Source organism: Quercus lobata, chromosome 10, assembly GCF_001633185.2.
Source record: "Quercus lobata isolate SW786 chromosome 10, ValleyOak3.0 Primary Assembly, whole genome shotgun sequence".
Lineage (NCBI taxonomy): Eukaryota > Viridiplantae > Streptophyta > Magnoliopsida > Fagales > Fagaceae > Quercus > Quercus lobata.
The window spans coordinates 23,547,973-23,620,061 of NC_044913.1; the positions used below are offsets into that span (position 1 = coordinate 23,547,973).

General features: G+C 33.6%; 4 protein-coding genes across 8 annotated transcripts; 2 read left to right on the forward strand and 2 right to left on the reverse strand.

Annotated features, from left to right (window-relative positions):
* Nucleotides 1–16,871: 16,871 nt before the first annotated feature.
* Nucleotides 16,872–22,513, forward strand: LOC115965490 (carbon catabolite repressor protein 4 homolog 3). Its single transcript, XM_031084725.1, has 13 exons — nt 16,872–17,305; nt 18,028–18,191; nt 18,303–18,368; nt 18,816–18,868; nt 18,955–19,036; nt 19,135–19,221; nt 19,721–19,813; nt 19,892–19,924; nt 20,078–20,190; nt 20,881–20,992; nt 21,141–21,226; nt 21,313–21,397; nt 22,072–22,513. Exons 1-13 carry the CDS (start codon nt 16,996–16,998, stop codon nt 22,159–22,161), a joined length of 1,374 nt encoding a protein of 457 aa, XP_030940585.1. The 5' UTR covers nt 16,872–16,995; the 3' UTR covers nt 22,162–22,513.
* Nucleotides 22,514–24,559: 2,046 nt separating this feature from the next.
* LOC115963855 (lipase member N-like) lies at nt 24,560–31,787 on the forward strand. Of its 5 annotated transcripts, none has more exons than XM_031083066.1 (9): nt 24,560–24,828; nt 26,114–26,292; nt 27,645–27,979; nt 28,111–28,394; nt 28,491–28,559; nt 28,637–28,693; nt 29,815–29,867; nt 29,952–30,027; nt 30,582–31,787. In XM_031083066.1, exons 2-9 carry the CDS (start codon nt 26,235–26,237, stop codon nt 31,504–31,506), a joined length of 1,857 nt encoding a protein of 618 aa, XP_030938926.1. In that variant the 5' UTR covers nt 24,560–24,828; nt 26,114–26,234; the 3' UTR covers nt 31,507–31,787. The 5 variants fall into 5 exon arrangements, with proteins under 5 accessions (XP_030938926.1, XP_030938924.1, XP_030938925.1 ...); XM_031083064.1 differs by having other exon boundaries at nt 26,119–26,292; nt 27,580–27,979; XM_031083065.1 differs by having other exon boundaries at nt 24,561–24,828; nt 27,580–27,979.
* A 6,007-nt stretch (nt 31,788–37,794) lies between these two features.
* LOC115963156 (mediator of RNA polymerase II transcription subunit 25-like) lies at nt 37,795–45,739 on the reverse strand. The gene is made up of 7 exons (XM_031082055.1): nt 45,674–45,739; nt 45,144–45,197; nt 44,934–44,962; nt 39,618–39,686; nt 39,423–39,510; nt 38,098–38,184; nt 37,795–38,013 (listed from the first exon to the last, which is right to left on the reverse strand). Exons 1-7 carry the CDS (start codon nt 45,683–45,685, stop codon nt 37,930–37,932), a joined length of 423 nt encoding a protein of 140 aa, XP_030937915.1. The 5' UTR covers nt 45,686–45,739; the 3' UTR covers nt 37,795–37,929.
* On the reverse strand, nt 45,685–56,402 carry LOC115964531 (mediator of RNA polymerase II transcription subunit 25-like). The gene is made up of 10 exons (XM_031083827.1): nt 56,305–56,402; nt 53,046–53,073; nt 51,099–51,159; nt 50,062–50,192; nt 49,772–49,969; nt 49,587–49,652; nt 47,967–48,171; nt 46,744–46,862; nt 45,767–46,603; nt 45,685–45,723 (listed from the first exon to the last, which is right to left on the reverse strand). The coding sequence occupies exons 1-10, from the start codon at nt 56,400–56,402 to the stop codon at nt 45,685–45,687; spliced, it is 1,782 nt and encodes a 593-aa protein (XP_030939687.1).
* Between the last annotated feature and the right edge of the window lie 15,687 nt (nt 56,403–72,089).

Genomic DNA, 72,089 nt, shown 5'->3' on the forward strand with positions numbered 1-72,089 from the left:
GCATTGCATAGTCCACGGATTCAAGCCTCTGGGGAAACCAACTACCTGGATGTGGAAAACTAGGTTTTGGACAGAACCAAGGCATTGCATAGTCCTCGGACTCAAGCCTCTGGGGAAACCAACTACCTGGATGGGGAAAACTAGGTTTTGGACAGAACCAAGGCATTGCATAGTCCACGGACTCAAGCCTCTGGGGAAACCAACTACCTGGATGTGGAAAACTAGGTTTTGGACAGAACCAAGGCATTGCATAGTCCTCGGACTCAAGCCTCTGGGGAAACCAACTACCTGGATGTGGAAAACTAGGTTTTGGACAGAACCAAGGCATTGCATAGTCCACGGACTCAAGCCTCTGGGGAAACCAACTACCTAGATGTGGAAAACTAGGTTTTAGACAGAACCAAGGCATTGCATAGTCCACGGACTCAAGCCTCTGGGGAAACCAACTACCTAGATGTGGAAAACTAGGTTTTAGACAGAACCAAGGCATTGCATAGTCCACGGACTCAAGCCTCTGGGGAAACCAACTACCTGGATGAGGAACCAACTATTTTAAAAAAAAACTATGGCACATAAACCTCAAAATCCATCCGAAGAGAGCTCCGCGTTAACAGATGGGTTAATACCTTGATTGCGCGGATTCCTCGGTCTACCCTCTGATCCCCCAATATCAAAGGGGTTGATGCGATACGGCGCAACATATTATCCAAAAGCACAACCAAAGCCCCTCGCTACTCGGCTACCCTCTCGGACGAATTATTTAGAGTTTATCGTACTCGGACATCGCTCTAGCATGCATCGCGCAGCACTCAGCCGTTATCCCGGTTAGTTCCAAGAGTTTAATTTATTGATGATTAACCTTGTTATGCTTGATAATATTTGTAAGTCTAAACTAGTAGGAATCTGTGTTAAGGCATTTCTCTGCCTAGAATATCATTAAGGGCAAGCTCATATTTAATATTCATGCATAAAGTAGTGGTTACGGAGAAGAAAGATATGTATAGAGAAATAGACACATATTTTATTAAGACAAGGGAACAGTACAGTGTACAATGGAAAGCTGAAACAAAGCCTACATTGAAGCTAACTACGTAAGTAACGAAGAATACAAGAGAGTGAAGATAAAGCCGAGGAGGTAGCACAGAGGAGAAGTTGGCTACTGCCTCGAGACCTTGTTCCTCCTCAGTGCTTTTGCACGCCCATAACTCAGGCAGCAAAAGAATCCAACTTGGGGCCTGCACCGGTAAAGAAAAGGTGCAGGGAACCTGACCTCAGGCTAACACCATCTACAGAAAAGGTGCAGGGAGCCGGAAGTTGGGAAGCCCCCGCAGAAATTTGCCTGCTACAAGGCAGACGGCACTGATGGCGGAAATTCCTTTTTCTGACATACCAGAAATCTGGCATGACCAGAACCTGCTTCGGATTTTGATTAAAAGAAGGAGGAATATCATCTTCCTCCTGTCAAGACGGAGGACTGGCTTGAATCTGTGCCATCCTTGTCCGCACCATACCACCTTGAGGATTCGGTGCCTCTGAAGCGTGCGGAGACCTTTCATCCCTATCCAAGCCTCAAACATCTTGCATTGAGGCAGTGGCACTAGAAAGAAAGATCGTGGATATGGAAGAAATATAGTTCCGAAGGGAACAGGAGAGTTCATGTGCAAGTGAAGTGATCCCCTATCCCATTTATACCCAGAAGTAAACCGGTGGCATTTAATTCGCGCAGCGTCCCAAGGAACGCTACAGACAAAACGTCTCTGGCTCGATTTCCAACGTCGTCTGCAACCCTGAGGTTAAAGGAGTCTCGAGAAGGCGCACCTCGAACACTGGGACGCCAAGAAGTACCGCGTGATCAAAGACTATGGAAATACCTCTCAATTTGTGGGCCCAATAAATTCGCGGCCCAGGCCCGTTCAGCATATGGGCCCAGGGACAGAACCAAGGCCTTGTATGGTCCTCGGACTCAGGCCTATGGGGAAACCAACTACAAAAAGATTATAAAAATTACAAGTTTTGGACAGAGCCAAGGCCTTGTATGGTCCTCGGACTCAAGCCTATGGGGAAACCAAGTACAAAAAATTATAAAAATTACAAGTTTTGGACAGAACCAAGGCCTTGTATGGTCCTCGGACTCAAGCCTATGGGAAAATCAAGTACAAAAAATTATAAAAATTACAAATTTTGGACAGAACCAAGGCCTTGTATGGTCCTCGGACTCAAGCCTATGGGGAAACCAAGTACAAAAGATTATAAAAATTACAAGTTTTGGACAGAACTAAGGCTTTGTATGGTCCTCGGACCCAAGCCAATGGGGAAACCAAATACTTGGATAAGAAAAGGTTTGAATCTCGTAAGATGGGATACTTGATAAAAATGTCAGGTCACTTCATCCACGGCTTAAACACCATAAAAGGTTGAGGCCAATAAAGGTGTAAGGAAGGGGGTGGAATGCCCCAGCACTTAGTCATATAAGAAGGCCGCTCATTTGGTGGGTGATATATCTTCAAATGGTTATTCCTTACATGACATCAAGCCTTCGTTTTTCTCCTCGGCTAGCATGGGGTAAGTATTACTCTTCACTGATCGGCCTTATTATGCCAAGCATTTCTATTAAAGTTATGGCGACGTCTTTTTATTATCAAGTCTTTTGGTCTTAGTCGTCATTGATTTAGATGCTATATTATTGTGTTGAGCAGCGTTTGTAGATTCAAAAAAAAAAAAAGAGAAGGCATAGAGACAAAACATGCGAAATAAAATAACAACGATTTTTATTAATACGAAAAATTATTACAATGTACAAAGAGGGGCTCGAACGAGCCTATACAAAATGTGAACTGCCTAAGCGACAATTACATCCGTAATACAGATAAGTAGACTGCCAGGCGTCTTTTAAACTCGTCTTCAAAGTCTCTCCAATCTTTGCCTCAATACTGCTCATATTATGATAAGAACCTTATTTGGGAAGAAATGGCGGAGAAGGAAATAGTAAGGAAGAAATCAATGAAGAAGATGGAGGAGATGAATGAAGAGGATGGAGGACATGAGTAAAGAAGGAGGAGAAGAAGAGAGAAGAAATGAAAAGAAAGAAAAAGGAGCAAAAGAGGGAGAAGTGAAAGCATCAGGATGGAACTGGTGCTGGGAAGATTAAGAAAGGGAGACGGAGAATAGCCCCAGTGAAGGAAGAGAGGAAGAAGTAGAGACACTTAGTCCCTGCCTCGATCCTGACTCCCAACACACTGGAGCCATACTAGGTATGCTCATAGGAGAGCGGTTGGTACTGATGATGGGTGTTCTCGACTCAGTCACGCCGAAAGTTTGACGTGACAAGTCCCTGCTTCGGATTTTGACTGAAAGAAAGGTGAGGTTGATTTTGAGTCTTCGCCATCCCTGTCCCGATCGAGCCATAATGAGCTTTATTGGAACATGGCGTTTATGGGAGGGGTTTGGCTCCTGCATCACTCGTTGTTATGATAAAGTGTATCACGATTTAGTTTGTGAACCAGTGGGTAAAATGAACCTTAGGGGAGGCCAAATATTTCAAATCTCAGAAAGATGAGAAGGAATTCTTTACAAAAACAATAACCTCCGCCCTTCCTTCTTATACTGAGGGTGGAGCGGGAGACATTTAATAGGTTCAGATATCCAAAGGAATCTGCCAACACAAACATGCCGGTTCCGTTTTTCCACCCCATCAAAACAAACCGCCGAATTAAAGTAGTCTCGTAAATAGTGGTCATTAAAAGCACGTTTTGGGATGCCCAAACGATAAGAGCGCATCAAGCGCGAAATCAAAAAGCTGTCTCATAGACCGGCGCATTTCTTGGACAGATGAGGAGCCGCCAGCATTATTAAAAGGCCAAATTGATTGGGCCGTAGGAAGAGGTTTGGCATCACCAAAACCCCCCTTTCCAACCAAGAGGTTGGACAGCCGGGTTTTGAGGGGCTATTGTGGGGCCCAAATGATTTATGGGCCAGGCCCATCAACCCGGGGAAAATCCAAAGGCCCAAGCCGAGGAGGGCTATGGCCCAAGCTCGACAAAATAGCCTGTGGATATCGCCGAGGACGGCTCAGTCCTCGGCAGACCCCAAAGTCCCCCCCCCTGAAAGAAGGGTAAAAACGGTATAGGACCGACACCAGGACGAAAGATCTAAAATATCCAGGGAAAGCTGCCCTTACTGCCATTCAATGCTCTGAACCTGACAGAGCCGCATTCTTTGGCTTTTACAACCACCCCCAACGACTTTGAATATGGGCTGATGGGACAAGTATCAATTTTGGAAGGGTTGACCCTATACGTGGACGAAGGACAATGAACGCAGGCGAATATAAAAAGGAAAAACAAGTAACCTAAAAAAGGGGGGTTGGGAAAAATGGCCAAAAACCAGAGCCTCCTAGCCCACCTCCAGGAGAAAGACTCCAAGGGTGAAGGAAAACTTAAACTTGTACGAACACCGCGAAAAACCCACCGCCTGTCGATCAAGGCCGAGCCTTCCAAACCCACGCTCTACAAATGATATTGTTAGGGGCCTTTTCACGTGCGAACCCGACACTATTACGGTCCGCTACGAATCGCGTCCTTACATATATATATATATATATATATATATATATATATATAAAGTATTTGCTACTACTACAAGCCGAGTCGCTAAGGAGAGCAAAATTGTTGCAATTGCAAAACTAAAGAGAGTATAACTATCATTACTACCAAAGAGAATACATGATTACAATATTTCTCTTGTACTATTTTTTAAGGAAAAATGAAATTAGAGATTAATTTTACTAAATGAGTGAACAAGTTGTAAATTTGAATGGTTAGAGATTTTAATCTTTTTTTTTTCTTCATAATATGCTTTTTATTGAATAATTTGTTCACTTAGTATTGTTTGGTCTAGTCTTGTTTTTGTTTGAGTAATTTTTTGTTGTTATTTGGGTTAATTTTTATTGATGTTATTTAAGCAGCCTCTTTTTATTTATTTATTTTTAAGGAATTAGGGATTGAGTTGGGGGGCCAGAATTATTTTTGGAGTAATACTATGTCTATAATATTTTTACAATAAATTTTATGCAAAAAACTATTATTGGCAGGTAAAAAAGTGATATCAGTATTGAGTTTAGATTAGAATCAGTAACAACTTACCACATATGATTTGCTATAAGATTATTGTTAAAATATGAAATTATCTTATTTTTGTAATTTTCAAGTCAAGGTGTTCAACATTTTTACAATGGTAGACGGAATAAGTTAGTTTAGTATATAACTTTTTTTTTTGGCAAGAGTATACATACATTTTTTTTTCAAGTTAGTGTGGTCTTGTGATAACCCTCGCTTAAACTTAGAGCTGCCACTGAAGAACGGTGTGTGTGTATATATATATATATTTATTTATAGTAAATTTCTTTTAGAACACTAAATTTTCTGTAGCCTTGAAAATATATGTTTCCTGTAGAATTGTTAGACATGTGCAAAACAGTTAGAATGAATTAATACGGAAGGTCCATTATAGTCTATGACTCATTTTATAAAATCCATTATAGACTTGCTGTCCACAACGATTCTTTTTTTTTTTTTTTTCTTTCCTCATGAATCTTTATTAATGCTTCATTTGTTTTGATGGAAAACCTTATATAAAGATAATTTTTTGTGTTTTCTAGTATTTGGTAGTATCAGAAAAAATGAGTAAAAAAAAAACTATTTTAGTTAACAAAAAAAGTGTGACTTATTTTTTAAATATTTTTTTCCATTAATTTTTTTTTGTTGAGAAAGCCATTAATTTTTTATTTAGAAAACAACTTTATCTCACGATCAACTAAATAAGGGAAGTTGAGAGTTTGTTTCCAACTCATTTAAGGTTACTACCAAACATAGAAAAATGAGATAGTTAAATAGAAAATACTTTTGTAAAATGACTCATTTTCTAAAAAAAAAATATTAACATCGAAACAAACAAAGCGTAAGAGAAAACCAAACTACATATACTAGCCTATCTCACCCCCTCACAACCGAAACAAAACAAGGGGGACAATTGCCGATATGAAAGGAACCAAAAAAATTACAATCTAAAGAACATCTTGCTAGAGCATGAGAAGCAAAATTGCATTGCCTATATGAACTCTCGACTGTTATTATTTTAAGAGACGTAAAGAGCTTATTTCGCACTGGCTATTTTTTATTTCTTTTTGGTAAAAGTCTCTCTTAAGTTCCAACACTACATTAATTTGGATACCACATTAACTCTTATGTGCTCTAGAAAATTTTCTTTCTTGAGTATTGTTTGAGCTTAATTCATAAAAAGCCAAAGCCCAATAATTTAATGGATAATTACCAACACGTGTTGGGCTTTTTGTGCAATCTCTCTACATGCAACGAGTCTTTCATTAATCTCAACCACTTTAGTTCATGTATTGGGTTTTATGACCCTAGGACTTCTTTTCTTGCTTCACAAGATAGGCTCATATAACCAATGCATTTCATCACTCCATAGATTGGGCTTCTTAGGGTCCGTTTGAATACATCTGAAAAATGAAAATTGAAACTTAAAATTGATAAACACTTTAGCAAAATAATTTTTAAATGTGTGAATAGTACCGTGTAACCAGTGGCGGAGCCAGGAATCTTGAGTTGGGGGGGGCCAAACTATATATTCTGTCAAGATAAACTCAAATAAAAAATAGACACTCCCCTAAAAAATTCACATAATATATGTCTATGTGTGTACATATAAAATATATAAATTGTTTGCAAAACTTCATCCATGTTTTGACAAATCAATATCATAATGTTATAATTGAAGTATCATATGAACTTTTTTATTTCTTGATAAAATCTTGAGAATAGGAAATTTCAACCAAATTGCATATATTATCAATGTTGAATGATTTGAACGTATTAATTGGAATTGAAATTGAGCTAAAAATTAGGGGTTCCACACTTCCACTATTTACTCACAAAATTTACTACCTAACTATTTCATTCTGTTGCAATTGTATATCAACTCTAAACTCTCTCTTTTTTAGGAAAAATTACTAAATTATTTGATCAATGCTTTCTTTTGGGGGGGGCAACTCCTATGTTTTTTCATATAACCTTTAAATATTTATAAAATATACATAAATTGTAAAAAAAAAAATTAAAAATTTTGGAGGGGCCAAGGCCCCCCCAAGGATACATGTGGCTCCGCCACTGCATGGGACCCATTTTTAATGAAAAAGTTGCTGAAAAGTGAAATTTGTGGGTCTTTGAACAGTGCATGATGTGCACTGATTGGTTGAAAAAATGGAGAAAAGTCAAACTTTGCGCACGTGCAAAAAAGAAAAAAAAAGAAAAGAAAAACACCAGACGCAGACAAGTTGGGTTTTTTAGCCCAATCCCAACGTACTCTTAGTGTGGGTATGGATCCGCGTTTTAAGCCCCATGTTTGCCTCTTTTTTTATAAGACCGTGCACCAAGGCATATGAATGGTAAAAAAAAAAAAGAGTGAACAGTAATTTTTCACACATTTAAAAATTATTTTACTACAGTGTTTTCAATTTTCAGCAAAATAAGTTGTATCCAAACGGACCCTTAATGTACAAACTTCTTCATTACTTTACACACACCAAAAAAAATAAAATAAAATAAAATCACTAAGAGATGAATACTTTAGCAAAATGTGTTTGTCCTTTTGGAAATAAATATATTTTTTAATGTATTCCTATCAGAGATGGATAAAATTGTAATGTTTCGTCTTTTTCATCAAATCTAGAGTCAGACCATTTCCAAACTAAGACACTATCTATTGTTTGATGTGCTTTACTTATAGAAACCATTACCACATTCATCCCTTTAAGATTGAAAAGACCAATAAGTGGTTAATAAAAATTAATGTTAGCTTGTTTTGGTGGAAAATGTTTTCTAGGAAAAATTCTATGTATGTTTTGGTGTTTGGTACGTACAACGAAACCATAAGTTGCAAGAAAACACGTGTTTTCTTTTATGATCAACTAAAAAAAAGCTCAATATAATGGAAAACATCTTCCAAACATTACATATTCAACAAACCATTACAATTGTGCTCCACACTAAAAAAATGTTTCTTTCTCATTTTCAAAGTGACATCAAAACAAAGGAAAACCAATATGTTTTCAAAAAAAAAAAAAATCCAAAAAAAAATCATTTTTATGAAAAAAATATATATTTATTATCAAAACAAATAGAGTGTAAATATCGCAAAGGAAAAACATATATACACTTCTGTCTTTACATTTAATTAAAAAAAAAAAAAAAAAAACCTAATGAAACACAATTGCAGAGAGGTCAGTGGGTACCCATGAAAAAATTATAAGCCACCCAGTAATTTAGTATTAGATCTTGGATTATGATCCGGTGCAATACTTTAGGCATATAGATCAAGAGTGAATCTCAACCCTTGAATTAATTGATTTTTTTTTCTTACATTTTAACATTTTCCTTTTTTTACTCTCATATTTTGAAAAAAAAAAAAAATTTGAAGTGTAATTGAACGGTGTGATTCAAATCCTCATAAGTCAAAACCTCTCTATTTCCAATAGTAAAAATTAAATAAACAAAAGAAAATTTAAATAAATTAAAATTCACCTCCTAGCCCAAACCAAACAGCAAACATGTTTTAGCATATAGCCCCAATACCCAATAGCCCCCCAACGGCTATAACATCACCGCCCTGTCTGCAAATTTGCTAATCCTATTCCGAATCCGAATCCAACTCGAATTCCTTGAGTTTCAAGGCATAAATAATTAAATACATAGTCACTGTTTTATAATCCTTGTTAGAGTTTCTGAAATTATATAAAAGTTGCTAAAACGAACTGCTTTTATTTGGAGAATTAAAGGTTGTGTTCTTGGAAGAGATCAAGCGGGAGACTCTTGTTACCATTATCAATAATCTCACTACACGCTTTCTTGTGACAATGATAGAGACACAGGTCTTCAAGTTTCGGCTTCCCAAGCCAAAAACAGATGTGGGTTTGGCTTTTCTTGATCATCAAGATTCCAAGGTATCGATCATCAAGGAGAATAAAAGTGGTGGCTTTGGAAAGGATTCTGGGGTTCCAAACAGAAAGAGGCTGATAATCAAGTTTCGTATTCCTAATCCTAAGGCTCTGAAGAACAATCATCAAGATTCCAAGCCCATCAACAAAAACTCTGGTTATCGTGAGAGGGTTAGGAAACTACTGACAGAGGCCTTTTCCAAAGTTTCTTATGAAACTGATGAGAGGATATCACCATCAATAGACCCAGTTCAAATGGCTGCTACAGTAGAGTCTGTGATGTTTGAAAGGATTGGGTGGTCTAATCCCATCAAGAAAGCAAATTATCAATCAATCTTGTTCAATCTAAACGACCCAAAAAACCCAGATTTGAGGAGAAAGGTGCTTCTTGGAGAGATCAAGCCTGAGAGTCTTGTAACCATGAGTGCCGAGGAGATGGCCAGTCACAAGAGGCAGAGTGAGAACATTCAGATACAGTTGAAAAGGTTGAAAAGATGTGTGCATGATGCTGATGAGGAAGAAAAGGCCACCACTGACATGTTCCAATGTAGCCGGTGTCGCGAGCGCAAGTGTACCTATTAACAAATGCAGACCCGGAGTGCCGATGAACCCATGACAACATATGTAACTTGTGTCAAATGCAACAAACGCTGGAAGGTCTAACTTTCTTAGGCCTTTGGAATTAATTGATTCTTAGGAACACTATTGTTGGAAAAAGATTATTAGTTTAGGAATAGGAATTAGCTCCATTATTTGTTCACAATGATTGGTGATATGCTTATGTACCTACGTTTTTAGTTTTATATGTTAATATTTTCTTTCTCATATATAAAGTATTCTTTTTTATTTTCTCTTCTGATAGTGTTCTAAATTTCTAATTATTATTATTATTATTTTTTTAAATTTTTTTCTGGTTAATTAGTTTCTCTTTGGTATTCATAGGGTTCAGCAACATGATTCATCATATTAATATGTCAATATCACATTTTGTATCTGAACCTAACAAACATATATATGAGAGTATAATGGTACTTCAAATTAACTCAAAGTCTGTATTTATTAAATAAAATGTGACATTAATGGAAGCCTACCCATTTGACTTCAATATCAAAGGGAGGCGCAAAAGTGAAACAAGAAGTATTAACAACTCTGCCAAATAGCCTACCTAAAGATTTTCATTTTAGTATTGAACATCTGTTAGTAAAAAAATAAAAGGAAAATAATGATAAAAAAATGCATAGGTGGTTATTACTTATTAGGTTTCAGTGTTACTTATGTACTTAATGCCTTTTTAAGCTCATTGATTTACCTTTTCTCATCTGGATACTAGAATAAGTTGAGAATTATCAAGTAAAACAGTTAACATTAAGTGATTTTCATCTAGGGATAGTCTCGAGATGTCACAAGTTGAGGGTCAGCCTGTCACTCAACAAGTAGACCCAATCATGTCTGGTTAAGAATTTTCCTACCATTAATTGATGACTGAGCACTTAGTCGAAACTGTTAAGTGAGTGGTTAGGATTATTAATAAGGATCTTTTGATTAATTGCGAAGTTTATTAAAAGTAAGGATAATGAAATAAATTGATACATACAAGGGGTTGGGTTGAGTTAGTTGGCTTAAAAAAATTATCAACCTGAAGCCAGCCAAGCCAACTTGAGTCTCTATAAATCATATTTCAACCCAACCAAACCCACTAATCCACACAAATCAATCTAAAGTATCAGGTTGGGTTAAGCTAGTTTGGGTTAGTTTTGTCGGGTTGGTGAGTTAAATGGTTGCACATCCCTAATTAATTACGTGTGCCTTAATTATACTGAAGCTCTTACTATAAAATTAAGTAGAAAGAAACAGTTGGACGTCATACTTAAGGAAGCTAACACAAACTCCTAACATATTCAGAAAAATTAAAATACATAATAGGATTTATAGTTTGAACAGACCATTAATATAGACTAGAATAATCAATTTCTCAAAAAACCCACCCTATGCTGAAGCTCTAACTTGATGATGTTGTCAGGCTTTTTGTATTTTAGTGATATTCTACTCTTTTTTATTATAAGGATTAGGGTTCAAAAACCTGTCTTAAACTTGATATAACAATTAAAATAAAAACTTTTTGAGACACTTTGCATTATACCAAGGAATAATAGGGCCCTATTGTAACAGTTACAAATATGTAATTTCCTATTGATAGAAGTGGATCTATTTGATGTAACAAATAAGCCTGCTGCCTAGAGAGGGTATGGTTTAACAGCACAAAGACTCACTTAAAGAAAATTTAGGATCTCAAACGATTCTATAGGTTTAGTAAAGTTAACAATTACTTCATTGTCAAAAACGTTATTGTGATGTCCCAATTTGATTGATTGTGTGATGTGTGTGGGTGTGTGATGAGTCTCACATCGGGTATTTATCAAGTTGAACTGATCTTTAATAACAACTGCAAGGAGCCTCAAATGTGACTAGTCATTTTGAGGTATAGCGCAGATGTGGCTAGTTCCCACATCGGGTATTTACTGGGTTGAACTGGACTTTAATAACAATTGCAAGGAGCCTCAATTGTGACTAATCCTTTTGAGATATAGTGCGCTTTTCCTTGGGTCGTTACAGTTATAGTGTAACTAGTATCTTTTGATGTTTCTACCTTGTAGTGTAACTAATATCTTTTGATGTTTCTAACGAAGATATTCATGATTTAAAATTTTTTTTTCTCATTGTAATTATTGAATTATTAAAAAAAAATTACTCCACTAGAACTTACCATTTCTAAAATAAATATATAAAAACAAAAAACCAAAAAAAAAAAAAATACTCACACACAATTACTTCGCTAAAAAAAGAAAATTACGTTTACCTGTTTAAGCTAAGGTATAATTTTTTAGTCCATTAACCTATTTCCTATAAATTTTTAGTTCATTAACCCATTTCCTTTATACTAAAATGGCTTTCAGTAACTAAATTGGTCATTCAGTGAAAAAAGAACAATCATGATCAATGCAAAAGCTCTCAAATGCTACAACTTTTACAATTTGTGATTGGTTTTCAAAGATAGCATATCCTGATGGGATGGAAGTAGAGAAGGATATACAAAAACAAGGTTAAAAAATTTAGCAGAAAGTGTTTGTCTTTTCCGCAATAAATAAGTCTTTTACTAATATACTCCCACTAGATATGAATATAATTATGATGCTTCGGCTCCTTCATCCATTGCAGAGCCAGACCATTCCCATTCGAAGAAACGACCTACTGTTTAATGTGGTTAACTTATAGAAACCATTAGCATATTCATCTCGAGGCTCAAGCGATTTAAGCCTAAATATAAATAGGGCAAAATTTAAGTACATTACTTTAGTTATAGTGTATGTTTGGCAAAAATTAAAAAGTCAATTTATTTTATTATTCATCTTATTTTTAGTATTATTCATTGTCCTATTGCACTTTTTGATATTATTCATGGGTTTCACTTTACTATTTCAACTCACTTTACTATTTCAACTAACTTTTACTTTTATCTACAATACTTTCAGTAAAAAGTTTTTAGTTTCAACAAAATAAGCATGTGAAAATTAAAAAGCCCTTCTATCAGTAAATTAATTTAAAATTTTGGATTGAAATCCTGTGCAACACTTTCAAGGGTTGAGATTGAAAGTCAATCTCAGGTCTAGAATCATTTTTATTTTATTTTTTACAATTTTCCATTTTATTTTTATACTCAACATTTTTTAAATCCACAAAACTTCTTTATTTCCAATAATGAATGAGTAATGTTAGGGACAAACCCATTCCCACACTTAAATCCATATCTCGCTTATGTGTTTAGTCTTGATTGGATTTCAGTATTTTTCACTTGGTCCAACACATGTACATAAAGAAGCTGAGATCTAATCAAGAGTTAAAAAAAATTTATTTTATATTTAAAATACTCGATGCATGTGAGAATATTTCATATCAATATGACTATATTTTGCATGAAATGCATTTAACATGTCAGTTAATATTTCATGATTTTAGCATGATTATGGTAGTATTAGTAAAAAATAAACCAATTCAATCAAGGCTAAACTTATTATTTATATATATATATATGGGTTGGGTTCAAGTTACACCTGGTATAACTCTAAGTAATGTTACACCACCCAATAACTTGTTATTGAATTAATATTTTGAAAATTCAACTATTGAATTACATGTTCTATATGTTCTTAACATGCATGCCAATTTTCATATCAATCGGATACTATTTACCATTTTATCCATAAACTCATCTTTTATGCATTATTTTAAACTACAAAAACTTGAATTTAAACAATTGATTGATGACATGACTATTAATCTTTGATCACCTCGAAATTTTGCAAGTATGAAGAATATACGAAAATAATGTAATCTAACGGTGGATTTGTCAATATTCGCATCCAATTAAAAAATATTGAGTGGTGTAACATTACTTAGAGTTACACTAGGTATAACTTGAACCCAACCTTATATATATGTGTGTGTGTATATATATATATATATATATATATAATTGATGTCTTTGCAAAGAAGTGTTCAACAAATGCCACCGTTAAGATATTGGAAGAAACTAATAACTTTACATAAAAGACTTCACTTTAAATTGTTGTCTTAAACCACAAAATGTGTTAAGTCGACCCTTAATAGGGAATCTAAATTTGTACTTGCAAAACTTAGTAGTGCATGTTACTAAACAACAGTGGAGACATTAAGATATAGGAGAATTCTTGGGTATATACTTTTGGAAGACACTCTAAAAGCTCCATAGTGATATATTTTTATTTTCAAATGAAATCATTGAAAATCCTTCTGTATGGCTTTGGAGGTTTTCCTACAAATTGAAATAAAGAAATATTCAGACTAGGCACGTATGCACTTTTAGGAAGTAATTAATTAAGAGTGCTCATGTGTATTGAACATCAAATATGGCAGTTTTGGCTTTTAACATAGTTTTGTAGTGCATTTTTTATTTTCTATCATTTCACATCAAATATTTGTAAATTTTAACTTCTTCAGCTTTTGTGTTTGTACTTTTTCCCCTTTTGATCTGTGTGTGTATATATGTATATATATTGCTCCCCTCGTTGATTAAGAATGTCATTGGTACAACTTTTTTCACAATAAATTTTATTATGCTTGGTGACCTTATTTGAAATCTAGTGGTATATTTATACATTCTATAAAATATGAGAATTGCTAATAGATTATTTGTTTCAAGTAACGTGTTAACTTGACTTATTTATTAAATATGTCATATGAGTCATATCATGTCAATCTATTTAAGAAATAGTTGTGTTAGGGACAAGAGGGCCTAACATAATTAATAAACATGTCATATTCGCGTCAACCTGTATATTCAAATAATCATGAATTGACACTACATGAATACGAGACTTTAACATAAATTGCCACCTCTTTTTTTGGTTGGTAAGTATTTACCAAGACAGATACTAGGATCTGTGTAAATATCTTTAACAACATAACCCCTAATTGAATTACGGGTGCAAAATCTAAATGCATGAAGGATTTGGGAGTGGAGATTCTCCGCAAAAGCCTTTGGGGTTGGCAAAATCGGGATCCTATGTAGGATCGTTGAAGGTAGGTGGGATCGTTCAGATTTAAAGCAAAAAACACATTGATAATGACTTTGTATGTTGAATAATCACGTTAATTATAATTTCATCCATAAAAAAAAAAATAAAAAAAAAAATTTCCATTATATGATGTAATTTACATGTCATATATCGCTAAGTCTATACTAACGAAACAAATATATTTAAGTTTTGACTCGATGTATCTAAAAAGTTTAATAAATGTTTAATTAGCAACCAAATACCAAAATATTTATCAAAACATATGGAAAATATTTTCTAAGTTCTAAGTTCCAAATTTGAAATCCAAAATAAGTTAGCAAATGGAAACTAGCTAGCTACAATATGAAATCCAAAAGCAAATGAATATTAAGGTGAAATGGACATTTAATTATTCTCATTCTAAGGTTATTATAACCACCGTCCTAAATTCCTAATCATCATCATCCATTCTATCATCTATGTAGACATTATATATTTGTATACTAGAGTTGCAAAAGATATCAAGATACAATTTCACTCTCAACTATTTAAGTTATACCACTCAACAACAATTAAAGAGCATGCTTAAAAAAATCAATCAATCAATATACAAATACAAGCATAATTGATAAAATTATATATAAAAAAATATTTTAGTAATATTAGAACACAAATTAGTATATTGATCAAACAAATTTAACAACATTATAGCTTAAAAGGCAGCAAAGCCAACATCAAATTCTTCATTTAAAAATGATGAAACATTCATTCATTTTGATTATAAATGAACTAGAAACTAGAAAGCATTTGCTTATGTTAATATAATTTTATAAAAATAAAATAAAAAGCCATACCATCATAACATGAAAAAATAAAAACCTTAAAGTTTCATCAAAACAAAAAATTTATCCCATAAAAAAAAATTAAAAAAAAAACCAAATTTTTTGTTTTTGGTAGGATCAGTAGGATCCCTTATAATCCTACGATACTATACGATCCTACACAATCCTACGTATGATCCTATCATTTTTACAATCTCAGTGCGATTCTAAACGTTTTGGTGAGGTGGGATCGTAAAATTGTACAATCATACGATCTAGATTGCGATTTTGACAATTATGTTTGGGCTGATCTACATCAACCCATTCCCTAATTATTGGCTTTGTTCGTAGAGTTAGATGGGCTGATCCTTGTGGCCTCCTTTTATTTATTTAGATTAAAAATAAAAATAAAATTTAAAAACCAACCAACACATAAACCGAGTTGTACACTTACATACTTCAGCTAAAATCGTGTTTTGTAATTGTGAAATTCTACTAAAAACATGAAACACACATCTGTACACAATCTAACTAAAATTGTGTTTATTATGTTGAAAACACAAAATAAGAGTGTTCACAGTATATAACTATCACCGTGCACTCTATATAAAACTAGTATGTAACTCGTGCTTACGCACGAAAATGATAAATTTTAGTGGTGCTATTGATGTTAGCTTAGGTTATAAAACATATAAGATATTAGTTTGACCAGAACATTTGGAGGTACTAAAATAGTTTTTTCTTACAATTTTCATGATATTGGTTATGCTAAGTTTTCCATTACATTGTTATTATGTATATAATTTTGAAAATCACTATTAGATATTACATATACAATATCAATTTACAAATCACTATCTATGAAATTCTACTATATACAACACAAAATAAAAGAATAAATTGGTCCAATAGTATCTCCCAAATTGAATGGGGATATGTGTATGAGATTTTTCAGGTCAATTGCAATTTGTTATGTTTAAGATCCTGGCATACAAAAATATCTGAATATAAATAGTATAAAAAATAACAGCAAAAATCTAAAAAATTTAATTTGTATGGAAAGCTAACAAAACAAAATTCAATTTTGAATCTAATAAAATATTCTAGCATTGGTTATATATAAATATATATATATATATATATATTAAATTAAACTCATTTGGCACAAAAATTTAAAAACTTATATTAATTGAAACATGTGATGTAAAATTAAACTCTAATTGAATTCTAATTTTTACAATGAATTAAATAATTTAGCACAAAAATTTTAAATTTTAAATTAGAGAGGATATATGGCGTAAAATTAGACTCTAATTGAATTTTAATTTAAAATCTAATTAGATTTTTTTTAATGGTTTTTGCATATATATATATATATATATATATAAAAAAACTTAAAAAAAATAAAGGGGTGAATGAGCAGTGGTGTGGTGAATGATGAGACAGCGTGTAAGTGTAAATAGGATAAAGTCCTCCACAACACAAAAGACTGGCGCGCCTAAAACTCAACTGAACTGAACAATGGTAGTTGAGTTTAGTTGAGTTGAGTTGGGTGAGAGAGCTGGAGATTAGAATGAGCTGCTGGGAATTGTGTTCCAGCTCATGGGTCTTGTCTCGTGCGCCCATGGCCATGACCAGTGGTTCTAGCTGGAGAATGGGCTCGACCAAGACCAAGACCAAGACCCACCACCCCTTTTTCTTCTTCAAGGTGAAGCCCTCTTGCTGCACCAATAATATTAATGGTCCCACGGAGTCTTCTGCATCTTCTTCCTTATCTTCTCGTGCATGGTACAACCCCCTTAGAAGAACACATAGATCCTTGGATCAGGATCCGGATATTGTCCGCCACTGGATCCAACCCGATCATCCACTTGCATCCCCAGGTACAAATACTTATTTATTTATATTCTCCTTGGAATATTCTTTCATTCTTATCTTATGAGGCACTTCTTTATTTATGTGTGTTAAATTATAAAAAGAAATGATGAGATTTGTACACAACATTGCCAGTAATTGCTTAAGGTTTGTTTGTTATGAAAGTGTTGTGAAAATATGGTACACTAAACATTTTTCAATTATAAAAATATTAAGAACAAATACAGAGAAAAATGAGAAAAAAGAAAAGAAAAGAACACATGCATTAACTTGGTCAATTCTTAGTGACTACATGTTCAATAGCAGAAATCATTGTGAAAGAAAAGAAGAGAAGATGTTGGTGCTTACATTTTATAATGATTTGGTTTTCCAGCAATGAAATACTCACCATTGAAGGAGTCCAAAGTAGTTGTATTCAGCTTTGTAGAGTAAAGGGTTTCGTCTCTTTTACAGTTTTACCCAACGGTTTAAAATTCAAAACAATTATAATTGTTTTAAATCTTGCATTTTCTTAGCAACCAATCCCAAAATTCTGGGACTAAAGCTTGGTTATAGACTTGTAGTTGACTTTGTTTAATTTAGAGAATTTTTCTGTTTTGAATCATGTAAGATGTAGCCATACAAGTTTTACAGGCTCATGCTGACTAGTTTGAATAACATAGTAAAAAATCTGGCACTTTGATTCAGCAATGCATTCAATTTGTTGTGGTTTGTGGGTTGTGTGTGCCAGAAAGATTTACAGTGGCATCGTATAACATATTGGGGGATAGAAATGCTTCGAAACACAGAGATCTCTACACAAATGTTCCTTCTTTTTATATGACATGGGAACATCGCAAGAAGGTCATATACAAAGAGCTCATGAGATGGAACCCTGATATAATCTGTTTGCAAGTAAGACTTAGTTCTTAATTATTATTTGTGTGTGTGTTAGTAACGCGATTCATTAAAATTGGAGTTTATGGTAAACTAATGGACTTATGGTGTCAAATGTTATTTTGTCAGGAAGTGGACAAGTATTATGATCTATCAGAGATTTTGGTGAAAGCGGGATATGTTGGGTCCTATAAGGTTAATTTTTAATTTTTAATTTTGAGCCAACTTTGTCCATGAATTTAGTATTTTCAGATTCATGTAATGTACTTGACCTTCATTCAGTTCCATTTGTGTGCCTTTTGAACATCCTGCTTGGTATATTGTATAGTAAAATTTTGCTAAAACCAACCGGTTTGAAACTTTTCTTCTTAAAATTTTTTAAATCATTTTCTATCTTCCAAAAATTTAAGAAGAATTTGACTCATCTTGAAAGCTAATATTATCAACTTGCTGATTTGTGGTATGCTTGACTAAAAATGGACCCAACATATGGTGGTCTTTCAATTGATAACTGGGAACTTATTTATTTGGGATTTGCAACCTGAGTAAATGGAACTGTGTGTGTGTCAAGTCACTGTATTCATGTACAGATTTGATCAAGTTGAAACTAAATAATTCTAAGTAAGTTTCCTGCAATTGTAGAGACGCACTGGAGATGCAATTGATGGCTGTGCTATGTTTTGGAAAGCCAATGAGTAAGAAAATTGTGGTTTGTTTCATATTATCTTTTAAGATACATACTGGTTAGCTTGAACTAAATGAACAAATTTTAACTCCTTAGGTTCCGGTTATTAGAGGGAGAGAGTATTGAATTCAAGGGGTTTGGTCTTCGTGACAATGTTGCCCAAATTTCTGTTTTTGAGGTACCGATCCATTAGCATATGCTGATTTGTATTAGCAGTGTTATGATTAACAATCATATTGATACTTTGGAGTCTAACTTCCTCTCCTGTACAGGTAGATGTGTAAAGATGAATCAAGAAGACTACTGATTGGGAACATCCATGTCCTTTATAACCCAAGCCACGGAGATGTTAAATTAGGTCAAGTAAGTCCTTTTACCTTGATATTCTATTTTATCATGCATAACTTGAATATGATTACTTTTCTTATGCTTCCTGGAATAAAATAAGTAGACTTATATATATGTCTCTTATAATGATCTTTTGTCAAATGTAAAGTGCATCTTAAGTATCTCATAGCACCCTCCCAGAATTGATTTTGAACTATAACATAGACAAACTTTTAAGGAATCTTTATTAATAGTATAAATGAATTTTTCATTCGAAAAGCATGTGTGAGTACCAATTTACTGCTGCCATTAAGTCATTTTCTTAATAACCTCTTAATGAAAATTTAGTTAATTATTGTCAGAAAATAACTTTTAGCGTAAACATTTGTGCACTGAATGTTAATGACAGAAAAACTGGGGTTTGCATTCACTTTTCTGCCCCCCTCCTACAAAAAAAAAAATTAAAAAAAAAAAAATCAATGTTATGCATCAATTTTGCTGATGCACTTTGATATTGAATAACTTAATTTTGCAGATACGCTTTCTCTTGTCAAGGGCACAGATCCTCTCAGAAAAATGGGGTAATGCCCCCGTTGTACTTGCTGGAGATTTTAATAGCACCCCTCAGGTGTGATGTCTAAAACTGTATTTGTCAAATTTACATCTTGCACTAATAAAGTTTAATTCTTCACCTTCTTGTTGACAGAGTGCAATATACAAGTTCCTGTCATCCTCCGAGGTGAATTTCTTATAAAGTTGTTAACCACATGAACATTATCTTGGTTATAGAAGTCAGTTATTTACATAAATTGTATTGACAGTAGTCATTTTGTGAACCAATTTTCACAGCCAAAGTGCTTGATTATAATTAATTTTTGTTTCTATTTCGCAGCTAAATATCTTATTATATGATAAAAGAGAGTTATCTGGGCAGAGAAATTGTCATCCTTCTCAAGTTTTGGGTGTCAAGAAAGAAATGAGGAGTCCGTTGATCTTGACAAACAGGTATTCTTTTCTTATTTGTGGTAGGTAGTTAGATTTTTTATTTATTCTGCACTGGTATACGTATGTAAATTTGATTTGGTTAAGAGCAGCACAACTGTGCTTGGAGCTGGCCTAGTTGCATTACTTTGTAAGTTCACAATTAATTCTCATGCAAAGCATTGGGGATTTGTTTTTTAATATCATAAGAATTTAAACCATTTGCTTTCTTTTTTTTCTCAACCATATGAATAGAGGTTCTTCTCTTTCTGAATCTCTAAAACAACAAAACATTGGAATACTTTTGTCACCTTCCAGATTTGGGTGAGATTTTCATTATTTATTATGTATTCATCCCATTAGATTCCAGAATCTATTCCTGCATATTAAATCTGCGGGTACCGTGTTTTTACAAGTTAAATCATTTACTTTAATTACTACTTTACTTACCTCTTATTCTTTAATATTTTGGATTATTTCACTTCAATTCCTATTTCCATCTTAGGATCTTGTCCTATTTGACAATTTTAACTATAGTAAGGATTGTTGGAGTTGTTGATATCACACCTAGAGGTATATGCCTGGTTTAGGATAACTAGAATTAGAACATCTTGTTCGTCATTTCTTACTTTGAACAGGGAAAATATATACTATATTTCTTACTTCTTAGTGGTAATTATTGAACTTCATATGCTTGAATACTGTTCATTTCAGATTATTTAACAATTGCTGGACTGATGAAGAGGTAAAAGTTGCAACTGGAAATGCTGGGTGCCATTTACTTGTGCATCCCTTGAAGATTGCCAGCTCCTATGCCACAGTGAAGGTTATTAGATTCTACTATTTTACAACTTTGTTATTTAAATTTTTTTGGTTGTTCTTCTTCTTCCTAGGTTGGTTGTTCTCTTTTCCCATCTTATGCATCATATAAGTCACTATTTTTTTCAACTGTATTTCCATCTATATATTCTCAGGGTTCTGAAAAAACTCGGGGATGTAATGGTGAACCTTTAGCTACATCCTACCACTCAAAGTTCCTTGGAACTGTTGACTATTTATGGTAAGTAGCTTTCTCCGAAAGTTTTGATGATGATTCTCAAGGTGGTTGGTGATGATGGAAATGTCAAATGTCTTGAACTGATTCAAGTACTCTGATGGTATTGTACCTACAAGAGTTCTGGATACCATTCCACTTGACATTCTCCAGAGTACAGGTGGTCTCCCCTGCAAGGTAAGAAGACTCGAGAGCTCTGCCACCAGATGAAATTTGAGTCGAAACTCTATGGAATTTTTCAATGACTAGAGTGATATACACTTGCATGGTTTGGATTATAATGTGGAATTAAGTGAGAGGATTTAGTTTTTTTAAGTTTTGGGATTCTTTTGCTTGATTATGGGTTTGAATCTTGAACATAAAACTGAAGGCAGAACTTTTTTGGTAGATAACTCAAGCAATTGTCCTTGGGAATTTGTTGACATATTACATTCCGCCAAAGAACTTTTGTTCTTTTCAAATCTGTTCTGAAATCCACTAGGAAAAGCTTCTTGCCTTATTCAGTCAGCTAACTCTACTTCTAAAATCATATTGCAAGTATGGTAGAATGTATTTGGAAGTTTTTCTATATGCCCGTGCCTGTTCTTGAAAACTGGTCTTTATAATTGTTCTAGTTAAGTATCATATAACTGTTGCCCTTTACTGGGGCCTTCTAAGTTTAAATTTTTAATGGCAATGGGTTCTAGCAAAATTGAAAATATTTTAATAGAATTATAGAATTTCTAAGCACAGAAATCCTCATTTTGTCCTACTGTAATACACTTCTCCATTGACTTATAATGGGTTTTCAATTGATTGCATATTTTGATGTCTGTACATTATTATCCAAATTGACATTGTTTCTTATGCAGAAAGTGGGAAGTGATCACTTGGCCTTGGTTTCTGAGTTTGCCTTCACACCAAGAACAAAAGAAGGCAACAATTTTAACTCTCAAGTATAGCTGACCTAGCATCTAGAGAAGAAAGTTATTTGTCGGTGACAGATTTTGTGTTGAGCTTTTAAAAGTGAACTTCAATCAACCAAGAAAAGAAGCCTATATTTGACTGTTCTCTATGGATTATTTGGGAAGACAAAAATTGAGTTCCATGCTTAAATAAACAAGATCATGAAGGACTTCTCTTTGCAGCATTTTTCAGCCAACTTATAGGTTTATGGGTTTGAGCAGTAGGTAGCTCATAGACATTGTACTTCTTTGTTTTCTTTATTATTATTATTATTATTTTAAGATGGAATGTTTTCTTTATTAGGCTTTGACAACAATGTGGATTTAACATTAATTAATTTCATCTCTATACTCTCTGGTAATTTCTAGTGCTGTTAATATGGGCATGTACAGTTTTCAGTTGATAGCTGTAAATGCTGTTCACACAAGTATGAGCTACAGCTCTTTGTATTCATACAAAAATGACTCTTGATTAATGGTGAATTTAACTGATTTAACCACTGGGCCTAGTTGCCTGAGTGGTACCCGGTACCTTATTTGTCCCCTAACTCAGGGGTTCAATCCCCTGCAATAACAAATTACCCAGCAAACACCAATAAAAAAAATAAATAAATAAAAAAAAACCGATTTAATTTCCCAGACATGCAATACACTAGCCTGAATGAAAGTTGATGTACTTCTCCTTTATATATACACCGTGCACTTTTGGTGTGATAGTTACTTCACAAATATAAATGTTTATAAAGTGGAAAGAACAAGGGTCGAGTTATAGTTTTCAGAAGAAAATTCACACATATACAATTAGACTAGGGTAGAATTTTATCTCAAGATTATCAACTAAAAAAAAAAACTTATATGCATTGTTCTGTGGTGTGACTATTTTTATAATCAAATCTTCCCATCTATCCCTAGAAAGATTTTTTTGGGACCCTAGAAAGTAATTGCAGTACAGCCTAACTTAAATGTAATCGGTCTAAAATCATGTGTGTGGTTATGCTTATGCCAGCCAAATCTCTTTTCTATAATGGATATCTAGGTCTGGTTAGTGGTTACACTAATCTACACCAGACATTTTGTCTTGTACTTACATTCTTTCTTCACCATATCACATCAATGCCTATAATAATAATTATAATATATATATATATATATATTTTATTTATTTATTTATTTATAAATTCAATATTACAGGAGGAGAGGAGAATTCAAATACTAAAAATTGTTAATTGAGTTATAAAGTTTTTGGCTAATGACTATAATTAAAGAATCAATGTAAATAAATTAGACTAATTCATTTTAGTACTTTAACTTTGTTTTCGTTCATTTTAATTCTTTAAATTTCAAGTTTATTCAATTAAGACTTCTCCGTCAACTTCAATTAATTTTTTTTAAAAACAAATTCTCGAAAATATTTTTCAATCAATTGGATTTTTTTTAATTTAAAAAATTTGAAGAAAAAAAATTTTGAACAATTAACACAACCTTTAATAGAATTTGGTGGAGAAACCTTAATTGAATAAACTTGAAACTTTACATGATCATGACATGAAAAGCTATTATATCATTTTTTAAATATAATTACATGATACTCATTCCTCTCACCTAATCTCCCTATAAAACAAGTTGCTCTATTATTTTATATGTAGGCGAACCTTCCTCTTGGAGACTTAAACTCTAACCTTTACCCCTGCACCTCACAAGCACCTATACTTATATAGTGAATATCACATCAAGAGTGTATATTGGTTTCTTATAACTACTCCTATGTCATGAATCATGATGGCCTGCATTTGTCTTCCCATAAATGGAAATTTAAAATGGTAGACATGATCACATGAATCATGATGGCCTAATTTAAAATGGTAGATTTGGACATTATTGTGCATTCAATATTCTATTGGATAATTTTTTATATATAAAATCAAACAATTTTGAATCAAAATGAGTTTGCATACAATGATTATTTATATAAAAAATATATATTTTTCCATATTTTCCCATATTGAAACATGTGCTTCATATTTAACAAATGGAAAAAAAATTCTCTACAAACAACTTGATGGAAAGAATTGGTCCCATTATAAACGTGACGCTACCTTTTGAACTTTATCCAGTAGAAAACTCTAGCACGAACATCACAACCGTCCACACCGATCAACGGTCCAGATGTCACAAAGTGCACGTGGAGCCACCGTAATCTGCCACAACCACATAGTCAAAGAAAATTACGTGTAGCCGTAATCCCACAAATGTAAATTCACACATGGATGGAGTCACAAAAAAGCGACACATTAGACCGTTCACCCAATCACGACCCACCACGTGTCCTCTCTTAAAAAATGAAAATAACCGACCTGTTTGTCGACTTTTTTGGCTTACTTGCTACGTCAAGAATCGTCGTTGCAACTTGTAAGCCACAACCAGTCCCCACCACCACAACGCTTTTTTTTTCTCCCAAGTTCTTCGCTTCCATAAGATTTTGTTTTGTGTTTTTTTTTTTTTTTCTTTGTTTTTGTTTTTGTTGTTGCAGAAAATCTAGATTCGGATTTTTATTTCTATCTAAAAAAAAAACAAACAAGAAGCGAAAAACACTATTGCATACAATTGAAGTTTCAATTAAATGTTGCAGCGCTTCGTTGACAGCGTCCTCGCCGTCGCAAAAGAGTGAGCCCCATTTTCTTCTTCTTCTTCTTTCTGTATTGATTTGGATAAAATGATTGTATCTCTCTTTTTGAGTTTTATGTATTGCGCTCATCTTGGGTTATGTCCTTATGGGTTTTATTTATTTTTGGTTTTTATTCTTGTTTCTGTATATGGGATTCTTTGATGATTTAACCAACTGGGTCAATCAAGAAATGTTAATTCATTTCTGGGTTTTATTTATTATTATTTTTTTTAAATGTAGTAGTTGTGATTAAATAACCAGGATCATCTAACTTGATTAAGGAATGGCTCAGATTATGCCAAGTCACCACCCCCATTAATTGTCATTATAATTATTATTAGCTTTGTTTAGATATTAAAATGATTTAGGAATAGTCAGTGATCAGCATTCAGCAGGGTTTGCCTTTTCCTTTTATCTGGAACATATCAGTGCTACAGGTACTACAAGTTTTACTGCTTAGAGCTTACAAATTGATGTGTCATTAATTACAAACAGGCAATTCAAATATTCATTTATTAGGTAGTTGAAGCCCACACCAATTGCATCGATTGCCACATCAGTTTGTAAGCATTATGTAGTAAAACTTTTAGTAGCTTTAGCTTTTATTCATAATTTAATTGTTACAATAATTGGGGAGGGGAATTTAAACCTTGGTTGTCCTTTAGGTAAGCTCACTGAGTTACAAGGTTTTCGGCGATGTCATATTAGTAGAATTTGATGAAGTATTCCCAATTTTACTGAGAGTACTCACAAGTGTTAGTGTATGCATATGTAGGAGGTCATGGCTCTCATATAAATGCCTATGATGGCATGTGGTTCTCTTCAGAATTCTGAAGAAGTAGGCCTTGATCAAAAGTTTGGGACTTCCGTAAACTGATAAGTGAATTATTTGACTGATTGCATGGCCTGGTTCATCCTTTGTCCTTGCATATCATAAAACTATTCATAATATAGAAGAAGTTTGAAATTCATGCACTTTATTGTATTTTTTAGCTTTCTAGTGGTGGGGGTTTCCGGGGTTGTTTTCATTTCCCAAAGTATGTCTAATTTTCCTATGCTGTCTTCAGTATTGCTGAGAACAATTGTGTTTTGGTTGATTCTCTATGGTACTAGTTATAGTTTGGGTGCCATTAAGGCTCATATTTTTCCACATTATGTAGGGCTTTATCTATCTATCTTTAGGTGCCCTCCAGAGGATTATTTCCCTCAAGCATTTTTGATATAGCATATTTTTGGTTATGACATGAGCAATTTGTATTTTATTTCTTGTTTTTATTTTTTTAGTGCAGGTCAGTGAAGACATTCACTTACGAATCTCTGAACAATATTGTGAGGCTGATCAATGGAGTGTCAGCGCTTTTGTTGACACTTTTGCCGGGGAAGGCTAAGATCCTTGAAGGTATCCATGGCTGGGAGCTTAGGCCAACCTTTCGCGGACCTCGTTTTCCACGTTGGATGGAAAAGTAAGTTTTAACTATTTTGATGGTACCTACGAAATTGTTTTGCATTCAAAGCTTGTATGATGGCTTGGGATTGTTCATTGTTAAACAGAATGGAGAGAGTTATTCTTGACAAGTAGTGATGCAGCTGCTGCAAAGATATGTTTATAAAAACAGCAGATTAAACCTAAGCAGGCAGAAAAGGGGGTAATTCCCAGAAATAAAATAATTGTTTTCTCAAAGTAGGCTGCCTTCTTATTAGCTTAAATTCATGCTCTTAGACATTCTAGATAGGACTTAACTACTTTCATAGGTTCCTAGGTATGAAATCTAGTTGTGTACTAAGATGTTGACGATACTAATTACATTTTCATTTTTCAAAACATGGAAATTAAGGACTGATTATTAAACCTTACGTAAGTATGCAATTTCAAATATCATGGACTGGTTTTCCTTGTAACTTTGACCAGCTGGTTCTATTGGTCTCCCATGGGTACAAATTACTTTGATCTTGAGTTTGTTGTTAGCACTAGGAGTGAAAAAAAATAATTTGATTTTGTTTTATTTAATTTCAGAAGGCAATTGTAATTTTACTATTAGTCTATTGGATTTTAATTTAGGTCTTATTAGCTAATTAGGCTAATAGTTTCCTAGAATCAAGGCTTTGACCCAAGTCAATTAGGGTTAGGACTTAGTACTAACAGTCTATTAAGCCTGCTATTGTACTATGGAAACAAGTTTGTGATGGACAAAATATCTGTTGTAAGATTTCTAATTCCTTGGTGCTGATTCCAGTCAATAAAGATTTTGATTCATATGTTTTCTATTCCCATTTGGTGCTGACTACAAACAACCATGGGTGCTGATTCTTATGTTTAATTAAACTTTTCTGTTCTTGTGTTTATTCAGTCTTGAGAATTTTGTATTCCTACAATTTACTTGTCTTCTTGACCGTTGCTTGAACTTGGCTTTCCGTTTGTTCACCAATGCCATTGCAATTCTCACAACTTTGTGCTAATGAAACTCAACTCTTTGTGGCTGACAAAAGGGGAAGAAATTCTGAATTGATTTTGCATGTTGATGAAAGAATTTTTATTTATTTAAAATCCTTAAAAATCATTTCTTTCCAATAGTGTGTAAGGCTAGGCTTATATGGTGCTTTTATCAACATATGATTATCTGAATATCTAGCCTTTTCATATTAAAAAAAACTACTCTCCAAAGTTTATTGTTTGTTGTGCAATTTTTAGTCTTTGTTTTGTGCTTGCATATCTTGGTTGTTGACATTTCTGCATTTCTGTGATGTTGTAGTGGTGTGTCCTCTTTCAACCAGTTCATTTATGAGCTTTCTGTGGATTCTGATACATCAAGTGTAGATTACTCATCTGCAGAAGAAGATAGTGACAGAAACATATATCCTGCATCACCTTCATCTCAAAGTTCACGTGTCTCAGGAGCCAGTACTTTTACCAAGTATGATAGGCATCGGACAGGATGGATCAGATGCATATTCTTTTGGATTCTGTTGCCTACAAAATTTCTTATGGGGATCCCAGTTTATCTTTATCGTTTTCTCTTTAATAGCGTATCAAAAGCCCCTGCTCTCTCTGGAAGCCACCAGCATTCAGGTTTACATTCGATTAAGAGAGTGTTTACCCTCAGGGACCAGATTGTTCACCGCACCACTGACAGGAGACGTGGAGTCATAGAGGTTTGTGCAAGGACTGCGATCTCCTATCAATCTTGGAAATTGTGATTTTTTTATCATTTGTTTTTCTCATCTTATGGATTGATTTGCATGCATGATTTCCCTTTTGCTTATGTATCTCATTATCTCTCCAGGATCTTCATCTAGCAATAGAGATTTTCATCGAAGCTATTTTTGATGTTGTTCATAAGGCAGCTCATTTTATTCTTTCCCCATCAGAGGCTTTCAGAAAACTATTCAGAGGGGTTTCATACTACATTGGGCGTACTAAAGAAAATCATGGTAACGTTGTGGAAGTATCTGTTACTACAGATACTCTTGGGGAAAATGATCCAGCTCCTACAGAACAGAATATGACTTTTTATCAGTCTCTAAATACAGATGCCCGGACATGTCAGGATGTCATAACGGAACTTGGGTAACGGCTATGCTCCTGCTAACTTTATTCAAGTTATATTTCTCTCTGGAAGTATTCATATTTTCTGCAAGTACCTTACGTTTCTACCTGTATTAGGTACCCATATGAAGCTATCCATGTGGTCACTGCTGATGGTTATGTTCTTCTTTTGGAAAGAATTCCTAGGTAAAAACATGTTCCTGTCAGGTTTTGGGTTTATTTTTGGGTGAATGGTGCCTTATGCTTGTAGTGTGATGTTGCAGACGTGATGCCCGGAAAGCAGTTTATCTTCAGCATGGAGTTTTCGATTCATCTATGGGGTGAGTTTTTCCATCTTTGCTCTTCCTTGGTTAGTTGTAATTTGCACTAGTGAAAATTCAGTTGCAGATACGATTTAGTTTCAACATAGGGGATAGGATCCATCTGCTCTATCTCTCTCAATTTTTTAAAAAGAGAGTGGATTGATGGAAGAAGTGCTCCAGAGAATACATTAAAATTATCGAAGTTATAATTTTTCGGTGCCTGGCTCAGGAGTGTAGTTTTTTCATTTTAATGTATTTTTGCATCTTTGAGTTTAGTTGGAGTCTGGAGATCAAAATTTAGCCAATAACAAATTAACAAGTAGGTAAAATGGATGGAATTTTGTGGAAATATTGAATTTCTGTCCACCTTTGAAAATTCAAAATTATTGATTTCTTTACATAGGTTTGGACTTGATTACTAAATATGGGATCATCTTTTAGCTTTGTATATTTAGACAAAAGTTTAAATGTTGTTCCTATCAGCAACCATTTTTTGGCCTTTGTCTTCTTGTGACCCCATCATCAGACAATGTGGCTTCTCTGCCTTGTGCCACCAAATTGTTGTAGTTTGTCATCTTGTCATTCATTGTTCTTAAAAATTTGTATATGAGCTACATCCTCTTTCACACTAGCTCTCTGCATGATGCATCCTCTTTCTTTCCTTCAAATTCTACAACGCGTCATTAAAAAACTATTTAAAAAAAAAGATGTTTAGAATGGGAAAACATAATAAGTTAGAATGTTCCTTTTTGTTTTGGCTGAATTAATATGTTCATATTTATTCTTATACATTCCTGTTTGTCGCTCTTAGTCCTTTGGAATCAATTTACTTTTCTTTAATAAATATGGCCAAACCTTTATCAGCAGCTTAACTTCCTTAGCAGAATTAATGAAAAAATTGACCAGAACATATAAAAGACAGGTTGGTTTAGAGCATGTTTGCACCCGTCCCTCCTAGAACGCCCAAACCTATATCTTTTGTTAAAGCCTTCTTTAGTAAATTCAGTACCACATTCTTAGTTAATGAACTTATTGCATTATGTTTTCTTGTATCTCCAAAATTCTAAAATTTTGTTTTTTATATGCATTGCTTAAATTTTTATTCTAATAAGTTTTTTTTTTTTTTTTTCTTTTCCCAGTTGGGTGTCCAATGGGGTTGTTGGTTCTCCAGCTTTTGCAGCCTTTGATCAAGGTTTGCTACATTTGCATTAAGAGTATGTGCAGTTTGCAGAACACGATTGAGCAATGAATATGTGATTGTTTGCTTGTCTTGCAGGGTATGATGTTTTTCTTGGGAATTTTCGGGGTTTGGTTTCTAGGGAACATGCTGACAAGAACATTTCCTCACGACGGTAAGTACAAATGAGTTCCATATGTATTTGTTTGTCAGTTTTAATATGGAATTATATCTTTTCAGTCTGTTTGGATTTGAAGAATGGTTGTTAGTATAAATTGTTTAATATAAATTTACCTACACACGATTGTTTGAGTTTTATTTACCAAAAAAAAAAAGAATATTCAAGTCTTAGAGATTTTACTTGAACAACAACACTTGTAATGTTACTTATCCAAAAAAAAAAAAAGACACTTGTAATGTTAGATTTGAAATAAAATCTTACAACTAATCATTTCAAATCCAGATATTACTAAAAGTTAAATCTATCCACAAATTTCGTCAATTAAAAAAAAAAACCATAAACAAAAACAAGAACTTGTTATTCAAGTCATTTAAACTAAAAGTTAAAATCCAAATCTTTCTCTTTGAATGCCTCTATCCAATCAGTTGCATTCAAGAAATTTATGGTGGGGAAGGAGGAGAATGAGACTGAATTATTTCAGATATCTTATATAATGTGGTACCATTATGGTATGGTAATGCTGTAACTAAATGTTAGCATCAATTTAGGTACTGGCAATACTCCATCAATGAGCATGGCACTGAGGATATTCCTGCAATGATTGAGAAGATTCACGAAGTGAAAACGTCAGAATTGAAGCTTAGCCAACCTTCTCTTCAGGAGGAAAGTGATGATCAGCCTTACAAACTTTGTGCAATCTGCCATAGCTTGGGAGGAGCAGCTATATTGATGTATGTAATAACACGACGGATAGAAGAAAAGCCCCACAGACTATCTAGATTGATTTTATTATCACCTGCCGGGTTCCATCAGGATTCTACTTTTGTTTTCACAGTGGTTGAGTATTTTTTCCTTATGTTTGGTCCTTTTTTGGCACCCTTTGTGCCTGCCTTCTACATACCAACCAGATTCTTCCGGATGTTACTCAACAAGTTGGCTAGGGATTTCCACAACTATCCTGCAGTTGGAGGGCTAGTCCAAACCCTAATGAGTTATGTGGTTGGTGGAGACAGCTCAAATTGGATTGGTGTGTTAGGATTACCACACTACAACATGAATGATATGCCAGGAGTTTCATTTCACTTGGCGCTTCACCTTGCACAGATGAAGCACACTGGGAAGTTTAGAATGTATGATTATGGGAGTGCATCTGCTAACATGGAGGTGTATGGATCTCCTGAGCCATTGGACTTGGGTGAATATTATGGGCTCATCGATATCCCTGTTGATCTAGTTGCTGGACATAAGGACAAGGTAATTCGGCCATCAATGGTAAGAAAGCACTATAAAGTCATGAAGAATTCAGGTGTGGATGTATCATACAATGAGTTTGAGTATGCCCACTTGGACTTCACGTTTTCCCATCGTGAAGAACTCTTGACATACGTCATGTCACGCTTGCTGCTTGTGGAGCCTACTCCAAAACAACCATCTAGTCAGAAGGCTCTGAGGTTGAAGAAAAAAGGGCTGTGAGGTTAATTAATGCCATGGATCATCCAAAACATTCTTTTACGTGGCATGTTTGTTGTATCATGTGTGTCTTAGGTGCACATTACTGTAGTAGGTGATACGGGTGTAATTTTTACTGGACTACAGTAATCTTTCCCATCAATTTTATCAAGGGGAATGATTTTGTACTCAAAATTTGTATACTTTGTAATAGGGTGATGAATTGATTAAATGTGTTTTCTGTTACTATTACTTGGCAGAGAAGCTTCTGAAATGTTTTCCAATTCCCAAAGCCAAAGGGGTTCGAATTGATCCATTTTTTATTGGTTGGCAATTTAGTCATGAGGTCCATCCTGATTAGACAATGTTGCTTCCACTTTTAACGAGATGGACTGCACATTTCTGGGTACACGTCCTCTTTAGGTTTGGCTTATCAGGAAAAGATAAAAAATTGGATTCATTAAATGACTTGTACTTCAAATTAGGACTAAACAATGATTATCAACTTCTCCAGGAAGTCAAACTTGCTACAGGACCAGCTTCCTCCATGGTATTCGGTCACTACCAGTACCTGCTCCATTGCCTAGACTGAAGCAAATTATACCACAAAACAAAAAATATTTCGAGACATTTGTATGTGCCATTACCCTCCCCCAGCAAATAACTAGGTTTAGACACATCTATACTCTATGTAAGAGGATTTCTCTCTTTCAATTGGATTTTTATGTAGTTTAAAAATACTCTTATTAATGAAGAGTAACTTTATTTCTAAATAGGGTCATAAATGTCAAATAACAAATTTCATTTTGAATTCAAAAAGAGGACTCTTAAAATTTAGGATTTTTTTTTTCCTTTATATTCAAAAAAGAAATTACAGTTACTGTTTATCTCTAAAATTTATCATTTTTATTTGTTTAAAAAAAAATTTATAAATTATAATAAATGTAAATTATTAACTTTTATTCAAAAAAAAAATATAAGAGTTTAGAAGCTAGTATATATATATATATATATATATTTATATATATATATGTTAAATCCATCAAGCTCAATTGTAATTTTTCTTGAAATTAAAGTTTTCCATTCCTTCATTATGTTATACATCCCCTTTATTAATTTTTGACAATGACAAATATTGTCATTATGCCACTCTATCAAGTCCCATCGCACTCCTGTCTGTTTTCAAAGTTACTTCTTTTTAATTGTTTTTGCTCAATATTCAAAAGTTATTGTAGGGGTCAAACCAACCATCAACGGTTTGGAGAACGGAAATGACTGAAGTCATGGATAACGGCAAGTCATGGATCATAGTAAAACCGTGACTACTTTTTTTTTTTTTTTTAATCCTTGCACAAACCTATAAATTTTTACTAGAATAGATTGTTTATATTATCAATAAAATGTAAATAATAATTTAATATTATATAAACCTATTTACAAACTTATATATTCCAATTTCAAGTCTATATAAATATTTTCTTAGATAAATCTATATTTATTTAAAAAACGGAAGTGTAGCATTTATTGTTACTATCCTCCTGTTGAGCCATATCAGCGGCCGTATCATCTACATGTTTCTCATTTCTCTCTACTAGTTCCAACCATAATTTCTCTTTTACTTTTTCATCTCTCCATTACTCTCAACCTTAATGTCACTCTTCATCTATCTCTTTTTCTTCCTTTTATTTTGACTCTTCTCATCCCCGTTTTATACATATTTTCTCACATGAAAAATGTTATTACTCTCTCTCTCTCTCTCTCTCTCATGTTTTATTTTTTAGTGATTTTTTTTTTTTTGGTATAGCTACTTTAGATTGATGTATTTATGTGTTCTTTAGAATTTTACTTTGGGTTGCAATTTGGTTTTTAGGTTATTATCTTTTTTTCCTTTTCTATGATTGTTAAATGTTATTCTATTGCATATAAATATAGTTTACAAGAATATAATAATATTTTATTATATATCATGACTTGGATAATTTGGTGTTTGACTTATGACTATATATATATATATATATATATATATTTTATGCTTCTTTTTCTCATTTTATTTTATATTTCTCTCTCGAAAAAGGTAATTACTCTCTCTCTCTCTCTCTCTCTCTCTCTCTCTATATATATATATATATATATATATTATTTATTCTTTTTTGCAACTTTACTTAGGTTGATGAATCATTGTATTTTTTAGGGAAAAATGTCCATACACCTTTTGAACTTTAATGTACTAGTCATTACACCCCCTCAACTTTTATTTTAGCCAATTTACTTCTTAAACTTCACATATGTGCCAACTTAATACTTCGGTTAGTTTGCAATTAATTTACTAACATAAAATGCACGTGAATCTCACACGTGAAGCTTAAAAACATGAAATCATTGTCCAAGTTAGTGGTTAAAAACCACGTTAGTACTTTAAATTTAAAAAATTTAAAGTACTTTAAAAAATAGATTAAATTTAAAGTACTTTAAAAAATAGAAGAGTCTCTGCGCATGCTCAAAGGCTAGTATACCAAATCAAATTTAAAGTACTTTAAATTTTCTGAGCCCGAGTTAGTGGTTTTGGGTTTCACCTTCTTCGGCTTGTGTCTCTCTCAATGTTTCTCTCTCTTCTTTCTATCAGATTCAACACTTTAAAGTTCAGAGAATTGATTTTGGTATTTTACTATTTTAAGTTTAACATGCGTTTCCGTGGGAAATTATTGTGTACTCTTGGAATACCATAAATGCATACTCCTTCCTCTCACATGAATGATGTGTTCCACTAATTAAATTTATGATAGGGCCCACCATTTATGTGAGAGGGGAGAGTACGCATTTATAGTACTCCAGGAGTACCTAATAATTTTCCGTTTTCCATTAGTAAATTAACAGCACACCAACTAATGTATTAATTTGACACAGGTGTAAAGTTTAAGGAGTAAATTAACTGAAATAAAAGTTAAGGGGGTGTAATGGCCACTACATTAAAGTTCAAGGGGTGTGTGAGCATTTTTCCCTATTTTTTTTTTAAATAATACTATTTTAGGTTAATACGATTTGGTAGTGTGTTCCTCTTTTAGCTTTTGTTTGATTTGTTTTTTTTTTTTTTTTGGACATAATACTTAGTTATTTGGAAGTGAGATTTTGAATTTATATCCAAATACAATGTTGATTATTTATTTGAATGTGTCTATCAACTATTAAAATTAAACCGCCCAAGATGAATATGTATAGACAATATTTTTATTTTTATTTTTCTTTGATTTATTATTTAGCTATAACATCAAAATTAAAGTATATGAATATGTAAAGTTAAAACTATTTAAGATGAATTTTTAAAGCCAATATATTTATATATTTAATATTGTCAAAAAATTAAAAGTAAAAAATAAATAATTAAAATAACGATGATGTGGCCAATGATATAATGGATGAGAAGGCTCAACAGGAGCGTAGCAACAAAAATGCAATATGAAGATCTAGTAAAACTGTAAAAGGCAATTAAATCTTCATAAATAAAAGTGTATGTAGTCAAAAAAGAGAAAAAAAAAAGATCATGTTCTCTTTATGTTGTTATATAGATTATTTTCTTTCATTTTGATAGGTGAAGTTTTCAATTTTAGACATTGTTGAGGACCAAAATTTCACAAGAAAGCCCATTCCATGAAAAGTAAGAAAAGACCATGAGTCTTAACAAAAGAAAGCCCAATTCATGAAGTTAAGAAAGACCATGATGGCCCAAAGTCCCACAAAGAAGGAAAAAGAAAGAAATAATAATAATAAAAAAAGAAGAAGAGGACCTAGACTTAGTCAGGCCAGAGGACATGCTGCAAGGATCTCGATCAGGTTAGAGGATATGCAGCAAGATGAACATCAAGGCCCTAGGACCTTGATGTGTCCTTTTGAAGCCTTAAGAAGAGGACCTTGGCTGACATATGGGAAAGCCAAGGTGTATGTTCAAATTTCTAGCAAAAAAAGCCATTAAAAATCCAACAAAATAGGTATTTTCTTTGTAATCCATGGTCCAAGCCCGTGGGATCTTGAGTGGATAATAAGGGAGAAATGGTTTGGTTAGTAGGGGAGTGATTTTTGGTAAAAGGAGGATCCTGAAGGTTTCCCTTAGTTCATATATTTGCTTGGAATGCATGAACTAGTGGAAAACTCAGTTCCCCCATGTGTATGACACCTCCCCACAATTTCTTCTCAATTGTCATTTTCAACTAAAGTTATCATCAAGTATATTGAGCAGCCCACCCACTCCTTTGACTTTTCAAGAAGGAATCTTTCATTTATAGCTAAAACCAAATGCCCCATTTTGAGTTATAATTGCCTAATTAAGCTAAATCTCTGCCCAATGTACTTTTTCAGGTTCCAGAGGACATGGTTTTACCCAGCAAACCAGGGACGTTCTCGCTCAGGGTACTAGACCATGTCCACTATAAAAGGAACACTAAGGTATAGCAGAAAGAAGGGAGGGGGGGGGTGGAAGGGGATTTAGAGGGAGGAAAAGAGGGAGAGTTTAGAGGTTCAAAAGATATATTCTTAGATGTTTTAGAGCCTAGTAAGGGAAGGAAAAGAAAAAAAAGGGACAAAACAAGAGAGAGCCAAGAAGTAGGAATTCGTCTCATATCCTTGAAATTATTCAAAATATCACTTAGCCTCCAAAGAAACATATGCTAAAACATGCACGCATTAGATATCACTCTTTCTCACAAAATTCTTCTCACCTAATTATCTTGGAAGGCAATGCCCAAGCAAAGCTACGTGGACTTGAGTTTCAAATTCCACAAGTTTTGTGCAAAAGCACTAAGTTTGTGAGAACTGGGGCCAGGATCCTCATGGCTAACTCAATCTCATGAAATTTATTTACATATATGTATATGTATTAAAATGTATATTCTAATTTAAGAAACTAACAATTATTTGAAGATATGTGTATTGTATAGTGTGTTCTTATGCAAGACCTATAAGGGTAAAGGGAAAAGATAAAACTTCATTGCATAATAAGCATGGAAAAAGATTGTATAGTTCAGAGAATCAGCATTTTGGGTTCCATGGATTACAGGCCTAGTACATCCGGGGTACCACAATAATACGTCTGGGGTATCACAACATCACGCTCGGGGTACCAAGTGAAGGAACTCTTTTAAATGTTTACACAATAAAAGATAAGCCTCAAATACTCTATTTCAATCTTCTTCTCATTGTGAATACTGTGAATAATTATTTTACTTATTTCATAAGAGTAAATGGTCATTTTATGACATTAAAACACTTATAATGATATTTTATTACTTAGGAGGAATCACATTTTTGCTTTGAGGAGTTTTATGTGACTTGTGTACAACTTGGTTTATAATCAGCCCCATTTAGCTGTGGTGAACCAAGCCAAGTCCACCAAACAACAAGTAAAGGGCCCAGGATCCTTGTTTCTACTTGGGTTTGGGTATTGTTCAAAAAAAAGAACCCACATAGACATAAAGTCTACTTTTTTCCTACAAATTATTTTAAATATTAAATTTATAATATGGTATAGTCTCTTTGGAATGTTTAAGAAATATGTAGTTTCAATTTCATATATCTATATTAGTAAACAAAACTCAATCAATAGTTTGAAACTACTCCTACGATAAGAAAAATTATAAATATAATAATCTCTTTTTAAGAGAATGAAAATTTTGAATAACATATTTGAAACTCAAACAGTTTAGTTGTACAAGAAAAACAAATTAGGAAAATATAACGGACGATAACATAATTTATCAAAATATGGACTGCCTAAAAAATGAATAATATCAATCAAATAAATCCAAATAATAAAATGATGATATATTTTTTGAGATAGATAAATAAAAAAAATAATTTTAGAAATTGTTTAAGTTTTTGGAAGAACAAATTATTTTCCACAAAATTTAGAGAACAAATTATATATTATATCATAACTAAAATATAATTATCCATTCCCATGCATGCGTGGGTCTGCAACTAGTATACATATAAAAATATAATATTATATATGGTTAAATTGAGTTCTCATGTTCACGAGTTTATTCATGAATACATTATTATGTTTGAGTTTAGTTCGTTTAATAAGTCTAAATTTGGGCTTGAGCTTGCTTTGTTTACTAAACAAATGAACATAAACAATTTTTTTCCCAAGTCGAGCTTGAGTTGTTTATAAACCGTTTGGTTCATTTATAGCTCTAGACTTGCATGTTATGCCTATAGATAAATGCATCATTTATAACATATATATAATCTGTCTTTCTTTATTTTAATTTTTGTCAAAAGTGACCTGAAAACAATTCATCAAAATGTCTTATCAAAAAAAAATTCATGGAAACGACTCCATATAACGTCAACTTTTATCTGCTCGCCACAGAATTTAAAGTTAAAAAAGAGTTTGTAAAGGACTTTATTAGGCTGCGATGAATAATTGGAATTGAGTCCCCTTGTAGCTAAAGCTCAATCAGTTTCATTCGTTGCGCTTTCATCCGCTGTAGCTTGATCATTTTGTTCTTGTTCACATGACTTGTATAGAGGGCAATCCTGGTCCAGTGTCAAAGGTTAGTCAAAAGTTAAAACCCAAATTTTTTTAGTAAAAGCTGCAAGGAGGCTATAAAAAAATCTCACCCCAGGAAAAAGTGTTCCAATGAAACGGCATGGTGCACCAGTTGGAGTAAAGATCAATGTCTGAGAAGGCAGGTCGATTCTTACACACTGAAATCCATAAAAATGCAGTCAAGTTCAACAATAGTAGAGCTTGTGAGCAGACTATAAAAATGTTGACATGTTATTATTGACAACTATTGGTATTGAGCATGCTCTAGAGGTAAGTTCTTGATACCCATGATTTGGAACTAGAATCAGTAACTGATAGATAGCAGTATTGATGTAGAGACATATAGTGTGCCACTGCCACCATTTATGTGGCCATAATGGAATTGGCAAAACTGATGAGCTTTTGGAATGTGGCTTTGCATGACTTTTTGCACTGAAACAAACTACAACATTCAAGTTTGTTCTGTAATCAGGCCTTAGTAGTTCCTATTCAAGTTTGGGGAATGATGAACATTTTTTTTTGAGTGAATTAATGTAGTGATGCAGGGCAAGGCCATTAGATGATTTTATTTTTATGTGTAGGTCCTATTGGAGAATGGTCCAGGAAACTTAAGTTTTGATCGATTAAATTTAAATTTCTTCACATGGTGTCTCCACATGCATATTGCAAGTGCCTAGTAGAAGCCTCCCATCATAACACATGGTGGCTTTTTTGTTTTTTCTCCCTCAAAACCAACCCTAATCTTAGCAACCCTGTTTCATTAGAAAGCCTAATATCCCAGTTTTTAAGTTTTTTACATATTTTACTATGACCACTCTTCTCTATTTGTATGCTATGATAGATTATATCATATTATCCTAAACTTAATACTATGGATGGATTTTTCATAGAGTAATGATTATCACACACTTAAAACATGATTTCAGTTAAAATTGTAAAGTGTTTTCAAAACACAATTTCACAATACCCATACAAGTTATTGTGTGTGCTTATTTATGTATTCATAGATGTATCGTGTATAGAGGTTGGGCCTTAGTGCAATGGCAAGTGTTTTACACCAAAAGTGACACGTCTTAGGTACTACAGTTTATTTTTATCATGTATGAAATGATAGTGTATGTCTCTAGTTTCTGCTCAACTCCAGCATTATTTGCTGTGCTCAATCTGCACTGTTCTTAATAATCTAAGTTCCTTTCATAAAAAAATTAAAAAATATGAGTTCCGATGTGTATCCATACCCTAATCATTAATTTCCAATGTGAAAGGACTTGCCAATGGAAACTAGCATAAACTCCATAGGATGAAAATGGTGAGTTGAACAAGAAAAAAAAGAAAAAAAACCACAAAAAGATATATAAATGTCTATGATAAATGTTTTCGGTTGTTGAGGACTTACAAGCTCCTTTTTTCTAAATTGTTCATATACTCGGTGATCATTGGATGCTTCAAAGATCATGTAATCCGCATGGCCATCATATGGTCTGCTACAGGACATAATTGTTTGATCAGATTATTAGTAAATCTTAGGAAGGTCAACAATAAATATGTTAGTATATTAATTGATAAATGGACAGTTTGTCACTATAATTACGTTTTATTGATCAACCGTTGGGGGATTTCACGAACAATCTGCAGTGTCTGTGGCCAATCAGCAGTAAGCCTGGAAGAAACAGAACAAAATTCTTTCAAAACATGAGTGAAGATAGTACAGTTTCCACCTAAATGGAGTAGGGTTAGGTAGTCAAATACAGGTTATTCGACAACACTGGTTGCAAAACTATCAATAAAAAACCTGTCACAGTAGCACACCTTTTCTAAATTGTTCAGTTGCCTAAAGAGTACAACTATTTTTCTCCTGAACAATGTTCTGTAGATGCAATTATATTTGCACTAATTGAGATTTGAGAGAGAGAGAGAGAAGATGTCAGGGTTTAAATTCTCCCAATGAAATCTGAAAATTTCTTTTTGTTACTTTATCTGCACCTAATATTGAGATTTTATTTTTTTACTATGAGATGGAAGTCTAAAAGGAAATGATTTCGGCCATTAAAAATTAAAAATGATTGTTTATGTTTATCCAGACTGATTGCACCTGTATAGTATGCTATGTTAGTAAATGCAATGGAACTAAACAGAAAATAGCCCAGGAAACACCATGGAAGAAATAATTTCAGGAGCACAGTTTGTTGAAATGGGCCATGTGTATGACTTGAATTGCCAAGCCCAAGTCAACGTAAATAGAATCCTAGTTGTAAAAGGAATGCTCCAGCCGACCTTAACATATACATATATATATTGTATTCAAGTGCAGCCGTGAGAACACATATAGAAAAATTCCAATTAACCTAGTGAGCAAGCCGTATGAGAGAAAATAGAGAAAAGAGGGGCAGTCAGTTTCTATTCTTATTTTTTCTGAGAGAGTGCTAGGGTGTAATTGGGATTTGGGTTTCTTGAGAGTGTTCTTGTGCACTATTGTATTTTCCCTGATAATAGTGAAATCCCTGCAACTCCGTGGACGTAGGCAAATTGCCGAACCACGTAAATATTGTCTTGTGCGTGTAATTATTTTCTTTGACGTGTGTTTTCTCTATTTGTTTTGTTTCTCACAGGTTAGGAATTTTTGGTTAAATTCCCTACAACTGGTATCAGAGCCTAGGGTTAGGTTTGAGTGAGAGCAATGGCAGAGGAAGCAGGAAAGGCGTCTGGAATAGAAAAGTTCGATGGCACAGACTTTGGATTTTGGAGGATGCAAATTGAGGATTACCTTTATGGGAGGAAGTTGCATCTACCGCTTCTAGGGGAAAAAACCTGAGGCTATGAAGGCTGAGGAATGAGCTCTTTTTGACAGACAGGTATTGGGAGTTATCAGGTTAACTCTATCTAGGTCTATTGCACACAATGTTGTAAAAGAGAAGACCACAGCAGATCTGATGAAGGCTTTGTCTGGTATGTATGAAAAGCCGTCAGCAAACAATAAGGTGCACTTGATGAAGAAACTATTCAATCTGAAGATGGCAGAGAATGCATCAGTAGCACAACATCTGAATGAATTTAATACTATCACAAATCAATTGTCGTCTGTAGAAATTGATTTTGATGATGAGATTCGTGCTCTGATCGTCTTGGCTTCTTTGCCAAACAGTTGGGAGGCAATGAGGATGGCAGTAAGCAATTCTACAGGAAAGGAAAAACTCAAGTACAATGATATACGAGATTTAATTCTGGCTGAGGAGATTCGCAGAAGAGATGCAGGTGAATCCTCAGGATCTGGTTCTGCCCTAAACCTTGAGACAAGAGGCAGAGGTAATAACAAAAATTCAAATCGGGGCAGATCAAAATCCAGAAATTCTAATCGGAACAGAAGTAAATCAAGATCAGGCCAACAAGTACAATGCTGGAATTGTGGAAAAACAGGTCACTTTAGGAATCAATGCAAAAGTCCTAAGAAGAAGAATGAAGATGATTCTGCTAATGCTGTAACAGAAGAGGTACATGATGCATTACTTCTTGCAGTAGACAGTCCACTTGATGATTGGGTCTTGGATTCAGGAGCTTCGTTTCATACCACTCCACACCGAGAAATCATACAGAATTATGTTGCAGGTGATTTTGGTAAGGTGTATTTGGCTGATGGTTCAGCCTTGGATGTTATGGGTATGGGAGATGTTCGAATATTGTTGCCCAATGGGTCTGTTTGGTTACTGGAGAAGATTCGACATATTCCTGACTTGAGGAGGAATCTGATTTCTGTTGGACAACTTGATGATGAAGGACATGCAATGCTATTTGTTGGTGGTACTTGGAAGGTTACAAAGGGAGCTAGGGTATTGGCTCGTGGAAAGAAGACTAGTACTCTGTACATGACCTCAAGTCCAAGAGACACAATTGCAGTTACTGATGCAAGTACTGATACAAGCCTATGACACCGCAGACTTGGTCATATGAGTGAGAAAGGGATGAAGATGCTGCTGTCAAAAGGAAAACTACCAGAATTGAAGTCCATTGATTTTGACATGTGTGAAAGTTGCATCTTAGGAAAGCAGAAAAATGTGAGCTTCTTGAAAACTGGCAGGACACCGAAAGCTGAAAAATTGGAGTTAGTACACACTGATTTGTGGGGGCCTTCTCCGGTTGCATCCCTTGGAGGTTCAAGATACTACATCACTTTTATTGATGACTCAAGCAGAAAGGTATGAGTTTATTTTCTGAAAAATAAATCTGATGTATTTGAAACCTTTAAGAAGTGGAAGGCCATGGTTGAGACAGAAACAGGTTTGAAAGTAAAATGTTTGAGGTCAGATAATGGAGGAGAGTACATAGATGGAGGGTTCAGTGAGTATTGTGCTGCACAGGGAATTAGGATGGAAAAGACCATTCCTGGGACACCACAGCAGAATGGTGTGGCTGAGCGCATGAACAAAACTCTCAATGAGCGTGCTAGGAGTATGAGGTTGCATGCTGGACTACCAAAAACTTTTTGGCCTGATGCTATTAGCACTGCAGCTTACCTGATAAACCGAGGACCTTCAGTTCCCATGGAGTTCAGACTTCCTGAGGAGGTTTGGAGCGGTAAAGAGGTAAAGTTTTCACACTTAAAAGTTTTTGGTTGTGTTTCTTATGTTCATATTGATTCTGATGCTCGTAGTAAACTTGATGCAAAGTCTAAAATATGTTTTTTCATTGGCTATGGTGATGAGAAATTTGGCTATAGGTTTTGGGATGAACAAAACAGGAAAATCATCAGAAGTAGAAATGTGATATTTAATGAACATGTTATGTACAAGGACATGTCAACTGTAGTGTCAGATGTTACAGGGATAGATCAAAAGAAATCTGAATTTGTCAACTTAGATGAATTGACTGAAGGTACTGTCCAGAAAAGGGGTGAAGAAGATAAGGAGAATGTTAATTCACAAGTAGATCTGAGTACACCTGTAGCTGAAGTCCGCAGATCTTCTAGAAACATTAGACCTCCACAGCGTTATTCACCCACTTTAAATTATCTCCTGTTGACTGATGGTGGTGAGCCAGAGTGTTATGATGAAGCCTTGCAAGATGAAAATTCAAGCAAGTGGGAGTTAGCCATGAAGGATGAGATGGATTCCTTGTTAGGGAATCAAACATGGGAACTGACTGAATTGCCAGTAGGAAAGAAGGCTTTGCACAACAAGTGGGTATACAGAATAAAGAATGAGCATGATGGTAGCAAACGTTACAAGGCTAGATTAGTTGTTAAAGGGTTCCAGCAGAAGGAAGGCATTGACTACACAGAGATATTTTCTCCAGTTGTGAAGATGTCAACAATCAGACTAGTACTGAGAATGGTGGCTGCAGAAAACTTACATCTTGAGCAGTTAGATGTGAAGACAGCATTCCTTCATGGTGACTTGGAGGAAGACCTTTACATGATTCAGCCAGAAGGATTCATTGCTAAAGGACAAGAGAATTTAGTTTGCAAACTGAGAAAGAGCTTGTATGGCCTAAAACAAGCTCCTAGGCAATGGTACAAGAAATTTGACAGTTTTATGCATAGAATTGGGTTCAAGAGATGTGAAGCTGATCACTGTTGCTATGTTAAGTTTTTTGACAATTCTTACATCATATTACTGTTGTATGTGGATGATATGCTTATTGCAGGGTCTAGCATTGAGGAGATTAATAATCTGAAGAAGCAATTGTCCAAACAGTTTGCAATGAAGGATTTGGGAGCTGCAAAGCAAATCCTTGGTATGAGAATCATTAGAGACAAGGCTAATGGTACATTGAAACTTTCACAGTCAGAGTATGTGAAGAAAGTTCTTAGCAGGTTCAACATGAATGAAGCTAAACCAGTGAGCACACCCTTGGGTAGTCATTTCAAACTAAGCAAAGAACAATCACCGAAGACAGAAGAAGAAAGGGACCACATGAGCAAGGTGCCCTATGCCTCAGCTATTGGCAGCTTGATGTATGCTATGGTGTGTACAAGGCTAGACATTGCACATGCAGTAGGAGTTGAAGATAAGCTGGTAATGCTTGAGAAGATTTGTGGATCTAAGAACCCGGCAGACATGTTGACTAAGGGTGTCACTATTGAGAAGTTGAAGCTGTGCGTAGCTTCAATTGGTCTTCTAGCTTGAGGACAGGAGGATGAGTTGCAGGGATGAGGGACTATGTTATGGAGGATTGTGGTTAATGTTTGCAGCTTGTGAGCCCTTAAGGGCTAAGGTGGAGCTGATGGAGGAGTTTGCTAGTGTAGCTTGATCAATTCAAGCCAAGGTGGAGATTTGTTGAAATGGGCCATGTGTATGACTTGAATTGCCAAGCCCAAGTCAACGTAAATAGAATCCTAGTTGTAAAAGGAATGCTCCAGCCGACCTTAACATATACATATATATATTGTATTCAAGTGCAGCCGTGAGAACACATATAGAAAAATTCCAATTAACCTAGTGAGCAAGCCGTATGAGAGAAAATAGAGAAAAGAGAGGCAGTCAATTTCTATTCTTATTTTTTCTGTGAGAGAGTGCTAGGGTGTAATTGGGATTTGGGTTTCTTGAGAGTGTTCTTGTGCACTATTGTATTTTCCCTGATAATAGTGAAATCCCTGCAACTCCGTGGACGTAGGCAAATTGCCGAACCACGTAAATATTGTCTTGTGCGTGTGATTATTTTCTTTGACGTGTGTTTTCTCTATTTGTTTTGTTTCTCACAGGTTAGGAATTTTTGGTTAAATTCCCTACACAGTTTACCAAGAACTGCATTACCGTCATGTAATTTCATGGTTGAGTAATGGATTAACCGTAGAGGGACCACTAGCATTACATACGGAAAGAAATATATGCTTAGACAGGAGGAAGCAGATAGTTCAATGAATGATACTTGTTAGAAAATTCATAAATGAAGAAATAATTGCTTGCAAACTTACGTCTCTGGTGCTGACTTCTTTCGGTATGCCTGTTATATAAAGAAGAGGTTCAGATATACTGGTTCTTATGATATTTTGTGCTTTTCAGAAAGTAACATCAGATGAATGATAATGCAAGAGAGAAGTGACAAATTTTTCTTTATAATCATGTGAAAAATTGTATAATCTTCTATGTCCAACCTAATATATCACTTGCTTTTGGAAACATACCTTTAGTCTACTAACAATAATAACTTTGTCTTTCTTCTTTGCAGATATGTTTCCCTGCACGAGCAACAAAATTTAGACGTACATCAATTTGTCTTGTCACATATGTTATACTGAAAACCTCTGAGATAATGATAATTTCTAGCTTAAGATGAATATCCTATCAAAAAACATACTTGATCCTTGCTATGTATAAAATTTGAAAATGAGACTATCAAGGATGAGAATGATGACCTAAAAGGCTGTTTGGGAACAACCTGAAGTGGACTAGCCCAGGTTCACATTTGGAAAACTGTACTCGGGTAAAATGACGAATGTTAAATTCAACTTGACCAGATTAAAGTGCTCAATATACCACACAACAAAGAAAAAAAAAAAGGACGTGAGTTGCCTAGGCCATTCAATTTTCAACCTCTCCCAAAGTTACTACACATCCATAATGATGTCAATAATGAAATTCTGGTTTACTAAAACAAAAACAATCTGAGTTGCAAGGGTAATTTCTTTCTTATAAAAAAAAAAAAAAAAGTTACCTCCCATGCCATCACATAGTTGTGTTCCAGATCAATGGCAGTGGAAATTTCTGTTCCCCCACTTATATGTTGAGACCTTTCTACAATAGAAACTGATCTTCCTCTGTGGGATGATACACCTAATTGACCTCTTTGTCTCTTTTTAGACTGCAAACGATTATTGCCTATGGTTCTTCGAAGGCTGGCTAAAGGCTGCATAGTCCTCAAGTTCCCAGATAGCTTAGAAGTATTGGAAGTAAATGAACTGGCCGAAGTTTGTGTCGTTTGTAAAGTCCCTGACAATGCCTCTGATTTAGCCATTGGTGGCAACATGGAAAAATGAGGGCTGTGTATCCCAGCATATGTGGTTTGAAGAATTTCAGGCTGTGAAATTCCAGATATAAAAGAAGAAGACATAAATGAGCTATCAGTTGTGCTTTGCAAACTTTCTGAAGTCCCTGCTAATGCCTGTGATGTAACTCCCTGTGGTTCATTGCTTTTAGAGGGACCTTGTTCTTTAGTACTCATACTTCCAAGTTCAGCAGGCTTGGAATTATTCAAGTTTCCAGAAGCACTAGTAATTGAACACAAATGTTTACTTGTGCTTTCCGTACTTTGTGTGGCTCTCAATAATGATCTCCAGTCAAATACTGATGTGTCATCATGAGGAGTCTCTTTGACAGTAGACATTATTGAATGACCTCCGGAATTTTCTCCAGCATCAGCTGCAGATGTCATAATTTCGGGTGGAGTACCGCCACAAACAGATGTTGGATTTGTAGTACTTGTGTTTTGTGACAAAGTGAATTTTTCAGGGCTGAGTGCCCCCATTATTTCCTCCTCTGTGATCTCCTCTTTAAAGCTATAGGAGAGGGATGAAGTTTGGCCACTTATTGGGATGCTAGTGGAAAAATCACGTGGCGGAACACACCAGTCTTGTGAAACAGCAGGCTGCAATCCCAGGAGAGCAAAAGAGGGGAAAACAAGAAACAAGTTAGGAGCGTCTATATGTTAAGAGATAGAAAGTACATATTACATATTCCTCCATGGAAAGCCAACAACAATATGAATAATATAGATGCTAGTCATACCACTGTTGATGTTTCAGTTGGAATGTTTCCTGCAGGACTATTATTCTGGTCCTGGGGGAGTCCTACAAATAGGTTCAGGATGATAGTTACGTTTTTATCTGGAATTGTAAATTCATAACCTGTGTTTCAGAAAATAAATAATTATAAGACATAATTAAAAATTTTTTTTGAAAAAATAAAATCCCAATGAATAGAAAGTTATCTTATATAAAGATGAGAGGGGAGGGGAGTATGTTGTGCTAGAAAATGCCAGCATATCAGAGAATCAAGTGAAGGCAACAGAGATAGTATGATTTTTTTTAGCTTTGATCAAGTATTTCTTATGAATGGTTGGTTGCAGTAGACATCAGCCCTTGGATATAAACGTGGATGAAATGCTTTTAAGTGTTGCTCATTTGTAAGAAATGCTGGGCAAAAGGAAAGACATTCTTAAAATTAGTGTAAACGAAACTATGAAGAGAGACTATTGGAATGAGTGAAAAGATGGAAGCTTAGGATAAGAAATGAAAGAGATTGCACCAATCAATACAAGATATTTCAAAGTTGACCAAGATGGCAAGATGGTATCATGTTCAGCACTACAAGGGCAATAAAGAGAGAGCCAAAACAGCTTTCAATGAGAGATGAGGCACTGAACGAAAGAAATGAACCATTATTTGGTTGAGAACCGCTTTTCATTTTCAATTCCAAGTCATTAAGAACATAATGATATTCTTGAAAAGTAGAGAGGACAATTAATTAGTATTAGCAAACTGGGAATGAATAAAGGGTGAAAACAAAAACTGAAAAGAATCACCTTCAAACTTTCTTTGGACTTGCATCTTTAACAAATAGTAGTTAACCTTATTTAAGGCTAATTATATCTACTCAGTGCATTGCTGTTCATCATACACTATGATTTTGACAGAAGTTGATTTGGTGTTACCATCTGAGCAAGCCTAGTGATATCTGATATGAATACATTCTTCTATATAACTTTGCATCATAATGATGCTCCAATGTTAAAGCTAATCTCCACCCAGTAATCACAGTTTAACCAACTTGAGCTGAAAAGTCAAGTTTGACAGCTTCTGCCTTTTCAAATATGACATGTTCTTTTGCCTTTTTTCCCCTTCCCCTCACCCCAAAAAATAAAAAACCCAGTGTTTGACATAGATAATGCTATTTTATTCTGAAGGGCAGAAATATGAAAGCAGAATTTAAGAAAGAATGCACTACAAAACCTGAACGGGCAAGTTGAAAGTTTGAATTCATGGGTACTGAATTGGTTCTCACTGCAACTGCACTATTAATTGATGATGTACTCATCGTTTCACAATGATAAAGTGCAGCATGAGCCTCCAAGAATTTCTCCGACAATAGAACGAGAAACTGAGGATGTTTAGCATTATATAACGAAGGATCTGTTCCATTGTGGCTGTCATTTCCCTACATTTCCAGAGTTTTGAAGTCAGTAGCTTTCCCTATATGCAATTAAAAAGTATTCTGTTTGATGAAAGGGAGGCACCAAAAAGGTTTGCAGAAAAGAAACAGGTGGCATCAAGACTTCTATGAAGAATGCATCATGTATCTGAATTTAAGTGTTTGCAACTAAAATGCTACAAGAGAAAGTTTAGAATTATATGATTATGAGAGAATTGTATGGTCCGCAGTTTTCCATGATTCTTTATTTGATTAAATCTTGATTCCAGTGATACCTTTTAGATCCATAATTATAATCCAGGCATTGTGATTAGGGGATAGTGGAAGCACATTCATACAAACAATAGAATAACATATCCAAACAAACTAAAGATATATTTAACATGGTTTGGTAACTCCAAGCCTATGTCCACAGACAGCCCCAACCAAAATCCACCATCAATGATACTAGTCATAAGTTATAACCACAATCAACCAACCCTCATAAAAAAATTAACACTCTCACAAACATCACTTACAAACCTCACAACCATAAACTAAACCAAATCTCATTACAGCCAAAACAAACTCTTAATACCAATTGACAAACTCACAAACGAAACACTCCCAATCCCCAAAGAAACAAACCCAATCCCAATCCAATGGTGTTCTCAAACTCACAAAATAGACAATCTTTCAACTCACATGTGAAAGGTATCTATCAACTCCAAAAGAAGTACCTAACTATTCTTCGAAGAAATCCAACCTATGTCCTTCTAAGAGTCTTCTCTTTCCCACCCTTTGCAACACTATCTATATATAAGACTTTCACACCTATTTCATGGTGGATTTAGTGGTCGAGGAATACCAAATAATTTATTTGATAAGGAATAGTTTCTTCCACTCCAAGAATACCCAAATGAAGCCAACATAGGAATTTGAGGCAATTTCTAACATGTTTCATCACTCAAATTTCTGCTTCATTCTTTTATTTGTTCTCTACTCTATACCCTAAAATCTTCAAGATATTTGATGACTGCTTGGCTGTCAAGAGCCATTTCTATGTTGTGATGTGATAAAAAGGTTGTGTCATTGTATCTACACATATGTGCATGTATGTATACATACGCAGGTATGTGTGTATGTATGTATGTGATAGGTGTGTATACAGATGCAATATGATATACAGTACATTTTGACTTCATGAGTTCAAAGAATATGCAAATTGCCGATAGGTTTTCTAACTCTAATAAAGAAAAAAACAAATCAAATAACAGGTTAATTCATATTAAAGTAAAAAAGGAAAAGGTCCAAATGCAGCAATTTGAGTGAGTATGGAATAACTATATGCAGGCGGTGTCAAGAGTTTGGAAGGCCAGAAGCAATCAAAATGCAGAGCAATAGAAATAGTTATTGAGAGCAAAGACAAGTGTCATGTGTACCGCATTGTATATTTCTCTAAGTTTTGGAAACTTCTTTGGGGATATTACTGATAGAGACACGAAGCACTGCATGCAAAAGAAACTTTTGCTCAATCAATTATTTTAGCATAGTCAATAGTCAAGTGGAATAGAAGCATAATTAGCCCCCAAAAAAATAATAAAGGTAGAAATTTGTTCAATGCCACCTGAATGAACATTTCAGCAACTGTCTTAGCATCAGTCATGCTCAAGTATGTTTCTACACCACAAAACCCATCACTGATCTTTGGCAGCTCTAGTTGAGAAGGAATGGGATAGGGGTTACTAGCAGCAACAAGAATGCAATGCCTCTCTCCAAGAAAATATTGTGCAGCTTCTATTCCATTTGCAGGCTTTGGAATCATCTGATTAATGCATAATGTAAATATTTGGCTGTTGCATTTTACATTTAGAAGGATAGCAGTAAGAAGCAGAAGATACATTTAAACATGCATACCACAAGTGCATCAGCAAGCCCTTCCGCAATGGCAGCATTGTCTTGACCACAACCTTCAAAGTCAAAAGCTAACAGCCATTCTATAAATTTATCCATATCTCTACTCCAGCCACTACGTCGTACCTTCAAACCTGCCCAAAATCAAGGGTCAATCTTCATAATTCTCATGCCAGCTGTAGTAAGAAGATGCTACTCCAAAGTTCAGAATATTTTTGGGATTGGCTAGCTTGTGTTAGCTCTCTTGATATCAGTTATGTCCCCCTCTATTCATGCACCCTTTCTCCTATTTTAAATTTTGATTATCTGAAACAAACTATTTTTGAAGTATCTCTTCCTTGCATAGATCATAATTTCGATGCTGTCTTTCCTTGCACCAAGAAAGGGAAAAAAAAGGCTATACTTGCAATTAAATTTAGACATGGATAATCAACATCTGCATCACTTAAAGAATATGTACTATCTTGGTATGAACCAGCATGTCCTTAATTGATTATAAGAGCATCACCACTTCACCCTTGTAAAGTTTATATTTCTATGAACTAGCTAAGTTTAAAATATGATGATTCCTTTTGATGGAAAAATTAATAGTACATGCAAAAGAACAAAAATGCAACCTCATCATTTCTGCCAAAACTTTTAGTAAATTGAAATTTAACAAAATGGAAATTGATAAGACAAGCTTATCTAACAACATGATATATGCATTAAGTTTAATCTATTTTAAGAAGCTAACCACTGAGATCATTTTTAGTTTCTGTGTTCAGTAGCCACTGAAATCATTTAACAACATGTAAACGTTCATAATAGCTCATCTAACAACATGAAAATATTCTGTGATCATTTTTAGTTTCTGAGTGGTCGTGCGTGCACACACTAATGCCAATCTGAAATAGCAACTCATTACAAAATAAGTCATGGGCATACCAAGTGATCTTAAAACCATTTAAAGGGAGTGAAAGAATTAGTTTGTGTTTGCACTAAAAATAAATTCTTCAGCACCATTTAATTTCGCCTAATGAATTTGATCAAACGCATACCTTTACCATCATGAGCCTTATACATAACCACTCCAAGCTCAACTATTTGACCAGAGTGCTCCTGCACGCAATCATGATAATAATAATAAGAACAACAACAACAACAATAACTTGTATCCAGCTCTGATCTGGACCTTTAATGTAGGTACAGATGATAACAACACATCAGAGGCACATACTTAAATGATGTGTTTTTTTGGTCATGCAAACATAAAAGATCAAAACCAAAAATATCCAACAAATATGATGGGTATCGCCATTCCAGCTTGTAATTCTCCACATTAAATTTAGTTAGTGCATGATAAAGAGTGTTTCTCATTTGACTAAAGAGAAAAGGATTCTTTGGTCTTACATAGTATACTTGGCTGTGTTTATTAGAAGTTTGGACAAACATTTGATATCATTTAGAATTTATGTTGAGATTTAGAGTGAAAGTTTGAAGAAAGAGAGAGAGAGAGAGAGAAAGTAGAAGTACATAAGGAATTAATTTGGTTCAGCTATATTCACAATAGAAAGCAATAAGCGAGTGCATATTTATTGTCTTTAATTGTGTATTACAATGAGCCTGTTAAGGATATATATTAGTAGACTAGACCCTAAACTAACTACAAACTAATATGCTTTACTTGCATTACAAGTAAATTTACTACAAGTACAAGTAGAATTAAGAGTATTTAACCTCCACTACAAGTATGTCCTAGTACATTGAATCTAGACTAGTTAAATCTGACTTGGGCCTAGGTCTTGATATCTTTATAAGGAGAATGTGTCATTGAAGCTCATTAACAATGGTTATATATAACATTGGTCGATCAAACCCACTAACTTAAGCCTTACAAGATATAAGTACTCGATCAACTATCACAGCCCACATTCACAACCCCACGTGGTATTAGTATGAGAAACCTCACTTTTTATGGGACCGTGAATTCCCTCCTTAAAATGTGAGCATCTTAATTCCCATGATAGTGAAAAGTGTTTTTATTTTTTTATTTTTTTATTATACTCCAAATTTATTACTTTTTGACTAACTAATATATATATATATATATATATATATATTATTACTCTTTTCCAATCAAGTGTCTCCCCTCTATCTATCCACTCTCTATATATTTGGATCCCCTATACCGAGAAACTTTGATTTTTATTTCTTATTTGTAACTGTTTTCGTGTTCAAAAAAATAAATCGTTTTAATTGATAATGCGTGATGAAAAATAAGAATGTGAAATAAATTTTGGGTCTTTTATGTGTCATTAATTTGGAAATGTAGATTATCATTTTAGGAGATTTGGCTTATTCATAGCTCATATTATTTTTCTAATTATTTATTTGTAAGTCACATATAGGAGTACCTTTGACATTGTGTTTATAAAACTAAGAATATATATATATATATTTGCTGAATAAAAACTAAGAATATTTTGGGAAGACTAAATATTTCCTATAAGATTTAAAAATAAACCAAATATCGGGCATCTCGTATTCTAGAGAATCTTATTATAATTCTAACTAAACTAAATGTAAGTATAATTACATTCTTGAATATCTAGATTCATAAACATCACACTCCAAAAAAACCTAAATTCTAAGAAACATATTAAATTCTCGGAACCAACCTATACATTCAAGTATTGATAACAAAAATTAATCAGTGCTCTAATGTCAAAACTTTGTGAACCAACCTATGAATTCTTTATGATTGCAGACCTAATTTTTACTTATATCAAATGATACTTATTATGAATTTACGACGTTGTATCTACTTGAGTACTGTAGTACTTTCCAATAATCTGGTTGCATATTAATCCTAAAGGAAAGGATTAATCATTACTAGCAAATCAAGATTGATTAAGAATCTCAAAGAAATAGACTTTATATTGGAGTACACAACTTCTCCTGCTACAGCTCATAGCCACAAGAAGATCAGAAAAATTGAAACATACCTGCCCCCTTGACTGTCCACAGAAGTACCTGCATAAGTAATTGAAATTGATCTGAGTATAAAAAGAGTAATTGAAATGGAAATATGTTGAAAGATGTGAAATAATCAAGTAACTTAAACTAGAAACCATGTATGAACATTAATTTGAAGTAGCATGCAAGCATAATCTACTAGCAATCATGAATATGGCAAAATATGAATTATGTACAGTAACATGAGAATATGCCATGGCAAGCACCCTCCGCCTAAGTGATGTGCTGTGCATTCAAAGTCTAGGAATTAGATTATTTACTAATTACCTCCCAAATCTTACAAAAGTAGATATTTGTACATTAAGTATGAAATTTTAACATTATATAATTTATATTATATTATATTATATATATATAAAAGTAAAAATGATGCATCATGTGTTCAAGTTTGGGAATAAGACACTATTAGACTTCAAGGTATGCGTCATGTGTCCTATTCCTAACAAGGAATGGTTTTATAACGTTGAGGAGCTGGAAAGCGAATAAGTCTACATAAGTAATGATCAAATCAATGAGAATTTGGGGATATAATCAAGTTGAAATTGCACGATGAAACAGTTCTTTTTTTTTTACTGAAGTTTCTAAAGGTCCATTTGGATACAGGTGAAAACTGAAAACACTTATAGCAAAATAATTTTTAAATGTGTGAATAGTGCCGTGAGACCCATTTTTAATAAAAAAGTTACTGAAAAGTGAGATTTGTAGGTCTTATGAACAGTACACGGGACCCACTAGTGTGCACAAAATTGTCAAAAATCACCGCTCAACAGTGACAGTGCACTTATCCCCTAAAGCTGAAACGGGTGCAAAAAAAAAAAAAAAAATGCAAACACAAGTTCATCCGGATCCAAACGCTCACTAAGTATCAAAGTAGGAAAAGGAATTTCATCTCAATTGTTTTATTAAAATGTAAGGGTTTCAAGACTAGGCAAATGGAACTTGAAGGTAATATCGAGTGCATTGATAATGACGGCTATATGTGAAAGTAACTTTAAGTTATCAAATGGAGTACAAGTGTAGGTGCAGTAACCATAATTTTTTATAATATTGAAAAAGCTGCTACAGATACTACTAAACTTTGAGGCATGCGTTTGGGAGATGTCAATGATAATGCTTATTAAAAGGAATTATATAATACTTGCAAATTAGACCTTTGTGAGCATTGCATTTTTGGAAGAGAAATAGAGTCAAGTTTAGCCCAACAGTCATTAGACTAAGGGTATCACTACAAAAAAACTGAATCTATATCCGCATTTTTAAAATGCTGCTATATTTCTAAAAGGGTTCGGTTAATGCGTGTCCTTAGGGCACACATTAAGCTTTTTGTTTGTGAAAATACTTTCTCGAAAATTGAAAAAGTTGTCATTACTTTTTCAATTCTCGAGAAATTTTTTTTCAAAAATAGAAATTAATGTGTGTCCTAAGGGCACACATTAGTAAAATCATTTAGGACACACATTAGTAAAATCATTTCTAAAAACCACTGGTATAGATGCTATTCACGCTTTTAATGCCGTCGCTTTCTAGCCCTAGCCAGTAAGTGTAACAATAGCCCCGGGTGACCTACACCAATGATTTGAAAAACGCTATAGGTCCTGGCAGTTTTGTAACACTTATACCGGCTTTTTTAGAAACGATTGAAATATCATATATCAGCAGTTTGAAACCCTATACAGGCGCATCAGTCAGAGAAAAGTGCTATTTGGTTACCTTTATTGATGACTACACTCATCTTATTTAGGTTTAAACTATAAGGCTTTCTCAAATTAGAACAAGAAACTCTATTTTTCTTTTTCTTGCAGTAAGGAAAAGCTTCATAAAATGTTATTCTTGAACCTTTGTGTGTGAAAGGATGCACTTGGGTGTTGTTCAAGAAACTGTTTTCCTGAGTTTTACTTTGAATGACATGCACGTATCCATCTTTTATGACTCTCTTGTATGATAGCTTACTGAGATAATCCTAAATTTATTTTAAATTTTTATTCTTATTATTTCTTTTTTGGATTGAACTTTGTTTCTTTGCTAAAGAATTTGCTTTATCGATCAGAAAATATTTCCTGCCATTCCCATTCAATTCCTGCCAACAATTGAGGAAAAATAAGATGAGTTTTAAATTGGGCCAAGTTGTTTGGAGGCTACAAACAGCCGTGGTATAAAATATTAAAAATGTCCTGTATCATGGAAAGCTTTTCTAAGTTTATGACAAATGGTAGCATATATGAGAGGTAATATTAATAGTCAAGTGATAATGATATTCTTCATTTCTTTGTGGTGTCTCATATCTTGGCTTAAAACTCCCACTTTTATTCTCTTACTATCTACCTATCTTTAATTACAAAACAAGATTTCAAAATTTATTAAAAAATAAAAACAAACAAAAAAATGAGAGTGGGATTTCAAATTTAGTTCATTTCTTGAGGTAAATATATCATTCAATCATAAGACTCTTAACTGGAGTATAAGCTTTCAAATTTAACTTTTCCAATAAACTAGATAAACTAGGAAGTTAATCAAAGTTTGAAGCTAACTAAACCTTAAAATATAGGTTTACGACTTAAGTTTAAACTCGACTTAGACTTTCACAAGAGCAGGGGTTCTAGGTTGTCTTTCCCATATTTTTTTCAGCCTGTAAACAACCCATCTTTATATATATATATATATATATATATATATATTTCTTCACAAACCCTACCTTAAATCTCAACTTCCAAGGTTTGCATGGCCCAAAAAACCAATATCAACGACCTTCATATACCTAGAGAAAAGGGAATTAATTACAACTTATAGCTAATTTGCTTCCACTTCTTGGCCTTTCTTGCAATCTAAACTAACTTAGCTCCACTACTTCGTGCAATCTTACAACTAATTACCTTAACTCTCTTCTTGATTCTTTACCAGGATTATTACGTGATTACGAGAATTATACCTAGCTAATATATGTTTGGATGATCATTACAATATCCATCTACACCACTACTGCTAACATGTCCTCAGATCATGGTCACAACTCCCAAGGCTCAAAGAAAGCGAAGACTCCAAAACCCATCTCAGAAAAACTGAACTGAGTACTCATGCAGACTCAAATGAATTATCAAATGTACGGCAAAGATTATATATATCATCAAGAACCACATTATGAGAGCAACATAATATTATATCTAAGCTATAAACGCAGTTCAATAATACCGAAGAGAGAGAGAGAGAGAGAGAGAGAGAGTGGTGTTGTACCTGATGATCTTTTCAAGGTAGTCTGAGACAATGGTGCGCCAGTAGGGGCCCATGGCTGCAGTGCCATCCACCACAATGACTAGCCGCTTTGCTGCCATGGATTCTGATCTGCCAGCAAAAAGCTGGAGAATTGTGTGTCAGAGAGAGAGAGTTTAAGCTTTGTCTATTTGAAGTTATCTTACCTTTTGGGTAGCACTATCACTGTGTTCTACGGCTTTGGACGAAAATGGCATTTTGCTGTAATTCTGATTTCTGCATGATAATTAGGTATTAGTTATTTAGCCTTATATATATATATATATAGTGTGAACTACTATTGTTCCAAAACAATCAAATTTCTAAATAGTAATTATTTAACAATATAACAATGTTAATAAAGATATAAAGGTAAATTGACAAATTGAGAATTCTAAAACTGCATTTCAAATTCTAATCCCACTATTGCTAACAATCCCCCACACACATTAAAAAAAAGTCATTTATATTCTCAAAATAAAAGATTGAATAAAAATAGTTAAAATTGAAAGTAAAAAAAAGTTCAAATTCTATAAAATTGAAAAACACAAATTAGAATTTTAAAAAAAAAATATATATATATATATATATATAGTGAGAGAGAGAGAGAGAGAGAGAGAGAGAGATGAGAGGAGTTTTTATGATATTACCAAGCAACCAAGTTAAATTTTTATCTTTCTAAAAAAAGTTAATTTTTTATGGTAATTACTAATTATAGTGTAGTTTTTTTTTTTTTTTTTAACCTTTTGAATCTTTGATAATAGAGTAACAATTAAAGCAACAAATTTAAATTTTATGGTAATTATAGTGCAAAAAAAAAAAAAAAAAACATAATATTCTTTTTTTTTTCAAATAAAAATCATTTTAATTTATACATACCTAAGGAAAGAGTCATGCATCCACAAATTTCAAAGGAGATAAGTTTCATTTCATTTATAGTTTAAATAAAAAAACTTTGTAAAAATTGAAAATATATTATATGTTACTTAATAATAGTTTGAGAAGGTATAGACTGAACTATTACATTTATAAAAACCTCAAGGGAGAGTGTTATTTTAAAAAAACTTGGTGTTACAATGTATATTCGTTAGGTAATTGAAAGTAATTTTTATTTTTACCTTTACTGTCTACTATTATTATTCAATTTATTGTGATATTTTTTTTTTATCAAAAAATTGTAGCACAATACTAATTTCTAACTAAAATAAATTATATTTAGTTCTAATATCGTATTTCAAGGGGATTCACCAAAGAAGTGATTGATTCAAAGTTTAACCCCTCACAACTAATTTATTTTCCTCTATAATCAATATAATCAACAAGTACAAATGTTAAAATAGAATATTTAACGTACACTACTATTTGACAAGTTTAAACCTAGATAACCAAATAGTGGTAACCTTTAAGAGCATTTGTATATTTTATTTTAGCAACAATAGCTATGTAAATTTACACAGCTATTATAATTGTGTAAATGAATTTTTTGTGCATTCTTCGATGATGAAGAAAAAAAGTGGACTATGGTTGTGATGTATAAAAAGAGAGAAAGAGAGAAAGTGAGAACCAATTAAAAAAATTAAGAAAAATTGATGTTTTAATAAAATAGACAATATAATAAATAGTCTAATACTGGTGTTTTTAAGTAGTTATATACAAAAAAAATTTAAAATGTAAATTATTATATCCAAACAGACAGAAATTCTTGCATATGACGTGGATGATTAACATATATACCATAGTCATCTTTCCTAATTAATATCTTAGTTAAGACTAGAAATTGCAAAAGGAATCAGAAATATCTATGGCCTGTGCAGGTGTTTAAATATTGGAACGACAGAGGAGATAACCCATGAATGGCTAGTCATTAGGGTCCGTTTGGTTGGAGGAGTTGAAAAGTAGGAGGATAGAAAATGGGAAGAGGATGGAAGAGATTTAGTTTTCTCCTATTTGTGTTTGGTTAAAATGATGGAAAAGTGGAGAGATAGAAAACTTATTTGTTTGGTTGAGAAGAAAAATGAGGAGATGATAGAAAAGATTTAGGGGCTGTTTGGATTTTGGTGTTTCCATCACTCATCACTCAAAAATGGTGGGACCCATGGAGAGGCATCCTGTTTGGATTTGTTTTCAAGTTTTGTTTCCATCACTTAATTCTCAGATTTGAGTAATGAGTTAATAAAACAGAAAACAACTTTTGAGTGTTTTTAAGTTATGGAAACTAAATTATGATGACATTTTTGTAAATACACACATATGAGGGATCCATGGTCAAAGTCTTGTCACTTCCAAGTGCTACTTTTCACAACCTCACCAACGACTCATTCCACACCACAACTCCAAACCACACAAACACAAAACACATCCAACCTCATACCTCCTCATGCACACCCTTAGCCTAGCCACACCCACTAAGCCCCACCTTAGCCAACCCGCGCCGCCTCAAGCTTAGACCATTCTTCACAACGCCACCCAGAGCTTAAGCCCTTTTTTAATGTTTCAAGTCCCAAAAAACCCAGATTGAGCACTAAATAGAAACTAGCAAAACCCAGTAAAATTAAATTTAGAAATCTAAACATATCAAGTCAAACCCATTAGAAATCTAAACGTTGGAAGAGATCGGCTCCGTTGGGTCACGATGGATGAGATCGGCACCACTGCTGCACGTTGGAGGAGATCTTGTGGTGCTGGGTGACGGTGGAGATTAGCGCTACATGTCCAAACTTGGATTTGCTTCGTTGGGTTCATCGAGGGTTTTGGGAGAATAACAGGGCTAAAGGGGAAAAATAAATGAAATGGCTTTGGTGTTAATGTGTTACGCGGGTATGCTAACTGTGAACCTGACATGGTGCTCAAGTAGTGGGTTCTACAAAAAGTAAAATTTTTTGAGTTATCAGAAGTTGGAAACAAGTGCCAAACATGACACCTTAGGAAGTTGGGGTATTTTTAGTGATAAGTGATGAGTTATTGAGTGATGAGTGATGATATTTTAGTGATCAGTGATCAATGATGCATTTTTTTTCACCCAAACAACCCCTTAATTTTCTCCTAGTTGTGTTTGGTTGGGAGAATGGAAAAGTGGAGAGATAGAAAACTTATTTGTTTGGTTGAGAAGAAAAATGAAAGGATGAAAAAATAAAGTTGGTATAAATTTACAATTATGTTCCCATTAAAACAAAAAAGCAACACATTTTTTTAGCAAAAAAATTGTATATGTGCAAACAAAAAAGTAACACATTTTTTTAGCAAAAAATTTATGGATATGCAAGTGGAAGGAAAAAAAAAGGGGCATCTAGGCATGGACGGAACCCTGTGCACTTGCACAAGGGCATTTTTGTATCACCAGGTGCTTTTTTTTCTCCCCTCTAGTTTTCTCCCCATTTTGGGAAGAAAACTTTTTGGTGGGTCAAAAAAGAAAAAACCCGAGCCCCACTATCTCTTTTCCCTCCCTTCCTCCCAACCAAATACCCTCCAAAAAGTATTCACTCCTCATTTTCTTTTTCTTTTTAGATCGAAAAAGAAAAATTGTTACTTTTTTAGATCTAAAAAGGAAAATATAAATTAAAGAATACTTAATTATGTAACAAATTTAACTCATCATTAATTGACTTTTAGTTCTTCTCAAAATTTTTTTTTTACTTTTAATCATTTTTTAGTTAAGCAAATATGCCAAACAGCAAACATATCTAAAAATCAAAAAGGAAGAAAAAAAGAGGGAGAACATATTCATTCATTTAATAAGATTTTTTAGTAGAAGAGTTAGAATTACTTTGTATTCTAAAAATGATCTAACTTTGGCCAAGAGAATAATTAGAAATACTCTAATAAACTACAACTGACCTTTCTTTTGATCCAAGCTTTTTTTTTTTTTTTTTTTTTTTTTTTTTTTTGAGAAGATTTTGATCCAAGCTGAAGATACTCTGTGCTTTGTCAATGTTTTAAAGAATCTATTTCAAAGTCAAGAACACTAACAACAGATTAAATAAATAGATAATAAATAAGAAGAAAAGAAAGACCCTTACATATCTAGAAAGCAGCAAATCTCATAATGACTATGGTTTTGGAATTCGTTCACACTTCTTATTCTTAATAAACCACCACTTGCAAGTATGAAGGTTTTGAGGCATGCATTCTCTTGCTGTCTTCCTCAACTACAATATATAAGGGAAGAAAAAGGGGAAAAAATCTACAATATAAATTTTGCAGAAGCTATTGATAAAATGAAACTAAGAATTCCTAAAATTTTATGTCATATAAGGAGAGAGAATTTAATTTTTTACGATATTTAGACATATATTGTTCATTCTTATCTCTTCTGACAGTTGCCATATAAAATGGACAGATTTATGAGACAAGCGTTACGTTAGTAATTACGACAAGTGGTTGATGATTTTAAAAAAGTGATATTGAGTTTCGTGCGGTTGGTGTTGCATTTTTCGAGGGGTAGAAAGAGTTTTTCATGAAAAAATGAAGGTTTTTAACAAATTTTCAAAAATAGATTTAAACACTTCCGAAAACCTAAAATCTACATCTTGTAAACATCGAAATTTTGAAACTTTGGGGGAAACCATGGGTGTCAAGATCGCAATCTGGATCTTAGGATCTTCCTACATCCCTAAAACTTATTGGATTTCTCTAAAATTTGTACTTAAGTGGGATCGGTACAAAATCTCAATTCAGATTTAAGGATTTTATAGGATTGGGGTCCCATAATGATACCAAAAATCCTATACTATGAAGGAAAATTCAATTTTTTTTATTACTTATTTCGGGCCTCTAAATGGATCCCAATGGCCCAATATATATATATTTATATTGTCGATACCGTATTTTGTCCAACCCCGATTCATGCGTCAAAACAAAGACCAAAAATCCAAAAAAAAAAAAAAAGAGAAAATGTGCAAAATTACAAATTTCAAAGCCAAAAAGGGTAAGAATAAATACAACATGATTGGATAGTGGATCAAAGAGTCACAACATTTAAAAACATTTTTTTAAAAGCAATTAAGGCCAAAACTCTAACTGGGTATGGTGAAAAAGTTATTTTTATTTTTTATTTTATCTAACCGTTGGATCGAGTTGAATTTTAGACCATCTCATAGGGCATATTTTTCCCTTTGAAATGATAATTTACAGGCCTAAATCAAAGTTAAAACATATAAAATATCACCAAAATACCAAAAACTCTAATTAAAACTTCACTTTTTTCAGGAAAAATAGGCAGTTTTGGGCTAACTTCGCGCAATAACTGTACCAATTGATTAGGAACTAGAGTGATCTAGCTGAACCATCTCGAAGAACAAGGTCTTGACTACTCATAAAAAGGACTCAATGATATCTGCCCTGATTGGAAGATACAAATTTTTTAAGGAAAAAAATTACAGAATTTTTTAGCATTGCATCACCTTCCTTCTGAGCACAATATCTCAATGACTGTAGCTCCAAATCATGCCAAGGCTAGGACCATTTGAAACTAGACATCTAGTGCTTTCTAGGCCTATAAATTTTGAAGAAAACAAAGCTCGAAAGGGCCTTCAAACAACTACACGAAGATCATACCAAAAAAAAAAAAAAAAGACAAAATAGCCTGATGAGGTGGCAAAAATGGGAGGCTAGTTACACTTCAACTAGCCTCCCATTTCCCTCATCCCCCTATGAATACCCACCCCCCCAATTTTTTTGTGAAAAATATGAAGAAAAATAAGAACTTTTTTTGCGGAAAAATAGAGAGAGAGAGAGAGAAAAAAAAAGAGTGGAAAAATTCTGAGAAATCCATTTAGAAAATTTGAAAAAAAAAAAAAAAGTTTCACTCTCCTCTCTCTCTCTCTAGGAAAACCTCCACAAAAAAAAGAAAAAAAAAAAGCCTCTTCCATTTTTGCTTGTAATTTTGTGGGTAAACTTGTAGGGATGGGGTAGTTTCTTAATAACTACACCCATCCCATCTTCTTTTTATTCTCATGTAAACATCATCTTTATATATATAAAGTTCTCTTCTTTACATTGTCTCTTTATTTTACTTGCTATATTGTTTTGTAAATATCTCTTTATCTTTATGTCTATATTGTTATTGGTTATTTGTGATATTGTGATTGTTTCCCTAGATGGGTATTGGACCATCTCCTAGACTCTATATGGGAAGTACCTTTAGGGGGAAGAAACCCCATTCCATCTAGGCATCTAGGGATTTCCTTTGATCTTACTTTACATTTATGTCATCCATTTTATTTTCAAGTAATCCCTTCCCCTTTACATTTATGTCATCCATTTTATTTTCAAGTAATCACTTCCCATTTATTTTTATGTCATCCCTTTAATTTCTTACTCCATCCCCCTCTTCTTTACTTTATTTGCACTTATAAATGTGTATATATATTTATACACACACACACACACACACCCCTAAATAAACAAAAAGATTTTGTATCTCTTCTCTTTTAAACGGTTTTTAAACCTCAAATAAAGCACAATATGGGTATGTCTCATAAGAATGATTGATAGTTTAGAACTCTCAATTTTTTATGATGAAGCACCCATAAGGCTTGAAAGAGATTAAAATTTATTTAAGAGAGACATAAAAAAAAAAAATAAATAAAAAAAACCTTTTTCCAATAAACCTTTACAATATTTTCTGCACTTTATTTTAATATAATTTAATTTTCTGCACTTTAAATTTCAGCTCTTTACTTTATTATCATTTAAATTCCAGCACATTACTTACTTTGCTATTGCTCCTTTACTTTTCTCACCAATAATGTTGCCATAAATCAAAATTGCTTGAGCAAAAAAATTTATTTTCACACTTTTTTAATGAAATGCTTTTCAAAATAGAGTTTCTTTTTCCTCCCTTTTACTAAGAAAAAACGTTAATTTAAAACAAAATCTTTCAAAAGAAGTCTTTCTTTTTAAAGTTTTCTTTCAAAAAATCTTTTTTTTTCCCCAAAAAATGTCTTTTTCTAAAAAAAAAAAAGCTTTCAAAACATAATGTTTTCTCATTTTCTTGCAAAAATCTGAGAATATGGTGTCTAAAAAACTTGTTTTCAAAAAAAAAAAAAAATTTTACCACGTTGGAAAATGATTTTAAAAAGCATGTTTGATTTTTCAAAATCCGAAAAATTGTGTTAAAAAAAATGTTTTCAAAATATTTTTACCACGTTGGAATTTCTTTCATTAAAAAAAAAAACTTTTTGAACAAGTAAAGTCTTTTGAAACTTGTTTTTGCATAAAAAATCATGGGGTTTTTCTTAAAGTCTAAAACTCTTTTTCTTTCAAAATAAAAACCCAAGAAATTTTTTTAGAAATCTTTTCAACTTAAATAACATTCTTCTCTCTTCAAATATTTTTCAAAATCATGGCACTTTTCAAAAACTTTCTAAAAAAAAAAACTTATTTTTCCATTGTCACTTTGCTTGTTTAAAATGAACTTTTCTTTAAAAAAAAATAAAAAATGTGTTGAAAAATGTTTTCTTAAAATTTCTCAATAAAATTCTACCTTTCAATAAAAATGTGTCTTTTTCAATCTTCCTTTTAGAAATAATAAGAAGAAAAAGTTAACGTTGTAAATTTTGTTCATACATTATAATTTCAAACTTTTCCTTAGAATAGTGTTGTTAAAGATTTATATCCATAGTTCATTTTCTTGAATCCTTGAACACCAATCAAACTTACATTGTCCCTCTCATTTCTTTAGCACTAATATATTTTACTTGTCATTTTTTTTTTTTTTTTTGCATGATAATGAATGAGAATTGTGGATGACAACAAGGTGTTACTCTTCTAACTCCCTCTCTTTTTTGTGTTTTAGTTTGTTCACGAATATTTAACATTCATATGCAACCTACTTATTAAGTATTCTACTCACATGCTCTTGTAGATTATTTCTGTATGTTCTCCCACATGCTACTTATGTACATACCTCACATGCTTTGTTTGTAAATATTCATTGGAGTTAATATTCACATGCTATATTGTAAATAATTACTCACATACATATATATGTATATATTGTTTGCAAAAACTTTTTCAAAAATCAAAATGCCAAGTATTCTATTTTTTCACAAGAAGATAACGTTTGAAATAAATTAAAATGAGGTATTATCTTCAGATAAGCATTGTGGGGTGCCTAACACTTTCTTCACACATAACCAAACTTCCGAGTCCAAGATCTTTGATTCGAGACTTTTTAGTTTGCCTTAATTAATGAACCCTTAAAATTTGGTTTAGTTAATTAAGAAACCTAAAATGAATTAGACCCCTAGATGACCAATCACACCTAACACAAAACCAATGGTTGGTGGCAAATCCTAAAATAAAAATAAGAAAAAGGGACTCACATACACACACACCCCACCTTAGAATCACAAACACACAAGAGTTATGTCACCAAGGACCCAATGTGCGACCAACCTAAAAAAGAAATTCCCCACCCCTCTAACTCCCGGGGAATTTTTAGGCATCCACACACACACACATATATATAACAAAAATGTTTTTTTTTTTTTAAACCTTAGTCACACCTCATCCTAACCTAATTGATAAAATCATAGAGGACAGAAGATACTAAATAGTATAGTGTGAGAAGGATAAAGAAGTTCATGCTATTAGTGATGAATTTGAGTTTGGTAATACCAATGAAAATGAAGTGAATGAACCTTTAAATACAACATTAAGAGATTTTGATGATTATCCAATGGATGATGTGACCATATGGGAAATTTTTTTTTTTTTAAAACCTAAGTCACACCTCATCCTAACCTAATTGATAAAATCACAGAAGACAGAAGAGACTAAAGAGTATAGTGTGAGAAGGATAAAGAAGTTTATTCTATTAGTGATGAATTTGAGTTTGGTAATACCAATGAAAATGAAGTGAATGAACCTTTAAATACAACATTAAGAAATTTTGATGACTATCCAATGGATAATGTGACCATATGGGATATGGCTACTAACATTTATGATAAATTGAGTGTGTGTGTGTGTGTGTGTGTGTGTCAGGGGCAGCAACACGTTAAGGCCAGGGTGATATTTGTCTACTCTTCAAAAAATATTTGTGAACACCCTCAGTTTTTTTTATGACAATAAAATTAAACTTTGCTTCATAATTTGTTCTACTTAACAATATATTGGGGCTTTCAAGCAAAAAGAAGAAGCCCAAAAAAAGAATTTTGAACTAAAATCTGAAAAAAAGAAAAAAAGAAAAAAAATTATAACATAGCAAGCCCAAATGCCCAATAGACCCCAAGGAAAAAAGCCCAACCGCCCAAGATCAATCCTCACTCACTACTTAGACATATTTTTAAATCAACAATAATAATAATAATAATATTTTTATAAACTAAATACCCAATACGCAATATGCCGATTGATCAAATTTTAAAGCAAAATTGAGATCCTAACCTAAAGGGAAAAAGAACCTCATCCTCAGCGCCTCCACCTTAGACTCAGCAACAACAACTGAGCAACAGCAAGACCCTGCCCCTGGTCCCAGAGCACATCGGCAACGGTGAGATCGGATCAGAGATAAGAGATTGCCTTGGCCTTGAGTCCTCAACATGCTGCCGCGGCATCACCCCTCAAGGTATTTCAGTTCTCTCTCTTTTTCTCTATCTTATGATTCTCATCTCTGCTGTGCTTTGAGAGTGAGATTGGAGCTCTCTCTTTGTTTCTCTTTGAACTGAAAAATGACTAAATGAGATTCTCTTTGTGACTTTATCTTTGGTCCTTTGGAATTGAATAACTTTTACCTAATATCTAATTGCCTTTATTTGACATTTTGACTTTATTGGTTTGTGAATTTGTCGTTTTGTGTATTGTGAATGTTTTATATTTCTTTAATGTCTTGTGTAATGTTGATTAGCTCTTGTCTGTTGAGTGGGGGGTGGATGGGGGCCATGGGACCGTGGGGTACTGGGGTTGGATATTTGGATTAGGGAAGTGGACAGGTAGAGGTAGTAAAAGCATTAAAAGTAACTGAACAAGACATTATAAAAGGCAAACAAATTAAATTATGTTAGGTGATGGGTTGAGCGGGGTGGATAATGCACAGTGGGGTGTGTGCTACTGCATAATGGGGTGTGTGCTAGACTGCCAGTAGTTAGTAAAGAAAAATAATGAAACAACTAAACAACAATAATTAATAATTTTATTAGTATTTGAAATGAACTTATAGTTTATTGTTTATTTTTTTGTTAGAATTATGGACAAATATTTGATAAGAAAATCACATACCCAAGATTCATCTCCTGTGCAAGATTCATTTCCTGTGCAAGATTCATCTTCATCTTCTAAGCAAATTCATTTCCGTACAGATCCTGGGTTATGAGAAAAGATATCATCTTATCATCTTAATAATCATGATCAAATAAGAAGATTTTATTTACAAAAAGGCCCTTGTCAACCTGTTCTCCATGAATACCCTCTAACAAATTTTTCTGGAAAACCTCGTCAATTTAGATCCGATTGGTATGTAAATAGAAACTGGTTGGAATATAGTATAGATAAGGATGCAATATTTTGTTTATATTGCTACCTATTTGGGCAAGATGTTGGTAAGCAAGGAGGAAGAAAGACTTTTGTAACGAAGGGATTCAAACTTTGGAATCAAAAAGAGAAGTTATCATCCCATGTTGGAGGAGTTAATAGTGCTCATAACCAAGGGTGGAGTTACGTTGGTGACAGGGGGAGACATGCCCCCCCACCCTACCCCCCCAAAAGTTTTAACAAAAAATTTAGAGCAGGTAAAATTGCACTTGAACCATATTTCTAAGAATTGGCCCCCAACATGAAAAATTATTTGGCCCCCCCATTTGTCCACGTTTAGTGTTCCTTCCAAACTTGCTTTTCATCTTTTAATATTTTCCCTCATTTATTATTAGTCTTTACTATTGAAACTCCTTCACATGTTAGAGCATTGGGTTGATTAGAAATTTTACTTTTTCAATTCCCAAGCTTCAATATATTTTTCTTGATCTGGTTTGAGTTGATATTGCTCTTTATTGTACATTATGTTACTCTACGTTGTAAGCTGATATTGTTTTCCACATTTGTTGCTACTTGCTAGTAAATGTTGCTCTCTATTATTGAATATACCTATTGCTATTTTTCCTTCTCTATTTTTTCTGCTCTATTTTACTGTGGCCATTCTTTTGGCTTTGTGTTCTTTCTTTTCTTTGCATAAAATTTATAATTTTGTCTCAAAAAAGAGTGCCAAGCTTATTTGGAACTAGCAAAAATGACTTTAAGATCTTGAGAAGTACTAGAGTATTCTTCTCTTTTTCTTTTTTTTTCTTTTTTTTTTAAATAAACTAATCAATAAGTTTTATTCAAAATTTCATTTTTGGCTTCTATTCTACTCAAATAGCCAAATGTGAAAGTCATCTTGTATTTTTATATATAATTTCATATTGGCTTATAAGGATTTTGTTGTTTTTATTTTCTAAAAATATTATATCTTCTTATATATGTAGTTGTTATATTTATATTTAATTTCTTGAATGGTTTGAACTTATGGTTTGTTAAAAGGACTAGAGAAACTTAGGTTGTGTTTAAATTGGGCTGAAAACCCACGTTTGCGTCTGCGTTTTTCCCTTTTTTTTTCTTTTTTTTTTTTACGCGTTTGTGAGACTTCGACTATTGTTCATGTACTGTTCAATGAACAGTAGCCACAAAATTTGACTTTTCTCACTTTTTCAGTCAATCAGTGCACATCATGTACTGTTCACGGACCCACAAATTTCACTTTTCAACAACTTTTTCATTAAAAATGGGTCCCACAGTACTATTCACACATTTAAAAATTATTTTGCTACAGTGTTTTTCAGTTTTCAGTTTCAATTTTCAGTTTTCAGCTGTATCCAAATAGACCCTTAGAAGGGAAAATAAACTTAGGATACTTAATTGGTCATTTAGTTTTGTTAAGTGCTAATAAGAATTTCATTGATTAAACTAATGCATAAAAACATATATGTAGTATTTTGAGTTTTTCTTGAATTGTGACTCACTATGAGATAGTTTAATCTTGGCCCCCCCAAATCAAAATTCCTAGCTCCGCCCCTGCTCATAACCAAGCTGTCAAGAAGAGTGAAGATCTAATGAAGGAAAAGCAACACATTCAAAGTGTTTTGGTTAAGCAATAAAATCAAGATAAAATTGAATATTGGGTTCAATTAAATGCAATAGTTGATTGCATAAGATTCCTTTTATGCCAGGGGTTAGCTTTTCGTGGTCACAATGAATCTCAAGGTTCAAGTGATAAAGGAAATTTCCTTGAGCTTCTACAATTTTGGCAGATCATAATGAAGAGTCCAAATCTTCTGTCTCATTAACTGTGCTCCACTTCATGCTCCACCAATAAAATTTGGACAACTAGCCTCTCTCATTAAATGAGATAACTCTGACTTTAACACTCACGTTAACGTTAAAATCCCTTTCTTTTTTTTTCTTTTTTTTTTCTTCCGCAACTTTTATTTCTTCTCTCTGTTTCCGGCTTTTGGTTTCTTTTTTTTCTCTTCTCCATGTGGTTTGAGTCAACAAGAGCTCTTTTGAGTTTTGTCTCTTGCCGCAACTTTTGTTTTTGATTTGGACTCTTCCCTCTATTATCTCATTATATTCCTTTCTCCCAAAGTGTTTCTGGCTTTTGCTTTTGTTTTTTATGCCACAGAGGTTCCTCTTGTTCGGTGCAGATTTGTTTCAACTTTTGTTTGAGAGACTCTTGCTGAAACAAGCAACCTTCAAGGCTTTCAAGGTTTTTTTTTTTTTTTTTTTTCTCTTCTCTATGTGGTTGACATCTCAAGTGTTCATCTTCATCCTCACTTCTCCCCAGTTACAAACACATCCTCACTTCATCTTCAAGTGTTCATCTGCTTCTATTGGTTTCTACAAAGTGACTTGTCTATGGTGATAATGGTGTTTGGTTTTTGTTCCATTATGAAACATGTGGAAAGAAAAACGTTTTTGGACGATGTAAAGGTTGTAGTCAGTAAATAATTGGGGTTGCTGGATTTTGTATTTTACATGTTTGTTGAAATTCTTAAATGAGTGACTGGGACAGGAAGCTCCTCCATAGAAGCTCTCTTGTATATATCTTATTGTACAGATTAAAATTTGATTTGAATATACAGATAACATTTTATTTAAATTCTAGATTTCATTATTTTATCAAACTCTATTTGATAAGGATTGACTGGATTAATGGATATCTGCTGAGAATGCTTGGACTGATATGTTTTGGTTTTGTGTTTCAATTGAGATAAGGTCGGATATATCTCAATAGATGTTTTTTTTATAGATGAAACCGGACCTATTTTGAAGGAACAAAACATTATATGCAGGAAAAACAGTTTCTACCGAAACAAAAACAGGGGAACCATACCAATTCTGCAGAAACAGAGAAACATTGTTATCTGCTTGAAGTTGTACACATCCCTTGATGATGGTGAATGTTGGGTGCACTGCACCATGGTCCAGCCCACACTTTTTCTTAGCTCATTAAATGAGCTTGTTGAAGAATTGGCAAGAAGTCAGCAAAGCAAATTGAACTTGCTGGAGAAGCTTGTCCGAAAGAGAAGAATTGAATCTTTTCCTCTATAATTATGTACAAAAGTCCAGCAACATTTATGAAGGGATGTACAAAAGTCAAGCCACATAAATGAATAAGTGATGTTAAACTTGTGGGACACGTTGGAAGGAAGAAAGAAAAGAAAGAAGCAAAAGGCAAGGGTCATTCGGCTAAGGGAGAGCTAAAGCAAAGAAATTGGTTGAAGCAAAGTCAAGATAAGTTGGATTGCATTATTATGACTTGGTGTGAAGAGTGTGAAAGGGAGAAAAGAAGGAAAAGATGAAGAAATAAAAGGAGAGGCCATTCGATCATTTGAAGGGGTGAATAGTGAAAGAGTGAAGTCCCAAAGTTTGCTTCTTAAGGCTAACCGTGCTGTCAGTTGTGTTGCTTGGCTAGCCACTGTGCCTTGGCCATTGCTTGGAGCTATCAAGAAGAGGCTAATCCATAGGCAGGGAGTAACCTTGTCAAGTGAGGCTAGTTACAATTGTACTGTCATGCTAGGCTAATAGGATCTCATATATGACATTTAAAATCCACCAGTATTTTCTCTATATGGATATGACTTTCAATTGACTCTAGAGTCAAGAACTTTGTCACTACAATTAAAATAGGACTCCATGAACAAAATTAGGCAAGTGCCACAAATACAGAAGTTCAAGGAAGATAATTTTTAAAGGAAGTAGAAGTTTTAGGCCTAAAAACAAACAAAAAATGATGCTCCTCCCCCAAATACAGAAGTTCAAGGAGCCCATTTGCTAACAAGATCTAACTAAAAGACACATCTAGAAAACCATAGTAAAAGATAAAAAAAATTGCAAAATTAAGTTAATATCTCAATGCATGATCTCTATGGACTTGGAGCGTGGCTGATAAATTCCTACAAGCAATCACACTTCTATCTTCAATTCTATCTCGTTATTCAACATCTTCATAATTTCTTTGATTTCCCACTTTGGGTAATTGTGCCTACATATCAATGTATAACAAATCAGAAATCAATAAAATCAAAGAAAAAAATTAACAATTAAATCAACTTTCATCTAATTACCTGTATCAAGTTCAACATATCAGTAAAGCTAGGTGTATTTAAATTTGTCATGCTATCTTCCTGATACATTTAACAATGAAACAAATAAAATAAAAGCAAAAAATAAATCAATAAATAAACTTTCATTTAATTACCTATGTCAAGTTCAGCATATCAGTAAAGCCAGGTGTATTTAAATTTGCCATGCTATCTTCTTGATACATTTCACAATGAAACAAATAAAAATAAAAGCAAAAAATAAATCAATAAATAAACTTTCATTTAATTACCTGTGTCAAGTTCAACATATCAGTAAAGCCAGGTGTATTTAAATTTCCCATGCTATCTTCCTGATACATTTCACAATGAAAATCATATAAATAATTTAGAGAATTAGTACATACTATTTTCTAACAAATCGTAAGCACAAAGTAACAAAACACAAAACAAATTTCATACTGGTGTGAGCTGTTGAATATGAGAGGATGCTTTTTTTTTTGACATTTTCTCTTTCTTGTAGCTTTGTCTAATGCACCCTTTCTTCTATGAGATGTCCCTACACATGCTTGTCTCCCTTTAAGCTTAATTCCTTTAATTTTATTTCCTTCACAATTAGTAGGCTCAACATTATCATTAGCTTGTTGAGCCTTTGATTTGAAATGAGTGCTCCCAACAGTAGATTCTTCAATTGATAAATTTTTCAAATTTGCCTCTACTTTGTTCAAAGTACTTTCATGAGCATCCAAAGAAATACGAAAAGTCTCATCAGTTAGTGCAGCTCTTGCTGCCAAATTAGAATACAATTTAAGTAACACTTTATAACAACTTCCCACATCTGCATTTTGGTCATGTGGTTCTACATGCATATAATTTTTCATTGCAAAACCAACCTTTGCATCTTTTGTCCACCTTTTTAAAATATACTGATTTGGCACCCTTTTACAATTTTGAAGAGATAACACTTTTAAGGCATGGGCACATAAAATTCCAACAAATTCAAATTTATTACAACTACACATCACTGTAGAAGCCAATGGATCAAATTGACCAATGTGTTGGCGAGATTTACGGGGAGAAATAACTTTATATTTTACCACAGATCCAACCTCACCCTCCTTATGCAATTCACAATCCCAAGTGAGCCATAATTCACGATTAAACAACTTAAATACTGCAAGAGTATAAACACTTGCT

What these genes read in the sequence shown, in the direction of transcription:
- LOC115965490 (XM_031084725.1), top strand. Translation starts at nt 16,996, where the DNA reads ATGAGCTGCTGGGAATTGTGTTCCAGCTCATGGGTCTTGTCTCGTGCG. An exon ending in CCCAAATTTCTGTTTTTGAG is followed by an intron (nt 19,037 to 19,134) that starts GTACCGATCCAT and finishes CTGTACAGGTAG; the next exon opens with ATGTGTAAAGATGAATCAAG. An exon ending in CCGTTGATCTTGACAAACAG is followed by an intron (nt 20,191 to 20,880) that starts GTATTCTTTTCT and finishes TGTTCATTTCAG; the next exon opens with ATTATTTAACAATTGCTGGA.
- LOC115963855 (XM_031083063.1), top strand. Translation starts at nt 25,626, where the DNA reads ATGCCTATGATGGCATGTGGTTCTCTTCAGAATTCTGAAGAA. An exon ending in GATGTCATAACGGAACTTGG is followed by an intron (nt 28,395 to 28,490) that starts GTAACGGCTATG and finishes TACCTGTATTAG; the next exon opens with GTACCCATATGAAGCTATCC. An exon ending in GTTTTCGATTCATCTATGGG is followed by an intron (nt 28,694 to 29,814) that starts GTGAGTTTTTCC and finishes TTCTTTTCCCAG; the next exon opens with TTGGGTGTCCAATGGGGTTG.
- LOC115963156 (XM_031082055.1), bottom strand. An exon ending in AAGAAGTCAGCACCAGAGAC is followed by an intron (nt 39,687 to 44,933) that starts GTAAGTTTGCAA and finishes TGTTTCTTCCAG; the next exon opens with GCTTACTGCTGATTGGCCAC. An exon ending in TTGGAACACTTTTTCCTGGG is followed by an intron (nt 38,014 to 38,097) that starts GTGAGATTTTTT and finishes ACACTGGACCAG; the next exon opens with GATTGCCCTCTATACAAGTC.
- LOC115964531 (XM_031083827.1), bottom strand. Translation starts at nt 56,402, where the DNA reads ATGGCAGCAAAGCGGCTAGTCATTGTGGTGGATGGCACTGCAGCCATG. An exon ending in GTGGACAGTCAAGGGGGCAG is followed by an intron (nt 51,160 to 53,045) that starts GTATGTTTCAAT and finishes GATTGCGTGCAG; the next exon opens with GAGCACTCTGGTCAAATAGT. An exon ending in TTGCTGAAATGTTCATTCAG is followed by an intron (nt 49,653 to 49,771) that starts GTGGCATTGAAC and finishes TTTTGCATGCAG; the next exon opens with TGCTTCGTGTCTCTATCAGT.